The sequence below is a fragment of the Strix uralensis genome, chromosome 1, assembly GCF_047716275.1.
Source record: "Strix uralensis isolate ZFMK-TIS-50842 chromosome 1, bStrUra1, whole genome shotgun sequence".
Lineage (NCBI taxonomy): Eukaryota > Metazoa > Chordata > Aves > Strigiformes > Strigidae > Strix > Strix uralensis.
The window spans coordinates 84,936,328-85,008,416 of NC_133972.1; positions in this window are offsets into that span (position 1 = coordinate 84,936,328).

A 72,089-nucleotide genomic window follows, 5' to 3' on the forward strand; every position below is an offset into this window, starting at 1 on the left:
GCTGTCAGGACCCCCAGTTTCCCAGGGGCTCCCCATAGATATCTTTGAGAGAACAGGTGAGTTAGTGCATCTAAGTTTTTACTTATTTATTGCTTGCCAAGTGAGCAGAGAAATTTTGGTGCTGGTTGGGGAACCATGTTACACTGCTTAGGGAAAACTGAGACATTTAATGTCAGTATTTGGACTTTTAGAATAATGTAAAAAACCCCGAAAAATGTAAGATTTTTAAAATTTTATATTAAACAAATATAATTTATTAAATTATTGTGATGATTTATATTTTCTTGGCAAATTTTCATTTTGTGTTTCATTTACTCTGAGACTTAATTAGTACTGACTAATAGTCAATCAGAATTTAACCAGCAAGGTGACAATTCACATGAAAGTCTATAATTCCTTAGAGTTCTCCTCCTTCCCCCCAGATTTTTATCATTGTGCTTGATGCTTCCATACTTTGCAGTTAGCCCTGATGAGACATGAAGCAGCAGTGGATGTAGTCTGGTTTTGGATCTCTGCTGCATTGTGTTTCTAGTAATTTGTTGGGGTTCTTTAACAATTAGTTGTGTTTTGAAGATAAAACAATGTGTCTTTGAATTACTTAATCCTTGGCTAAATTCTGGTGACCTACCACTTATTTTGCAAGCAACTGAGGTACCTTTTACTCCTTCCCTATTTCTGTCACTTGAAAATAATGTCACTGGCTTTAAGTAGATACCTTGGACTTTCAGTAACATGCCAGGTGCCATACTCCAAAGTGAAAGAAACTTCTGATACAATTTTAACTATGGGAGGCTTCTTTGACTCTTTGCATAATTTTGTGAGCTTTGCTATAGGAAAGTTTTAGCTTGGAAATAATCTGTGGACTTGGTTATATGAAGGTTTTAGCTTGGAAATACCCTAGAGTCTGTATTTTTCTGGATTAATAAATTTACTCAAACCTGTAGAGATGTAATTCTATTATGCTGTGCCCCTCTGGTGAAGAAATCTAGATCCTTCATAGGTGTGATCTTGGTGCTTCTCTTTTGATCTCCTGTCTGCCTGAGCACAATGCTTTTATTCCTGGACTCTGCTTCCCACAGTCTCCATCACTTGCCCACATCAGCAATTTTATGAGCACTTTTGCCATGTTAGACTTGATGAGATAGATAAAGAACAAATCCTTCCAAACAGGGAAACTCCTTATTTTCCTCATTTATTCTTTGCTAAGTAAAAGTTTACTGAAATTTCTTTTATTCAAATGATGTCACAATAAAAAAAATAAAAAGATCAAAATGAATTGAAGCTTCACATAATTGCATGGTATTTTTCAATGTCAGAGGCAAGCCTTCAGTTTGGGATCAATGTATTGATTTATAGCTACTGAAGAGCTGGCCTGAAAAAATTAATATGTAAATATGCCTGTCAAGAAGTGGTGATCTCATAAGGAAATATTCTCTGCTGTTTATCAAGGCTGTAACTGTAGTAGATTCTTAATGTTGCACTTACGAATCTTGTATTTAACATTTACTTTAATACTTAGGCGCCTTCTGTGCAATAAACCAGCTTGACAAGGGGAAAAAATGATCTGTTTACCATACTGGTGATATAATCCTTGTAAAGCTAACTTCTGTTAGGCAGAGGCTGCTAAGCACACAACAGGCAAGAAAGAAGGTGAAGAAAAAAGTTGGAAAATGTTGCCAAAATGACAGTAAATGTTAATGATCCGATCACAAAAATTGTCCTTCAAACTGGATTGTGTAGTAAATAGTAATGAATAAATGTACTTGTCAGGAAGATTTGATTTGTCTAGCAAATCCTTACTGACATATACACTCATTTAGTACTATATAGCCTTTTGAAAATGCCATTCCAGCGGAGCATAAAAAAGGTTATTTAGATTAAGTGTAGTAACAAGATGAGCAGCGTACTGAGTTCATTGGACTACAGGCACACTCATTTAATACCCAATGCTCCATTACTCTGAATGAAGCTGTCCCTGAAAAAAAAACAACAGGAAAGAAACAGCATATGAAAACAAGCATAATGGTTTAAAAAGAAAAATATGAGCTTCAGTGCAATGCTGTGTACCATCAGTATTTACATTCAGTCTGTGAATGATAATGCTGGAAATGGCATAAAGATATTAGATGGTGCAGACACCATCACCACTACCCCCACCTCCGCTTCCTGACAGCAAAATTGTGAAAGCTAAAAATTTGCCTTCATGAGCGACACTTGAAGACAGAAACTCATATTAAAAGGAAAAAAAAGTCAACACCAATTTTACATGCACTCTTAGGTCTACCTTCCTTGTTTGGGGGCATTACATGAGATGGCCTCATTCTGCACTCAGCTGCACTTTGTCTTTCTTGAAAGAATCCTTAGCTGCTAAAGAAGCAGTCTCACTTTGGGGTTCATTAAAGCAATGCAGAGATCTCATGATGATTGGCTTCAGGTTTAATGCCTGCATACTAGCTACTATGTTTTCCATGCCTTCTCTTAATTTTATTGCCATCTCAAGCCAGCTTAGGTCTTTCTATATACAGTTTCTTCTGTGATAGGTTAACAGCTTCACATTCTCTTCCTTCAACCCAGCCTTTTGTCAGGAGCAGTTCAAGCATGACTGACAGGTCAATCATTATTATGATTGCTTCCTTGCACACAGACAGTGCAGGTCTGACACAGGAAGAAATAAGGAACGTCAAACTAAATCCAAATATAGAGCTGGAGGAATGCATGTGCATGTAGACGCCTACACACACACTCGCATGTGCACGCGCAGACACGCACACACATATAGCTATGATATAAAGTATCAGCCCTTTCATATTTGTGAGCGGTACAATTGTATATTGTGATAAAATATATGTGCAGAATTCTCAGATGGCAGCATATAGACAATATATGGCTATGCCAGGGGTTTTCACTATTATTCTTTATACCAAGGCATAATATATAGTGTAAGTATGCTTTATTGTGTTCCTTTCCTGGAAGCGTGTATTACAGTCTTCATTTCTCCAGTGTATGTAGAACAGAGAGAAATCCGAAAGGGTATTACACTGAACGGTATTAGCTGACAAGTAATATATCATGATGTTACTCAGGTCCCTTGGTCAGATGCCAAAACAAAATTTCTTCTCCTATCCACAAGGCTGGGGGAAAAACTTTTGAAGCTGCTTAGCTTGTGTGGTCCTTAATATGTTTTCTGCCCCACTCTGCCCAGCAGAATTCACAGGTGCTTACTGAGGGCCAGACTTTTTGCCTAGGAAAACTAATCAGTTTATGCTCACCTAGATCATTGCAGCTGCATATTCTGCTTGTGTCTAGGAGAAATGTGTAATTGTTTGAGCAGAGTATGTTGTCCAACTGGCTCATCACTATTTCTTGCCTGAACAGGGGAAAACAGAGAACAACTTTCCACTTCCACCTTCACAAAAGGCAATTACTGGAATTATTTCAGGAGGTTAAGAAGGATTCCTTCATGGGCTCATTAGCCTCACTCTCCTTTTTTTTCTTTTGCTTTCCCCTGAGGTTTTTCCATTTTTTAAATCCAGGCCTGCCTTTTCTCTTTTCTGTAGAAGAAACAGTGCTGGCATGCTTGTGGCAGAGCAGAATAATCAGATCAGTTGAAAGGGCAGGAGATGTAGAGGGGAGAGGAGGAACAGAGGGATATGCTCTTTCTTCCTTGAGATTTCTTTCCCCAGATCCTGCTCTGCTGTCATTACAAGAATGAGGACCAAATAAATTGGTTTATGCTCCTATGAAGCCTTGAATTGGTACCATGCAGTGGCAGCCGGACAACATGCACATAATCTTCAAACTATTTTAAAGAGTTTAGTGTGTCTGTAGTTTACCTGCTCACACATTCCCTGTACAATTTATTGAAAAATAGAGATTGGTTTTCTGTAAGACTTCCTTTTTTTTGTTTGTTTTGTTTTTTGATTTTTGTTTTTTTAAACTGACTGTGGAATCAGTTATTTAACAAAAAGCTGAAACTGAATAAAATTATGAAGCCCAAAATTGGTTAGTTGTTGGGGTTTTTTTGGAGGGACTAACAAAACTTATTCATTGAAACATTCTTTTTATTTAAAAACGTATTTCTATGAAAAAGGAAAAAAAATTCAAAGAAAAGTACTTTGACTATTTACAATCATAAGCAAAGACTCATAGAAGGCTATTGTATCTTCTGCATCTTTAAAAGTTAACCTGGGTAGGCTCAGATAAAGCCTCTCGGGTACCTGGATATGTCTGCAGGGGCTGATAGATGTCTCCACACATACTAAATGATCCACAGCATTGCCTCTGTCTCTGTGTTGGGTTTGTGTGTGGCGGGATTTTGGTAGCAGGGGAGGGGCTACAGATGTGGCTCCTGTGAGAAGCTGCTAGAACCTCCCCTGGCTCCAAGTCGGATCTGCCTCTGAGCCAATTAACAATGGTGGCTGTGCCTCTGTGATAATGTATTTAAGAAGGGGAACCTGGGAGAAGGAGGAGTTGTGAAGGAGACACCTTGGGGTCAGTGGAAGAAAGGAGGAGGAGGTGGGGAGGTGCGCTGGAGAAGACACTCCCATGCAGCGCATGGTGAGAGGGCAGGCTGTGCCCCTGCAGCCCACAGAGGTCCACGGTGGAGCAAACGCCCACCTGCAGCCCGTGGAGGACCCCACACCGGAGCAGGTGGCTGTGCCTAAAGAAGGCCGGGACTCTGAGGGAAGCCTGCGCTGGAGCAGTCTGTTGCTGGGAGGACTGCAGCCCGTGGGAAGGACACACCTTGGAGAAGTTTGTGGAGGACTGTCTTCTGTGAGAGAGACCCCACGCTGGAGCAGGGCGAGAGTGTGAGGAGTCCTCCCCATGAGGAAGGAGTGGCAGAAACTACAGGTGATGAACTGACCACAACCCCCACCCCCTGCCCCTGCACCACTGGGGGAAAGAAGGTAGAGAAATCAGGAGCAAAGCTGAGTCCAGGAAGAAGAGAGGGGTGGAGGGAAGGTGTTTTTAAGATGTGGTTGTATTTTTCACTGACCTACTGTGTTTAATTGGTGGTGGTGTTCAAACTAAATTGGTGGTCCTTTTCTTCCTCAATGAAGTCTCTCTTTTGCCCATAACCATAATTGGTGAGTCATCCCTCCCTGTCCTTGTCTCAATCCCTGAGCCTTTTATTATATTTTCTCCTCCCCATCCCTGAGGGGGAATAAGTGAGCAAGTGGGTGAGTGGTGCTCAGTTGATAACTAGGCTTAAACCATGACAGTGTGTCTCTCCTTTTTTCTTTCCCTCTCTATTCATGGCAGCATGTTTCCTTGGGTTCTTCACTGTAAAGCTGAATTATATGCTTATGCGCAGCAAAGCATTTTAAGTTCACAGTCTGAGCTTAGTTGAAGGAATGGATGTTGGCTGAGCACTCCTAATATGAAACTTCCTGAAGATCCAAATACAATTTATTTCGGACTAACAAGGTTACACAGCATTCTTCCTTTCCAATGCCAGAAATGTCAGATGACACCTTTATCATCTAGTCACTTCTAGCCTGAGCAAGAGAGGTGCAGTTAGCAATCAGATCCAAAGCCCACTGAGATAAATAAGAGCTTTTGCACTATCCAGAGCCAGTAGGATTGGGGCAATAACTGAAGGACTGCATTTGGGCTCCCTCCTTATCACCTTTATGCAGGACTATGAATCACCCTTTCAGAGCCTTCTCTTCAAACCAAAATAGTTGCCATTGGAAAACTACATATAGTTTTATGTAATAACTCACTTCTAATTGAAATTATAGAAAAAGTTTTGCTCTTCAACTGCCCATTGTGAGAATACAAAACACAAAATCTTGTTAAATTATTAAGCAGAAACAGATCCTTTTAAATTCCCTGTTTAGTACTCATGGTATGATGCAAAAGCCTTATTTCCCTTTAATTGGCTCATCTATAAAAATGATAATTTTCAGACAGTTGGTAGTAAAATCCCTCAGGACTTCAGGAAGCATAATTCGCCTTTTAAAATTCTCTACATTTATTAATGAACTTGAAAAATAACACTTAAAATTTTTCAGTAGGTTTTCCCTCCTGTGCATTGTACTCTCTACAGAGTTTTGTGGTGAACTTGTGGCAGTTCTTCCTAATTTTTACCTTCAGGCTATGTTTCCCAAGTGCTAACCTGGATAATCGCTGTTAAATCCTGCCCGTTAAATATTTGTGAGAAGATGGAAGGTTGCAGATCACATGTAGTTCATCAAGGGGAATACACGGGAGGGGAGTGATATGCTGAGGGGGAAAAGACATTCTCACCCTGTCTTTCATCACCATGCTTTTCAAGTTCGTACTTACTTATTTTCATACTAAAAGAGAACAACTGTATTAATTTCAGTCTTGCCAACCCAGTTTACAATAAGAGGAAAGGAAAGGTGCAAAAGGAGATTCTCAGTCAACTCTTATCTACTAGGCCCACTTTGTTGTTCTGTCATCTCTATAGTATCCAGCAAAGTAGGGTCTAGGCCATCACTGGACTCTTCAGTATTAGCACAATGCAAATAAAAGATGTTAACAGTAACTTGGAAGGCACAAGCTGGTCACATATTCTATAAATTATTTAATATTCTGTAGAAAGTCAGCTGGAACTGCATGCTTTTCTTTGCAAGCTGATGGATCACTGTATCTTGTTCTAGTGCAAGAAAGAAGAAAGTAGTTTTTGCACACATGGACTAAGCTTAAACCCAAGAAATTTAGACTCACTTCTCAACAGAGGGTGTTATTCAGAATTCATTTAATACTTAGGTTATAGAATGGAACACAGGGCATTACAGGACCCAGCTGTCTGATAACAGAAACTCCTGACACATAAATGCAAGTCTTTTTGTTTTATCCTTAAGTTTGACCACCAGAGGAAGCCATCCTAAAGGTTTAGAATAAGCAGCAGTCTACCATTTCAATCTTTGCTTTCTAATTGAAGACTGTAACAGGGACATCAACTCAACTGAGACACTTACCCTTTGAAAAGTGATCTAAGACTTCATGTAGGTCCTAAATCTGAAGTGAAGTTATAGCTTATTTGTTCCTCTACCTACTTAGGTCATTTTTTATTTAGTAACCTCAAATCAAAATCTATATGGTTATTAATAGTTCCTTACTAAGTTTGGCAGACAATGAGTGTATGGTGACTCGGAGGGCAAGCACCCTCAGTCGTGGGCAAATGAGATCAGAAAATTTTGCCCAAGTGTTATCACAGAAATTCTTATCTTCTCAGACATCCTTTTCAGGAGAAGGCGGCAGAACACTAAATGTGTACGTGCTTCATAGGAAATTTTCCATTACAGTAAGGCATGATTTGTAACATTGACTGGGATGAATGGCATCCAGGGAGGATTTGTCGTCTGCATGGGGAGGAGAATTGGACCTGTGAAGATTGTGGTGAAGAGCTGAAAATGCTGGCAGGTGCCAAGGGGATGTGGTAGGCTGGGGTAGGAGAACACCAGCATGAAGAGAAGAGTGCCTACAGAAATTTTGCAGTTAGGCTGTGGTTTTTTGGAACATAGTTTTGCAAAGATGGTTTTAAGGGATGCAGTAGCACTAGTTAGGGAATCACTCCAATGTGCTATGTTCAGATGAAATGGTGTTTACAGTTTTCAGCCTGGGTGAGAGTCCTCCTGCCCTATCAGGTCTTGTGAAAAGAAACCCTGTCCCAAGCTGTGGACAGTCCAAATAGGTAAAGTGGAAAGAAGGAGAAGGAAGAGAACTGCAAGATGCTCATGCAGTGACCAGAATGCAAGCCCTTCATCTCAGTCAGGTAAATTTTTTAACATTAGTTTTACAGATTTGTTCTTACTTTCCTTAGAAGAATACTCATTCACTTTGCCATGTAGCATGCTGAGTTTCATTTCTAATTGAATTGAGCTCACTTGGTAAAAGCCAAGCCCGCAGCCATATCTGTGTTTGAGGGAGAGGTGAAACACGATAGAGGTGTAATTCAGCGTAACTGGCTTAACTAGCCAATTGTTTGAAAAAAAATAAGAAAAAAGTAAAGGGGAAAAACAAAAAAGATTTTTACTTGCAATTAACTTCTGCCAAGATAAATCAAGAGCAAAATCACTGCAACAAATAGAATTATAATGCTGTAAAACCAGGAAATGCAAAATGAGAATAACTCTCAAGTTGTGTTAACAGCCTGGATCTATGGTTTGTGACTGTAGAAAGAATGCAAATTTGTGATTTTTCTCTAACGAATCAAAGTACAGATATATATAAAAACATCAGGGATTTAAAATTGAATGAGATTCTTTTTTCTTTTTTTTTCTGCTTTTTCTTTTTTTTTCTCTTTTCTTTTCTCTTTTTTCTCTTTTTCTCTTTTTCTCTTTTTCTCCTTTTTCTTTTTTCTCTTTTTTCTCTTTTTTCTCCTTTCTCTCTCCTTTCTCTCTCCTTTCTCTCTCCTTTCTCTCTCCTTTCTCTCTCCTTTCTCTCTCCTTTCCCTCTCCTTTCTCCCTCTCCTTTCTCCCTCTCCTTTCTCCCTCTCCTTTCTCCCTCTCCTTTCTCCCCTCTCCTTTCTCCCCTCTCCTTTCTCCCCTCTCCTTTCTCCCCTCTCCTTTCTCCCCTCTCCTTTTTCCCCTCTCCTTTTTCCCCTCTCCTTTTTCCCCTCTCCTTTTCCCCTCTCCTTTTTCCCTCTCCTTTTTCCCTCTTCCTTTTCCCTCTTCCTTTTCCCTCTTCCTTTTCCCTCTTCCTTTTCCCTCTTCCTTTTCCCTCTTCCTTTTCCCTCTTCCTTTTCCCTCTTCCTTTTCCCTCTTCCTTTTCCCTCTTCCTTTTCCCTCTTCCTTTTCCCTCTTCCTTTTCCCTCTTCCTTTTCCCTCTTCTTTTTCCCTTTTTTTAAAGAAGTCTATAAAATCATTTTTATTCTTCATGTCATATAATCCTTAAGCATGTTATGAAAGGCTGGTGTGGACCTGACCAAGCAGGTGGAAGCTGCAGAAGACTGAAATCTCAAAGTAAAATACGATATTTTTTTGTGTGTGTGTGTATAGGCAGATAATTCTAGATTGCAAAGAGATGTATAGCAAAACAAAAAATGTGCTCATTTTTTAGATGGGAACATTGAAGCAAGATACAAACCAGTAATGTTACAGTAAACAAAGCATCTGGTTTCCTAAGTTCAAATACTCTTCCTATGGAATTATACTGAGAAATAAATTAGGGTTGATTACAGTCTTTGCATCATTACCACCCTTGTATGATCATCTGTTCTGTGAATTCCATTAAGCAACATTTAACACAGAGCAAAACCAAAATCCCTCAGGTCTGTCTCTAGCAAGGATCCAGCATGGAGTTTGAACTCTTACCAGTGGCACTGTTAGCACATCATCTATGCCAACGGATCTAGGCAGTTAGGTGTATCATGACATTTTTTGTTTTCTCACTGACTGAATGATCATGTTAGTATTGCAAGCATAAATACTGTAATTCATTTTTGCCAATATACTGCCAATGCTCATCAAGCTTGAATATAAAATAAGGTGCAAACAAAGCAAAACTGACTTTATTTAAAATGTGGGCAAATATTTGCAGAAACTATTTTGTATTATTTTTCTCCTCTGTTCAGCATTCTTAATTCCCGGGAGTATGATGAGAGTTTGAAACACAGAATGTCTCCCAGAGGTGCTCAGCAATTTGCAAGAACAGCCCCACAGCTCATATCTCTTTGGTTCAATGGCTTCAAAATAAATTAAAATACTTCTGGTTTCTACTGGCACTGATAGACATTGAATAGGCAGCAGCTACTTGAGCAACTAATTAGGAGGGCCCGTCTTTGCTGATTTTTGTTGCTTTCAGGTGAACAAGTTCATCAATGCATTATTTTAATGCTTGGTATAACTGTCTTTTAATGGTTAAAAATAAGAAAGGATACTCTAAATAATCTCTTTGTAGCCTGATTAAACTGTAAAAATTTTCTGTATAAACTGCGGCTTGTCTATCTTTAGTATACAGGCTGTCAACTTTGTACAGTGAATAATACTTGTTGCAGAAAAGTGGTGTATATTCCAAGGTATCAGCCACCATTGATTATGCTGGTGGACTAAGTATCTAATCCAAGATATTACAGGGAAAAGAAACTTTATTTTATCAATTGTTTCAGAAAAGTCATGGGGACAAGTTAAATACAGGCCTGTCAGTATGATTTCTTATACTTAATGTGCAGAGGATTACAGGCTATGACTACAAAGAATTAGAAGATATTCCACAAAGAATTATGCACTACGTTTCATAGCTATCAGAATGAAGGCATCATGGTGATGCAAGTGGTGAGAAAACAAGCTATAGACACATGCTAAGAGAAAAATTTTCAAGTGTCATAAAAGTGTGATTACTGATTTAAAACAAAAAAATCGATACCAAATCTTAGTGTTCCAGAGCTTTGTGCATTCCATACAGTCTATTTTCCCTTTCATTTTATATAAACCTGTAGGGATAAGATAACAGAGGTCACAATTTTTGAGATTTCTTTAGAAAACAGTTAATTTCTGCATTAAATCAAATGTCAGTGTAATGTTTCTCTAAACATGCTCCAAATTTCTTGTGGTTGAGCAGGTCTTCATATATTTCATTTGAAAGCTGAAGTAAAATATACTGTGAATAGAATGGGCTAAATACTTTAGACAACAATTCTATCTGCTGGTTTTACTTACTGCATGCACATAGCAACTCAAAGTGTCCTTGTGTTTGTTATCAGAATTTGTCCAACATATTTTTTCCTGTTTCTCTTTGTTTGTCTCCAATGGATTTTTGGTAAAAAGATTTATGTTGGTATTAGTCCACAGTATTCAACATTTAGATGTTGGTTAGTTATGACTGATCAGATAAATTACATATTTTTCAATTTCTCTGGTGTGATGAGTCATTTTTTATAAATACTAATAATCAAATTTATTAGTATTTATACAAATAAATACTTGGCAAATAAACTATAAGCATATGAAATTGTTTATTTTTTTTATGATGAAGATCTAGCTCTAATTGCAGGCCCACAAGTACTAAAAACACTCTATTCTTTTTGCAGAATGGGATGCTCTGTAATATCAATGCTTTTTTCCTTCCTGTAAATTCTCAAGTCCAGGTACAGAGGCCTGAGTTATTGCAATAATATTTTTATTCACAACCCTTGCAATAAGATCTTCAAAACATCTTTTCCAAAGCCTATTAAAAGAGGCCCTAATTTTGACCTACTCAAGAATTAATCCAGCTATTAAAATTACTAAAATATTTGCCTGTTTAATAAAGCACTCTTGAGGTTAATAACCTGCAAATCTGACCTACTCATCATTACTATCACTGCTATACTTTTTAATAAGTTTGCAGAGTCTACTTTTTAGTTTCAGAGGAAGAATTTGGTAGCATTTTGTTTGCAATACAGGTGCTTAAATGAGCTTCTCTGCAGAAATGCATCTTATATCTATTTAAGGATAATGTTCTGAGTATTGTGATACGTGTAAACTTTGATAGAATATCATATGAGGTATAAAAAACAGATTATCTGCAGAAAAATGGCTCCCAGAGGGAAGTAGAAATAGCACAGCTTGAAATGTCTTGTGCTTTGTAATGTCCTTAGCCACCAGCAAGGCAAGTGTCCTGTGGAAAAGACAAATGCCTGACTTCACAGTATATACAAGGATGTAGCGCAGGAGGGTTTGCTGGATAAATATGAAAACACAAGTGGGAATTAGTTCTTCTCTCACAGCACTCCTATTGGCACAGGACTTCAGGGGAATAATCCTGACTGGGATTTGGATAAATAAGAGCAATGATTTATGTTTTTCCTTAAACCCATAACTTGAGGGTAGGAGGATAGAGGGAAAGGAAGACCGCACTTTACTCCAGATTAAATCAGTACAAATTTTGCCTAAAAAGTTGGGAAAACAGGATTTCACTCTCTATTTTCTAGAACTGAGGCCAATAGGGAACTCTACAAGAGGCATTATACAGCTTCCCCCTAAGGGTGATCCCTTTAAATTTCACCTTTTTTCCCCTCCTTTTCTCTCTCCTAAATTTATTCTGGTGGGATTAGCCATAAACAGTAAAACTAGCTACCTTCTCATTTATACTGAAGACATTAAAGAAAAATATTCAGTTATTATTGATACCTGTTGACCCAAGTTTTCTAAATGACTTGCCAGCAAAGCTTTAACTTGACACACTTATAAGCTACAGACTGTCTACAGAAGCTAAGTTAGATGAGAACTAACTTAACTTTAAACCTTCATTTGCTTGCAACAGTGAAAACTAGCAATTTCAAAAAGTAGCATGCTTTTCACGGATGTAAATCATCACAAATATTTCAGGTCAAAACAGGATAAGGGCTTTCTCACATGGTAGCATCCTGCTTTATCCTCTATCACATCCAAAATATGTACTTATTGTAGTAGGATTGGACCAAATTCTTCATCATTAAAAATTTGCTACTTGCTTAAAATTCTGATCCAGATAAGTATGTGTTATACCAATATGAGAAGTATCTAAGGTATACAGTATCTTGGGAATCCACTGAGGGTAAATACTGGTAGATTAAGTTAAAACACATCAGTTTTTAAGAGAACTTGCTCTGTGTGCATGAGAGAGAGAGAGAATGTGTGTTTTGCACAACTATATCCATCCAGAGATGTAGGACTTTGTTTGTTACTGCTTTTTAGTTTGTGTAGTATTTTATTATGGCAGGCTAAATAAGATTTAAATTCTACCAAATGCTACTGATTTGAAAAAGCAGTGTTTTATATACTCCACTAGTATACATGTTCTTATGAGCTACAGAGCAGTTGTGATTCTAGTCCATTAAATGCATGCCATTAGCTTCACTGTCACAAACCATGCTGAAGAGCGATGAAGCATTATGAATACCTATGATGAAGGAGATAACAAACACAAATTCCCACTATTATTACAAGAAAAGCAGGAGAAAAACTATTGCTAACAAAATGCAAACAAGCAAACCCAATCATATCTTTTATAGTTGAAACAAAAATAAAGCTTTAAGAATTTCTTCCAGGGCAATTGAAATACATGCAACCCAATAACAAGCTGATGAAATTCTCATACAACAGAAGAAGATTCTCTGTAATGACTCTAGCCCAACCTCCTAAGCAGGATCTTCAGCTTCGCCAGTTTCAAGTTTAAATGTCTCCAGTAATTACACAAAATTAGGATCAAATTAATAATTTTAATGTTCAAAGGATAGATTACTAGTAGGCTGAGCAAGAAAGAACACAACAGGCTGTTTGTTTACATTGTTTCAACATTTTATAGAGCAATTCCAACTGTGTGTGTGGAAAGATTTCAACATAAAAAAAAGAAATCACAGCATGTTGCATGGCTGTTACTAGTTGAGTAAGATGAAGAAACCTAATAGGAGCAAATCTTCATGATGTGACTAAATAAAGTTGCAAAACTTAAGGCATTTCAGTCTCTAGATGGAGGAAATCTCTGGTTTCCATGAAGGGAGCTAACATTAGTTCTGAAAGGTCCTTTTTATAGCTCCTGCTTGGTTCAGTAATAAGAGGGATGGACCTACAAACTGACATTTAGATTTAATTTTGTAAGTTCATCTCTGCAGCTTTTACTTAAAATTTATAACATTATGTAATTAAGACATTTGGGGGTGTAAAGAACATATCTGTGATGTCCAGCAATGTAAACTTTTTCCATTGCATTATGAATATAGAATCAAGAAAAGAATTTGTAAATCCTAAGTTTATTTAACATGTCTATACTCTGTGGCATTTGATATGTTAGATTTTATTGTTTCCTCCTTTAAAGGCAACATTGCCAGTTTAGGTAATGTTCAATGGTTTTGTGTAAGGAAAAATCAGAGATTAAGATGTCTCAAAGTCAAAAGTTTGCAGAGATAAAGGCAGAAGGAAATAAAAAGAAAACATAAACATAGACCCAACAACAAAAAAAACATAAAAAAATGAAGGGTGGGTGGCTGGAAGAGAGAAGGCTGACAAAGAAGCTAATTTTGGAAAGGACTTTGTTTAACCTTAGTGTAAATCTCAGTGTCCAGCTGAATAATATCACAGATATTAAGCACACAAAGGAACTGTGGTAAATCTGAAGTTCATTCACAATATAAACTTTGAGTCGTTTTTTTGCTTTGTTAATGTAATGGGTGAATGGAGCAGACATCTCCACTCCTCTGAGATTTATTCTCATTCTGTTTGTGCTGAACTTAATCTATACAGGTTACAAAAGTCTGGCCCATACCATAGATCTGGGAGGTTTACACTGATGGCTTTGAGTGGACCTAGGACAAAGAATATTAATAGCTATTTAATTTCTCATATAGGTTCCAGGGGTTCAATTTTTGTCTAAAATGTACCTTAAATAATTGGGAATTAGATAATTTCAGATCTGTCTATTTAGGCTGTCTCCAAATCTTGAGGAAATCAGTGGAGGGCCAAACAGTTTTCACTGTGCTCAGGGATGGCTGAAGATTATAATGGAAGTTACCAAATTATTGGCAGTTATCCCTATTATTACTTATAGTCAGTATGAATATTTTAAGATTCTAGTTTTAGGCTTGAACTCTCCTATATGTCAAAATTTAATGGTGCACTTAATTTTTTTCATATTGATTTATATACTTTACATTATTTCTTTAAGCTCTCTAGGGAGATTTGGAATTGAACTCAGTTAAGAATAAAACAAAACCATACTTACACTTCTTGAAAACAAATCTGTATTAAAAATTAAGAGTAAGAATTTTCAGAAGTCCTTACAGGCTTCAGTTATATATTATAAATTTAAAAGAAGATGAGTGCCAGAGACTCTCAGACTCTGTTGAAGAACTCACCTTTTAAAATCCTCTTGAAGGCAAGAAATATGTCAGAAAAAAAGTTCAATTCCTTTGCCACAGATCTAAACAGATCTGATTGTTAACTTCATGCCCATCACATGCAATACTTTTCACTGCTTTATGCAAGAAACACTGGAGAAAAAGAAAGATGATATAGGGCTTTTTGGAGAAAACTTCTCCAAAAAAGGTGTGAACTGGGGACTGTTTAATCATGAATACATACAGCATATTTTAAATATTTGTGAAGTGTGATAAAATATTTCCTAAGTTTTTATAATAGTTAGGAATATTTTTGACCTTCTAGGGCTTTGGCAACTTGAGAAAATACCTATGTTCTTCTGAGTTCCATCTATTGTAACGGACCTACCCTTTGCTCTTCTTCATTGCCTTCAGAACATTTACCTTCCTAGAATGACCCAACCAACCCTCTAACTACCATGAAAGGATGCATGTTCAGATTTGGGCTAGATACCATTCGTTAGTAAAAAGCTCCAAAATGTCAAAAATGGCATATAGAATCTTTAGCTGAGGGAGGGACTTTAGCATGGCCTGAGGTGTCAGGCAAAATGACCACATCAGCTTCTGAATCTGATTTGGCAGGTGTACTGATGTCAGGGGAAGGCTGAAGTGTTTTGTGATTGCGCTTAGTTGGGAATGAAGTCCTCTAACAGAGGGAATGTGTCCTTTTTGTTCCTTCCAGTACCAAAGCATTTCCATTCTACCAACCATGACATATTTAAATAGCTTAAAATCACATCTCCTTTGCATGGTAGATAAAGGGTCATTACTCAAGACTTGATTCCAGTAGTAGCACAAGGATATATGCAAGAAAAGATTCAGACTACAATAACTAAAGGACTTGTCTGTCTCATTTCTCTTTCAGCTGGACTGGAGCAAGGTGAGAAATTACATTGCCTAGAAGGTCTTCTCATGAGGATCCTAATGCATTGGCAGTCAACAAAAAAAGGAAAAAAAAGTCACTTCTTCTTAGTGATCACAGTGATTATAATCTATAATGACACTAAAATGGGGAGCAGGAAATGGAATGAGCAGAAGTATCTGTTCAATGGGGCAGAGAGTGAAACACTTCCATGTGTTTCCACCTTACTCTATCCAAGGCATATTATTATTTCCCAGATTACATACTTGGCTGGACTGTGTAGCTAAAGAGTTTTTATGATATGCAGAACTGACAACCCCAATACATTGACTGACCCATTTTACAGAAATATCTTGCTGCTTTTTTACCAAAACTTGCATAGACAATTTACTTGAATACATGTACTCCTTATTTTCAAAGGTACATGCTTAAGACTTTAAAGAATGACCCAAATCCTACTGTAATCAATGGGACTCTTTTCTTTCACTTAATAGACTTAAGATCAGTGTCTCACATCTTTTGAAGGTGGGGGGAAAAAAAAAAAAAAAAAAGGAAAGCAGAGTTTCTTCCCCTTAAGCCCCAAAGGTCTGTTGTGTTAAAAATGGGATTAAGTCAGCTTCCTTGAGTTTAGGAATATACTTGTGTGTTTTCTATTCCATCACACACTTCAAGGTTACCATGAGACTTGTTAGAGTATACAAGGATACAAAATCACCATTGTTTGTGGTAGAAAAAAGTGTATTGTGGCTTTTTTTAGCATTGGTTTATGGATACAGGTGAAAACTGGGTACAGATTTACCATCAAATAAGCTTCCCAGAAGACGTATTAATTGGAACTGCAAATTTAAGTGAGCAATATAAAATATATGTTCTGAGCCAAACTTGAATTCATAATAGGAACTATTTCACTGCAGAAACTGGAATCTAAGAGTGAAGCCAGTTCTGTTAGAGAAGTTAAATTTATGTTATAGCTTACAGTTATCAAGCTCTCGGTTCATGTAAAGCATTGCAATTTCATAGATTTTAGTGGAGCTATGCAGATTATGTTACCCAAAGATCTCACTTAGAATTGTATCCTGTAAAAAACAGCACAGATTTCAAGAGCTGAGTACTCTGATAAATAACTCCAAGAAAGTTTTTAGTAATTCATTCAGAATACTGAATGCACATAAACACCATATTTTCCTAGAAAATTAGGAAATTTTCCTTTTGCCTATTGCCTGTATTTATATGGACACGGGCTTGTTGTGATTAATTTCTGAAGGAGATTCAACCCGTGTCTTAGAGGTGTATCTTAGGTGATCTGCTGTCAGGGTTATGCTTGTATCCCTTCAAAGGAGATGATTTTCTGTAAATATTATGTCTTTGGTAGCCATTGTTGTTGTTGCTGTTGTCAAGACTGCTAATTAAACTAGCAAGTAGGCAGAGCTCAGCCTCTCTGAGCTATTGACGGTTGAGCACTCACATATCACCCATATCACTTGCAGTCAAATGGTCAGATGGAGCAGGTGAACTAGATCCTGTAGCAGTATCTACTGATTTACTTGCCACCAGAATGACTGGATGTCTTTGTTATCATTGGCAGAATTTGTCTATAACAGCAGTGTCCACCCTTCCCCACAGCAGACCTCTGTTTACATGCAGTATGCTTTTCATCCCCGTGACCACCCATCTACTCTGTCAGCTGTCCAGGGGTCTTCCCCTGAGGATTGCTTTGAGTGGTTGCAACATTTACATTTGTTTTGTCAAGAGCACCTGGAAAAAGCAGAGGCTGATTACAAAGATAGACGTTGGCAACCAGCAGAGGACTTTGTGGCTGGGGAATATGTTCAGTTGTCTGGTGAACATGTTCATTCAGTGCATCCTTCTAAATTGGACCACCATTACCTGGACCCATACAAAATAATGGCCCAGGTTAGTCTGGGTACATTTCATTTGTAGCTTCCATGTGCTCTCCAGACTTACACCGTTGCTCATTGCTCACTTCTCCCTGTTAAACCTGTACAACTGGATCCCTTCCAGCCACAACCTCAACCTCTGCCTCCACTTATGGTCTAAGGCCAGAGGGATTATTGTGTCTGGGTTATTTTGGATTCTGGGATATCCCCAGATACCCTGCAGTATTTGATTGATTGGGCAGGGTATGGCCTGGAGGACCATGCCTGTGTTGGAGGTACGTGGCCTGCCAAAGGTTTGAGCGTTCCACGCTTGTTATCCTGGTAAATCAGGTCCACTGGAAGGTGTGGGGGCACACCCTGGGTGAGGGGGGTTATGCTTGCATCCCTTCAAAGGAGATGGTGTTCTGTAAATATTATGTCTTTGGAAGTCATTGCTATTGCTGTTATCAGGAGAGCTAATAAAACTGGCAAGTAGGCAGAACTCAGCCTCTTCAAACTACTGACTGTTAGAGCCTTCATGTACTAGGTTCCTGCCCTTTGTCTTGGGATTGCCCTGACTCCTGTCTACTAGGCATGACCATCCCTTAGACTATATGATTAGTCTGTAGGCAGCTAAGTAATGCAGTATCAGTTCTACCCCTGATATGTAGAAACAAACAAACCAACCAACCAACCAAGGGTTTTTTTTAGTATTCAGTAACATAGAACACAATAGAATCCCAATCTGGCCTAGAAGATATGTAGAGAGGCAGCAATAACTATGCCCTTTTCCCATTAAAATCTATGTAGAATAAGGAAAACCATTCTGAATGGAAGATTAGGAAAGTTGTCTGAATTTTTCCTTACTGGCCTGCTCAGGAAAGAAGTGAGGCATGCTCAGTAAGCCTTACAATGTATCACTGAATGAGGCCCCATCTGGTTGTTCAAGTGAAGTGTTAGTATTCATCCCAGACAAATTCCCCAGTGTCACTGTACCACAAGCCATGCTTCTAAGAGAAGCAACAGCAACAGAATGTGTATGTTAATAATAATAATGTGAAGAAAATGTATCTCATGAGGGAATTGGCTGAACGTATAAGCAATGAAGACTCAGTAGACATTCACAGTGTACTGCAGCTTTGCCCTGTGAGGATTTTAGCCACACTTAAAGAGTCAGGGCTATGGTATTACTGCTATACCTCAAGACTTTATAGTTGGAAAAACAGGTTTTTGTGCTTTATAATTTTAACTACAGTTTGCTTGGGGGCTGGCAAGAAAGGAGTAAGTTATTTTGCTGTATTAAGGATCAATATTTGGATCAATAAAATTCCTTTAAAAAATCACTCACTTGTTCATATGAAAACAATTTATTGTTGACTTTGTTTGTTACCTCACCACGCTTACAATCACCCCGAACAGAGAAATTAGTGGCTAGGATCTCTTCCTGTTTAGTGTCTTTTTAACTGACAGTGCAATGCTGCCCCATTCAGTTTTAAAAACACCTGTCACTTTTCTTTAATATTTTTTTTCTTGTACAACATTTGTTTTATAGCTAAAGGTTTTGACTACAAGTCTGCACCACTGAGAGCTTTAATACTGACTTCAGTGGGAGCCTGACTGGGATCTGCACAGGTCTTTCTGTTGGCTTGAATAGACATTAGATGATGGTTCTTGCTTTCAGGTTATACTCAGCTATCAGTCTTGAGTTAAAATGAAGTAACGTGACTCCCTCAGGTGAGAAAGAACAGAATCCTGTTTTTCTTGCATCTGCACTATTCCCAGTGACAATGCCTAGTTGATACATCTTTTTAGTATTTCTTGTAAAAGAAAGCCATAGCTTTTCAAAGGCAGCCCTTCCATAACCTTGAACTTTTGGTATATCACTTACCCTGTATCAAAACTATTGCATCTTAAATTATGAAGAGCTGTAGAACATCACAGAGTTGTGTTTTGCATGTCTTGGTGAAGTATAAAGAAAATTAGCTGAGTGCTTTCTTTGTAGAAGGTTCATTAGTTGCACATCACTTCCCATTCTATAATTCTATTTCTCCTCTTCTTTGGAGAGGAAAGGCATATTTTGCAATTATCACAGGGGCATCACAAATGGTCTAATCTACCTGAGTATTCTACCTCTTGAGATCAACAATAAACTTGAAGTATAACTCACATGAAGAATTTCAGCATTTCATAACCAAATGTTTTTACATTTCTGGTTGAAAAATAAAACAAATCTGTTTCTTACATAGTCAACTCTTCCTGCAGAAAGCAGATAATTTTCCCACATACATGCCATATATAAATTAAAAAAAAAAAAATCCAAACTTTCATGGAGAAATGGTTTTTACAAATTAAGTTCAGGTAAAATTAATGAAGGTAAGTAAACAATAAAGAGCTCTGAGTTTCATTAATAAAAGTTCAGCTAACTTCCTAAGAGTAGCGGCATTATAGGTAGTCAGCTCTTGAGGATTTTCTCTGTTTTTCTCTCAGGATAGAGAATACCTGAACATAATCAACAGGGACAATAGATCTGATTTTAATTGTCTTAAAAGACCAAAAGTTGGAGATAGTCTTACACAACTCTCTAGTATAGTATTAGACAATTTAAGTCAGTCTTTACAGTTATTGAGATATATACAATTTGTTTATTGGGCTTTCTTATTTTAATATTTCTAGAGAGATTACAGCTTCTTACATTTGTAATTTACAACCTGACAACCCAGGTTTGTTTGACTCATCGGCCGAATCATGTTTCAGGAAACTCTTAATATTTCTAGCAAGCTGGAGCTTGATAGAGTTAAAAACAAAATAACAAACTTGAAAAATTAGTTCTTGACTGCAACAATCCAGTTCAATTTGCAGCATCTGGAAAGAAAATCAAAACCTTCCTGGGAAGAATTAGCACAGCAATAATGACTGTAGCATTAAAGCATAATACATAATAAGATATGTTCTGGTCTTGTGTCATTGAGCATTATCTTCACATCAAAGATAATGTGTAAGTAACAGTATCTTTTTCCACATACCACTAACCTTTAAAAAGTGTACATGCAACTTCAGATTTTCCCTGACCATCTGGCTACTGAAATTTCTAGTAATAGAGACAATGAAATCCAAGCCATGGCAAGTTTCCATCTAAAATCTAGTGGGACCAAAACTTAAAAGTTGCTTCATAAATGCTGCTGCTGTTCATATCTGTTTCTTTCAGTGACAGCAATGCAGGGCTCAACATTAACCTCTTATTCTTTTTCATTAGTATTCATCAGCTAAAGGACATTCTGACTGGATTGTTGCTGGTGTTTGATATATGACCAAGATGCCATCTTTTTGGGGAGGGAAAACTTGGTTCAGCTTTTAAAACCACCACGGCTTCCTTAAAGTGAACCTCACATTCATGTTATTTTTCTATTTTTAATTAGATGATCCCAGATGCTGTGAATTGCTTCCTATTGTTATGCATAATTTTAACGTCCAAATTTGTGTGCCATAAAACTTCAAATCCATGCCTTCCATCTCAAGATATCACAGCAAAAAGTTAATATCAAGATCTGGCCTAGTCCCTCTAAATTAGTTAGATTAATTAGGACAATCTGTCCAATCTCCAGAGGTATGCTACAGGCAAAATGTCCAGGTGGATGTCAAATAGTAGACAAAAGTCACTGGCTTATGAATAGTTCCTTTCATTCATGAAGTCTACAAGAACCTTAAAAAGAATAATAAGGGCAAACGTAATTTTTACAGCTGGAGAAACTAAAGTCTGAAGGTAAGTGCCCTATTCACTGTTACCCTATAGGAGAGGTGCAGGCCTGGAAACAGAAACCAGAGCTGGAGTTAGGTAATTTCTTGGGTCTGAAGTAGAAAACATCACAGCAAGTACTAAATGAAAAAAGCTGTAAGATCTTTACTTAGTTTACTGGCATTTGCTTAAATTATATGTCAGGAGAGATCATTTCAGTCAGTCTTATTTAGTCTACAGTTTTTTGTAAAAGAATTTTGAGTTACCATGGTCTCTCATCGTAGTTTGTACATTTTGTAATCTACTGCAGCTTTTTAGATTTGCTTTTGTTACACTCACTACAGAGTATGCAGTGCAGGGACAAATCAGAGCCTCACAGATCACTCTTCAGAAACTCCCCTCATGCCCTACTGTTTGACAGTCAGCACAGTCCATTACTAAGAGGACAGACCTATTAATCCACTGTGAAGCAAAATAGGAGCCTCAATACTAGGTACCAGGTTAATGAAATAATGAGAAACACAAGAAACTGAGGTGAACTGAAATAAGTTTCTTCAGCTGATAACTAGACTTGACCAGCAAAAATGAGCTCAGAGAAAAAGATTCAAGTCTATGGCTTAATTACTGTTGTGTTTTTATGTTAGAGTAGATCAAATATCTATATGGTGTTATATGTTGTATTATCAGAAAAGATCAACAGCAACCTGTTTCGAGTAGTGCTGACTGCAGAGAAGTGACCTTGGCTGTGGCAACTGATACACAGATCAAGTTAGACTGCATTAGAAGCTCTCCTGAGGATTCAGATCTTCCAGATTGTCTTCAGTTTATTTCAGATTTCTTTGTAATATGACTTAGTCTAAAAGTTATTTTAAAATGGGTTAATAATTTTGCAATAATTTTGCTTTCAATAGTTCAGAATGTTGTTTCATAGAAGTCCCTGCACAATTATTATTTATATAAATATTCAAAAGTTGGTTTAGAAAAGTAGAAGGTTGGGAAGAGATTTACTATGATATTAGCTCTGAAAAGACTTTCAGAAATCTATTTTCTTTGATTCAAACCATAGTCATTTGTTCATTGCACTTTCTATGTAAGGTGAGCTCAGGTACTGAAAAGAAGGATCACAATCCAGTAAAGAAACAATGCCAAATGCTAAAAGTCATCTTATGAGTTAATTTGCATTCCCTAATGACAATTGAAATTGTATTGTCAGGAACCTGAATGAAAGAAACACTTCTAGTTGATAACACAAACACCAAAATTAAATAAATGCCTGCACAGAGAATGGTATGTCAGCTTTGGAATGATTGTATTTATCAGGATTTATTTTTTTATGGCAAATATTGTATTTAATATGTAGGTCCCCATCATCAAGGTGTAGCTCCAGATTGCTGGTCTAGAGTGTGTTGCAGGATGAAGCTATAAATGTATTAAACAAAATGTGTTTTGTGACAAAGTAGATCATCCAATCATGGAAAAGAAACAAGTACTTGGCTTTAGGCAACCAAACGCCAATCCTCAAAGGAATACTTGCAAGCAGTCAGTTTGCAATAACACAGGCTACAAGCTGCTTGTGCAGAATAATCAGCAAGCAGTTGGGAGGAACAAACAAAGGGTAGCAATCATTGTCCGCTCATAGGTAATTACCATAAGAAGAAAAAGAGCTAAAGTAATTGAATAAAATGTACATAGATTGTTTGCTCAGCTCTATTAGCAGCAAGCAGCGTGCTCTCATTAAAACTAAAAGACGAGAAATAAAACATTGCTTAGAGCTTCAGTGAAACAGTGATATTAGTTTCCACAACATTACCTGGCATTTTAGAGAATAGTAACAGAAAACAAGAATTCAAAAGGACCCTATAAATACATTTGCAAGTTAACCTGTTCTGTATAGATCATGTATTGAGTTGAATGCAGTTCCCACTGCCAAAGACTTCACTGGAAATCAGGCAACAATTTAGGAGTTGGTTTTCATGCCTTCTGAAGTCAAGAGCAGTCTGATTTTGTCTTTTATAAACCTTAGCAAATGGTACTGGGAAAAGAGATAAAAATACTAAAGTCTAGTCAGAGCTGCAAGCAACTTTCAATGGTCACTTTTTAGGAGAAAGTCCTTTTGCAGTCATGCTTATTTTTTGAATGTGCTTCTGCTTCTGTATTTTTTTAAGACTTTTTTGGTGTTGATGATTTCTTTTTGTGGTAGGGGAAGTTAATTTTTACCTTCTTTAAAGCAATATTTCTTAGGCCATATGAATCTTCCCTTTCTTGTTTAAAGCAATTTTTCTTGGCCCAAATGAATCTTCCCATTCACCCTCCTACACTTTATCAAGAAGCTCAAGGAATGTCTTCCACAAAAAAAGATAGAACTGGGCAAGTCAATTTCTCTTTACTCATATAGAAAGACTGTAAAGATTTCACTTCCTTCAGGGCTTTAAGTAAGTAGGCATCAGAGAAGTGATGGGAGAGCTATAAGAAGTTTTATTGCTACACGATTCATTCTACTGGACAGACTGCCCTTAACAGAAGTCTTACAGGCCAAGTTTACAAGTTGTAGTATAGTTACACAGATACTACCTATAGTTTATACACACATGTATAAATATATATGTGTATACATACACACATACACACATATTTGTACTGATATCTACTTATGTCTACTTATTCTAGTCTGTCTTTGTCTTATCTCTGATGCAATTCTTCCTTTGTTTGAGCATTTTAAAGATACTTGTTAACTTGATGACAGAGCTAAACCCAGGTCCAAAATTAAAATATTTCAAATATTGGCTAAGACTAAATTTGAATTGGAACTTTGCTTTTCAAGACAGTCTTTAAATATACGTCACTTACCTTTCTTAATTTTTAAACAACATACGCAATGAAGGCATCCTTAAAACCCCTTTTACATTAGTAGATCATACAACTGAGTTCACAAGGAGAGAACCTTATTTATTATTTATATTTCAGTAGCACACACTGTGTAAGGCTCTGTCCATAGAGACAGACAAACAGGCAGTTCCATTGATTTCCCGCAGCATTTCCAAGTACAGGTTTTCAAAACCCCCCCCAAAAACTGCATGTTGATATTCAAAATAAAAGAGCAAGGAGATGGTATCTGGCCATATATCTTGGTATTACAAGCACTATGTAAACTATGCAATGTACCATGGGGCAGAATTCTCCAAACTGGCTTGAAAAGTTAGGTCTAGAATTGGAAATAGTTTAGGCATATCAATTTAGTGTCCAGGCCAATTAGACCAAATGAGAGGCAAAGATAAAAGCTTTAATATGTCTGGCATTTTTGGGGTTCTTCTGTAAATATGTTTTGTGAATTCAGAAATCCTGTCTTATCTTTCTCTGCTTGGTTTTGCCACTCAGAATTAATATGAGAGACACAATTAATTCATAATTCCAAAAGTAATAGGAGGTTAGAGGAAGAAAAGTGCTATATGGATGTGAAAGTATGCTTTCTTTAAGAGTTAAGTAGGTTTCAAACTCTTCATGAAGAAAAAGAACAAACAGCTTATTTTTTCCTGTCCTACCTCTAAGAACAGAAACATGGGATATGCCTGAAAAGAACACAGATAAGCACTTAAATGTTAGGCACAATAATCAGAATTGCTATTTGTGCTCAAGTGTTGCACTACTTACGCTAATTTGACAGCACAGTGAAGTATAAGGCAAAACAAAGCATAAAAGAAGTCTCATGACAGACATGAAGGAAAGGACAAGAAAGGGTTTTGCCTACTCCAGGGCTTAGGGAAAACTGATTCCACTAGTGAAGCAGCACTGCACTCAGCAGAGCTAGGCTGATTCATGTCAGCTTAGGATGTGTTTTTCCAAGGCTAGGACTCCTGTGTTTTTTTCAGTAGAGGAGAAAGACAAAAAGGTATGCTCTCCCTCTTCATTGGAATTTTTCTTTTTTTCTTCAAAGTTAATTTCTTAAAATTCAGAGTTATTTAACAACAGCCTCACCTCCACCCTTCTCGGAATCCTCTCTGCTATTCCATAGCCCTCAGAAGGAGAAAGAGTAAAATGGGAGACAAAGAGTAAGATTAAAAAGGCTTCTGGGGATCAATTCCATAACTAGTAAGGGAGGAGAGAACATGGGTTTATGGTCTGAAGGTCAGTTCAATGTATTCTCCAGAGGGGCCATTTCTTGAAACATAAATATGTAATTTAAAGTATATTGTGTCAGCAGCATTTTTGGGGCCTGATCCAGCAGCAATAATTGCAGCTTTCCAGGCAAGGTAGCCTTTGGGTTCTCATTACTACTATAGGGTTGTAATTCAGCACTCATTTGCATTTCTGCTCTGTGTGATCAATCTTTGGCAGCTCACCTATCCAGCAAGAGGCCAGCATGCTGCAAAAAGACACACGTCCCCTCCTTGCCTCCTGCTGTAACTGTATGCCAAGTTGCTGTCACACTGTTTGAGGAAGAAAACCTTACATGAAAATGGGGTTTCTCCTTTCAGTCTTCTGATATTATTTCTGATGAGCTCTCTATTTGTCCTTTACCCTGTATGAGACTGTTGAAGAAAATTCTGTGGTCAAAGGAGAGAAAGCATTTGCTTTGTAGTCTTATCCAATATATGAGACTAGGGGTGAGAGGTGGAAAGAGAAATTAATGCCATGAAGCCCACAAACAGATAATTGCTAGATAGGATGAAAAGGCTATAGCCCTTCCCATGTTACCATTTTCCTCTGTGGGATGCATGTTTTCTGCCACGTGGCTTGGAATTACATTCAGCTGCACAATTTCCTTATTCACAGCATAACTGCATTCATTTAACAGACCCTATTCTTTGCTATAAAAAAAATGAAAAAAATCCATCCTCCCTCTCCAAATGAAATTTACATCTACGTTATTTCTGTGCTTAGTCATGTTATTTCAAAGCTTAAAGTATCTGCTGAACCCTCATGTCCTCAGCTGTGTATATAGAGTGCATGCACATGCATTTACACACATACATATGAAAGTACATATTTACACATTCAGATATATCTTTATGCATTAAAATATGTATTTTACACACGTGTGTATAAACACAGAATTTATTGTGCCTATATATTTAATTCTAATAAATGACATAAAATATTTGCCAAACTTTGGACCTGTTATCAAACCAGTGTCCAAGAAATATATACTGATATAGTGTATGTGTATATATGTATGTGCATGTGTGCATGCACATGTTTATATGAGCACGTGTGTGTGTGTACAAACACACATACAGAGTCTTCATACTCTTCTTAATTTTTGAAGCATGCTTTCCTGTTAAGGCACTGTAAACAACAAATGAAGCAGAAAGCACCCAGTACTCCACAAGTCAGATGTTGTCTTGAGGCTCCAAGGATTTCTTAATTGACTAGGGTGAGGTCAGGAGCTAAAATGTGATGTGTGCAAAAGCATTTTTTGTTGCTTCAATTTCATTTCCTGATGTCCAGGAAACATCTCTCAAAGAATGAAGAAAACCTTTAAAGAGTCACCAGTGCAAGAGGACAGGATTTTATGTTGAACATTTGAAAGAATAAAGAATATGCCTGATGCTAAGATTTATGCAAGAGGACATGGGCAGCATTAGTTTGCAATGGTGAATTCAGGATACTGGATTTTATTTCAACTTCTTTCCCAAATGTGCGGTGTGATCACTTCATCTTTCTTTATCCCTGTATCCTCCTGTGAAACTGGAAAAGCTTTGTTGCAGGCATTGAACTCTATACAGCTCCAAACAAAATCAAGACTCAAGCTAGTAAAGGACCAACTCAATTGTTCCTGTTTTAGGTAAATATAATAGGTATGTAAAAGTACAGTCAATGCATTTTATTTTAAGCCTCATATGGTTTTTAATTTAAAACAGGAAGCAATGCTAATTAATTAAGCCTAATTTTACATATCAGTGACAGCAGTATTCCCCTAGGTTCACATCAGAAAACAAGTGTTGTACTTTGTGTATTCATGTTGATTTTTATTTGACTACTTGTGTATAAACTATTACATGGATATGTACACGAACAGACATACACCATGAGCCATCCTCATGACCTTACTCCTTACTCCAGTTTCCTACTACCAGCTGTTTAAATGGTCTTCCTTTCCTCAGCCTTCAGGACCTGCTGTGGCTGCCCTTTGGACCTGACAACTCAGAAACTGAGTTAGAATTCTGCTTTTAGTTTAAATCTAGGAGTGCATGCATTTGAAATTACGTTTTCCCTGAGTTTTGCAAATATTACACTTTCACGATGGATAATGCAGTCAATGAATGAAAAATATTTATTTGATTACTCCTTACAACTGTAAATATCTTGAGGACAAAACAACATTAACAGGTACCTTGTAAGAATTTAATAGTTAATTTGCCTCACAAAATGTGTTCCAGGAGACAATACAGGGTTACTATTGTTTGCATGGCTCTGCTCTGTCCTTTTTTCCCTGCTTGTACCAGAACTTTCTCTATTGCTCCCTCTATGTATTTTTTTCATCAGCAATTGCCTTTTGTATATTTTATTTCTCCCTCCTTTTCATTGCATGACTGGTTCTTTACTTTCCTACTGCCTTTCCTATTCCACAGTGTCTAGGTCCACATCTACTTCTTCTCTTATCTGCTTTTATTCCCCAAGTCCAAGATCTATATATCTCCATGTCCTTATTATACTATCAATTCAACCTTGATTTTGCTGATACCTCACAATATCTAATTCCTACTTCACTGCTTGGCCACCAACTGAAATTTGATTGACTGGCTGGGGACAAATAGAACTGAATAACCTGCTATTTAAATATTTTCATGGCCAGGTTTTTAAAATGCACCAAAAAAATGGAGACCATCAAACTTCAGCACTTGTCAGCAAATTTCAAATTCATGTTTAATTGGGTTTGGAAAAATAATCCCACAAATCTTGCCTTCTCTATATACTGAGACAATATGTCCACAGTCTTACTCCAATCTATTCTGGAGCCCTGAACCCTGGCAGTGAATTTTGAATGCCCCTCTATCTCTCTGAAATCTTTCCTGCTGCAGCAAATTTTCAGTACCATTGAAGTCCTGGCATGCCAGTTTATTTATAATTAATATAAACCACTTAAGTTTTCATTGCAGAACACCAAAGAGCCACGGTTTTGTTATTTGGACACTACCTTGCCAAGAAAGATTAGGAGTTGAGGTTCTGTCAAGCACTGAACTTCTTTTATGGGACCTGAGTAACCAGATGATGAAAAGCAGATCTTTCCTCCCAGAGAATAAATCTTTAGTGGATTCTTCAGGCTCTTTGAACACAGAAAAAAATAAAATAAAATCAAGACTTGTACCACACACTATGTTTTCCCTGAATTAATACAAAATAGACAGAAGTTAAATATTTAAGATATGACCCATCCAGTGGGGAAAGCAATTTTACTTTTCATAAACACTGTCAGATTTCAAAGAAGTGTTTTCTCAAGAAGGCTTAAAATTAATATCTGAGAATATTTCTCTGATGAAACTCCCCTCCTAAATGGGATCTCATCCATCTGAATTTTTGTTTGAAAATTCCATCATAAATTAGGCTCTACAAACCTTTTTAATTTTTTTAAGAAAGAATTAATGACTTGTCCTTTATGAGAGGCCTAGGGCAAACAAAGCAGTATGGATAAAACACAAATGAGTGAACGTTTTTCTCTTCTGTCAAAGCAAACATGACCTAAACTCCTTTTGAGAAATAGACAGAATAAATAACTGGATTAATTTCATGTAACTTTCTAGTGGGATCAGGAAGAAACATAAGCAGAAAGGTAAAATTAGTAATAGAAAATGGTCTTCAACAACACCATGACTTTTCTCCAGCTCTGGGTCCAATGGAGTCCAGACAGCACTTTGAGAAAGAATGAAAAGATGCTGTTAGAAAATGTGAACTTGATATTTGAGTCCAAAGAAAGAGTATGTTTCCCTCATCCTCACAGAGATTTTACTTCTCCATTTCCCAGTTTTTCTGTCAGCAGAGGGTTGAGTCCATTATTCATCTCAGAAAAGGAAGAAAACTCCAGTCCTCTAGTCAGATGGATTCCCATGGTCTGGCATGCTCTCAGGCACTATCCCTCATTGACCATGTGAGTTGATTAAAATACCAGCTGATTATTTTGCATAGCATCCCATTGCAACAAAACAGAGTTTTTCACAGCTTCAGGCACATCAGAAAATACATGTGGCTACTCCTACAAGTGTAAAAATGAACACAAAGTGTTCAAGTACCCCTTCTTTAAATTGAATTTGAATTTGGCTCATTTCTGTATTGTAACTAACTTCTGATGTCACGTGGTGTTTCCAATGGCTAGTATTTCACGTATTATACAAGCTGTCAGAAGAAAGCTGAGGATTTTGGCTGAGGACATTTGGAAGTCAGCAAGACATGAGAGGCAGCTTGGATTTTTGGTATAAAATTATTAAAGTCATATATCTTAGCAATCATCACAGAGATTGCTATGGACAATGAGGAAAACGTGTATTCTCAGGCAAGAAAGTTAACACCTCATTAGAAGGAAGAGATTACTTGCTTTTCAGGGGGAGATAACATTATTGACCAATGAAAGTGGGAATGATGGAAGATCTGATTTATGAGGGGTTTTATTTCACTAAAAAAGCATTAACTGTGATCAGATAGGGTAAGAACTCATTCACAGTGGGATAAAAACTCAGTTCAATATAGAACTGCTTAGATACTCCTTGTAAAAGTTTTGCTGAAACTAAATTGAACAAAGAAAAATTTAGTCTAGAATACCTAAGGAGTGTCTGAAATATTCTCGAACAGTATTGGGATTATCTAATGAGAACTTGTAGTGAACAGGTACATTTTCAGGAGACTCCAAAAAGGCAAAGAGTATTAGTCTGTAAAGGAGAAGCAGGAGAAAGCACGAACCAGAAAATTATAGATCAGATTTTCAGAGTTCTTAGAAAGATTTAGATATAGACATAGACATATATATATATAGATATAGATAAAGATACCATAATAATGATATTAAAAAAACCCCTACCACCACCAAAACAAAAAAATCCATTTTAAGGTCTCTAAAGAATAATAGGATGGGAAGTAACAGCCAGGACAGATCTATCAAGAATAAATTATATCAGACCAGCCTGATTAGGGCTTCTGAGAAAATGTAGTTGGTAACTTCTATGTGGGAGAAGCAGAAGGCATCATAACTGGACAGATTAAGAAGTATGCTGTTCATAAAACTGGAGAGTACAAGACAGAGTAAAACTATAATTCTCAAAACCCAAAAATATTTGATTGGGATAAACTGTTCTACTTATTTCTTGCAGATAGGACAGGAAGCAATGGGCTTAAATGACAGCAAGAAATATTTGGGTTGGCAACTGGGAGAAATCTTTCCAACTGTAGGCATAGCAGAGCACTAATGTACACTGCCAAGGGAGAACGTGCAAACTTCTGCCACTGGAAGTTTTCAAGAACTGGTGAGAAAAAAATCTGTCAGTGGATCTTGCCTTTGGGCAACTAGATGGACTATATGACCTCTTGGGAACCTATTTACTATGATTTCTATGATTCCCATGTAAACATAACGCTATTGACTCAAATTCAATTAATGTCTAGAAATTTATAGAAACTACTTTAGGAAAAAAGGAAAAATAAATTTCGCACTTAATGCAAAGAAATGTTACATGTGGAAGTTAGACAGTTTTGATTGTTTTACAAAAATCAGAAGGATGGAGAATGCCCGAATGAAGACACAGCTGCATGATGAACTTCTGCCTCCATGCTGTCAGCTGGCTGTGGTTGTGTTTCACGGCACATTTAGGTACTTGCCTTTTGCACTCCCCACCATTTATATTGGGGACAAAATGTAACGTCCTAGTTGTAGCAGACCTTTCAGCTCAAACAGTTTAGTATCTGGAAAACTGCCCAGAACTGAAGACTCAAGCTAAATCATTTGTGTACTGCCAGTCCTCCAGAATACATCCCTCCTACTTGCTGTGTCCAGAAATACCATCAGGTTTGCTCATAGGATAAGAGAAGACACCCAGAAGGCCTATCTAGGGTGCAGCACTGGCAAGTGTGACAAAGGTACGGCTTCCAATACAGGTTTGTTCAAGCCAGGGGCTCAGGCTTCAGAATTGAGGTTGCTTTAGGAAAGGTGTTGTTAAGAACACAAGAAGTCTGAAGAAAGCCTGCAAAAGCATTGTATTCTACAAAACAGAGGTTGTTAACTGACACTGGACACTGAATAGTGAGGATCTCCTCCATAACTACTGTGCTCCAAAGCTTTGATTTAATCCTCCTTACTTAAAGCATTTGCCTGAGGCACATAAAATAAAGCTTAGCTATCCTAATCTCTCTCTTTTTCAACTCAATAGAGTGAAGGATTCAGAAAATTTAAGTTACATCCCCTTTTGACTACAGAGGGAGACTAAGAAGGCCAAGCCCTTCATTTAAGCACATCAGTTAAGTCTTTCAAAGTAGGAGTGATGAAGGTAAAGTTCTGGGCCCAGGTTATCTGCTTAAGTCAAGACAGATGAATCTGGGCTAACTCCTCAACACTTTACTCATCACCCAGGATAACTTTGCCCTGTGTAGATCAATTGGAGATTCAACAGAATAGTACAAAGTCTCTCATAACAATATATCCTCAAAACCACTCTCCTGTTTCCCTGCTCTTAGAAATTGTGAAAGGAGGTCTCTGGCAGCAAGCATATGGCTTTCAAAAATATTAAGAGCTCTATATAGTCACAATGAGCTTTGAGGGTGCAGGGAGAGGGGAAAGTTACAGGCATCACCCTGATGTCTACTATTGTTGGATTGTTTTTCTGAACATGTACCTTTCCACTCAAGAGCACTGCATCCCTAAGGTTGATCCTATTGTTTCCTTCCTTGCAGAAGAAAGAATTGTGTGCAGCGGGTCAGTTCTTTTTCATGTACAGTTCTCAGGAGGGAATCAGGCCCTATTGCAGGAAGTACTGAACATCTTGCAAGGGATCTTGAGAAAGATGCAGCTGCCTTTTTCAGACACCAGAGGCATGGAAAGTTCAGACTGTGCTTGTGTATTCAGTAAACTGAACACTTAGCTGAACTGAAACAAACTTCAAAACATTGGGGATGAGGGATCATTATGGCAGACGCCTGAAAAAGAGAGATTATCATAAATTAACTTGTGTGTGTGCATGTATGCACATCTTTGTGCAAATAAACAAACATACAGTTATTTGCTAGAGCATGTGGTATTAGCTAACTGAAATAGAGCCAGGTGAATTCAATTTTAGTAGAGGACAAAAATGTTCCATGTCTTCTCCATCCTAGAGCAATTCAATTGCTGCTGGTGACAGCTACAGACCACTTCAGATTAACTGTGCACAGTAGCATATGGCTGCTCCGTGTCTACTTTAAAAGATGATCTCATAACTGAAAAAAACTCAGGCAAAGTTATTAAAAGCCAGTGAAGTGTTTGGGTGGTTGAATTTCTCACAGTGAACACATTACAGTCTGGTAATTTCCCAATATTGCACCTTTAAACTATGGAGGTAAAATGTGATAATCCCAGTGAGATCCGAAATCTAATTATTTCATTCAAGGAACGCAAAATAAAACAAAAGCAACCAGCTCCTCATCGGAGTGAACAAGGATGGTGCAACATCAGGTTCACATCAACACAGGGACTTGAAGGGCTAGAAAAGAGCTTTTAACGATGTCTACTATGTAAATTAGTTTAACACAGTGTTTGTTAGGCCGCACCTGGAGTACGGCATCCAGTTCTGGTCCCCACACTTTAAAAAAGATGCGGACAGACTGGAAAGGATCCAAAGGATGGCCATGAAGATGATCAAAGAGCTGGAGAACCTTCCCTGTGAGGAAGGACTGAAGGAATTAGGTCTCTTCTCCCTGAAAAGGAGAAAGGTCAGTAGGGACCTCATCACAGTATTCCAGTACTTGAAGAGTGACTACAAAGAGGACAGTCTCTCTCTTCGCAAGGAGCCACATAAAGAAGAAAAGGGGCAATGGGTAAGAGTTGCACAGGGATAGGTTTCATCTGGACAAAATAAAGAAATTTTTACAGTGAGAAAAATCATTCACTAGAGCAACTCTCCCAGTGACATGGTAGAGTCCCCATCGTAAAAGGTTTTCAAGATGCGATTGGACAAGGTGCTAGATATTCTCATCTAGGCTCCCTTTCCCACAAAAGGTTTGACCAGCTGATCTTTCAAGGTCCCTTCCAACCTGGCCTGTTCTATGATTGATTCTAGAAACAAAATGAAAACACAGATCTCTTTCTTCTCTTTTATTGTCTTCATATATTATTTTTCTTCTTAATAGCAAATAATTCACAGATTTCTATCAGAAGAAAATAGACTTTTCCCTCAAAAGAATATGCATGACAAATCCTTTTTGGCAGGAGTGAGGTTCACATGTGTGCTGGGTATTCCAGCTTCAACTGCAGGATCTTGTGTCTATCTTTTTACTACTTATTTGTAAGACATCATGTTAGGCTACAGTGCTTTCCTGTGTACTGTGGATTATGTACAGATTACTTACTCTGATGGACAGGCTCAAAATTTACTCATACTGCTCAGACCTGCCTGTTTGAGTTCTCAACTCTGCTTTGTTGTTGCAGTTGCATCTGTAGTTGTAGTTGTAGTCCAGGTAATTACCTGTTTTTGAATGCAGTGTTCTCTAGTTATTTAAGAATAGACTAATCCCAGAAATGAGCTGCTAAGCATCCTACTGATGAGAAGGTAAATAACTAAAATCCACTTTGAGTCCCGTGGCTCACTATTTAGTATGTACTTTAGTGTCTGAATTCAGCTCAAAGAAACATTTTTTCCACCCCACATTTTTGCATAATGGCTCCCAGGTGGCAGCAATTGCCAGGGAACATAGGTTCTCCTTACACAAAATGGATTAATGCTTCATAGCCCACTGCTAAGGAACAGGCTCTTAAGAAGCAAACTGAGGTTTTGGTTTTTGTTTCAAAAAGTATGAATGCATTTGATGTTAAACGTGGAAGATGCTGAAATGGTGCTGGGAGGAGAGAACATTCTGGACTGGTGCCTGGACTTTACTCCCTGTCTCTTATGGAAACATAGACACCCAAGGAGAGAGTTAGATGTGGTTTTGGCATATAAGATTTTTAAAAGTTCAGTTCTCAAAGCTCCTCTGCAGCTGAAGTCCAACCTCGGCAGTGCTTGCTTGCTGCTGCTTACTGCGTGCTCATGAGGAGCTTGGTTTAGATAGGGTCGGCAGTTAGGCTCCCAGAAAATCCATGCCTAAATTCCTTTGAGGTGTGCATGCTAAATTTTCCTTTTGCTCTCAGTGCAATGGGCGTTCATAAAGTGAGTTTGACTACTTACAAAAAACTACTGAGGAAAGCAAAGAAACAAAGAAGTTTCCTTAATTTCCTCTGGTAGCTCAGGTTTATGAAATCTAACACAGATTGCAAGTATTTTTTTTCACACATGCCCTGTTGAATAGAGGTGCTTTTGACAACTGAAGCCTTTCCTAGATCTATGTAATTTCAAAAAACAAAGGCTTTGAGATAATCGAATAATATACTTTCTCTCTAGATATCATCACAGAGCATAAATATATACAATGTGCATCCCAGTTCACATCTTCCCTTTTAAGAATTTTAATGGCAGGTGATATTTTAAAATTACTCTGATCATTCTAAATAGACTGAACAAATGAACAGGACTATGAGGAAGTTGTAAAATATTTTGTATTATCCCCATAAAACTGAGGGTTCACTGTTATATTCAAAGGTAATAACAATCTGAAGACTCCACTTTTGCCTTTTATATATTTTTGGTCAGTGTATCCAACATTATCTTCTAGTTATTCTACGTTATTAGGAAATTATGAAAAAAGAGTTCAAACCCATTACAACATATTGATACTGAAGTAACAGTTCAGTATACAGTACATTATGCAAGGGAGAAGAAATGTAAGGATATTTATTAGAAAAATTACCATATAGCCAGTTAATAGAAGATTCTAGGGGAAAAACTCTGAAAATTACACTTACTAATTTTTAATGAGCTATTAGAGAAATAATTTAGGAGGATATGTAAGTGAATTTTATACACAAAAACCAGTGAGGCAAGCAAGTCCATCACTTAATGCCCTCTGCTCATTTTAAATGGAAACACTTTGTTTTGATTCTTTCACCACACCTGAACTAATTCACTTTCCTGTTTTACCTCCCAGTACTTTTTTTTTTTTTATTTGCACAGCAGGTGGATATTCCCTGAGGGAAGCTGTAGCCCATAGAAAGCCCACAGAAAACCCACACTGGGAGAGCTTAATCCTGAAGGACTGTAGCCTGTGGGAAGGTTCCATGCTGGAGCAGGGAAAATTGTGAGGAGGAAGGAGCGGCAGAGAGGAGCTGCTGTGGACTGATCGCAGTCACCCCCATTCTCCATCCCCCTGTGCTGCTCCAGGGAGAGGAGGTAGAGGAGTCAGGGATGGAGGAGTGAAGTTGAGCCTGGGAAGAGCTGACAGCAGGCCTTTAGTTCTTGTCTGGCCTTTAGTTCTTGTCTGTTCTTTAGTCTTGTCTGTTCTTGTCTGTTCTTTAGTCTTGTCTGTTCTTGTCCGTTTCTCACCATCCAACACCATTTTAATTGTCAATGAATTAAATTAATTTTCCCTGGATTGAATATGCTTTGCCCATGACAATAACTGATAAGGGATCTCCCTGTCTTTTTCTCGACCCATGAGCTTTTCCATCTTATTTTCTCCCACTGTCCTGTTGAGGAGGGAGAGTGAGACAGCAGCTGGGTGGGCGTGTGGCAACTGGCCGAGGTCAACCCACCAGATTCTCTCATTCTCTGGAGCATACAGCAAAACTTGAAAACTAACGGATTTTATCTAACAGTCAAATAATATTCTGTGCTTGAAATGCTTCTATTTCAGTGTGAAACTTAATGCATGTTTCTCTCCTTCAGGCGGGAAGACAGGGTCTGTAGGAAAATACTTAAACAAAACTAGCCTGCCATTTTCTCTAACATAAGGGAAGTCAAAGTGTATCCATAGTCCAATGTCATACATATACACTCTCTTAAAAATATACATGTTAACATGTGTGGTTACATTCCTAAAAATAAAAATTTCTCCCAGTTTTGATAAGAGAGGGCATTTTAGCCCACAGAGCTCAGCCCCTAATGTGTACATGTCATTGAAGCAGAATATAAAGCCAGCTTGAAAGACAATAATAAAAAAAAGTTCCGGTAAGAATGAAAAATACAGATCTAATTTTGGAAACAATGAATAACTGACATCTGGGCCAAATGTTTCATAGGAAACAAAAGTACTCCTTTTAAAATACAGTGACAAAGTAATTGCTTCTAATAAGGTAATACTTTGGTCAAGACAAAAGTCACGTGTTCCTCTCTTCTCCAAATAGTGACACATAACAAAAATTAAGAAAACTCTCCTAAAACAGGCATATTTGTATATGAACATGACTGTTCAAAATGTTTAAGATTAACACACAAAAGTGATGACTTTCTGACAAAACAAAACCAATTAGTTAGCATACTGCTGCCAGAATGACTTGGGCTTTGGCCCCATTTCTCTTTCATTTCAGTTTCTCACTCTTCTGTTTGGAAATATTTAATAGTCTGGATTCATTAACCAAGGGTGACATCTCCATAGGCAGCCAACCAAACCATCTAAAGACTCTTATTTGTTCATTTATTAATTTATTTATTTTACTGAGTGCATTATATAGCTCAGCTATGGAATGTATAGGTTTCAAGAATATAAGTTCAAAGTAAGTGAATGGTTTGTTTGTGTGCGTGTCTGAGAGAATTACATATCTATTTGTTATTCAGAGGCTTCTCTGAGGATTAACAACTCTGCATTGGCTCCAGTTCACAATCTTCTGCAGGAATATTTCCTGTCCATTTAGCTTTGGGGAATATTTTCTATCACTGTTTTGGCCATTGTGTAATAGAGAAATCTTCACACTTCTGCAGGCCAGATTCAGACACACAAAGCTGTAGCACCTTTTTCCCCAGTATAACATGACTGATGGGAAAGATGATTCTAAGTAAATCCACCACTATCTAACACTGGTTTACAAAATTTTAAAAACGCTTTATATTTAGAAAGCAATGTACTGCATGAATGCTAATTGTTAGAAAAACAGTAGTGATCAAATATTTTATGCAAAAGTACCACAAATGAGAAAATTGTTTAGCTCTGAAGACTTACGTATCTTTGTGACTAGTAATGCCAGAAACAGACAGGTGTAAGCATTATATAATTAAAAATATACAGAGACACAATTATATCTGACACTTTTTTTTATTTTCCAGAGGCAATTATTGTAAGGGCCAAATTCCTAAGGAAGTTACCCAGTAGCTGTTAAACATTCATGGCCAAGTTATAAACACCAAGACAGCCAGTGTCTTGACAGAAGGATCTATATTGCCAAACATGAGGTAGACAGTTAGTGTTTGACTGTTTATGTTACCTGTGCAAGCAAATGACCATTTAGGTAGAAAATATAAGTATAAGCAAAAATATTTGTAAATTTTGGTACCACTGGGGTATCGCCATTGCAAATATATGGACCAAATTATAAAGTGAAAAAATATTTTTCAAGCTGAGGAAATTGAAAAGATTGGAAGTTATCTTGTTCTTCCGAAAAAGCTTATCAACAGCACTGCAAATTAGGAAAAGGCATTCATTATACCAAAATGAGTACTTGTGATGCTGCATGGCAAAATGTATGAAACAAGACTCAAGAGACACTGAATCTCAGATGTAGAGTACATCTGTTTACGAGTTAGACATGTATTTATGAGAAATTTTGTTATTAGTATACATCTAGTATTATTATTTATTTGCATGTCTATGAGAGGCATAGATCCTGCTGCTGCTATTCACTAGAGCCATTGGTCTTGTTCAGTCTCTGAATCAACACTCTTCAAGAAAATTAAGAATCATGATTTCTTAGAGAGGTAAATGAATGTGTTCATGCTATAAAGAGAATCTAGAGACAAAGGCTGTACCAAATATTCTGTTTCAGGTAATTGAACTTTCCCTACATTCAGAAAAAGAATTTGGGGTTGGTATACTGTACTGTAAGAATTCCATGCTCACTGGTCTTTTCCAAATAAAGGCTTCTCAGATAAAATAAATATTTAGGTTTTATCCTTTACACAATATGAAATTTTTATTTGCTTTCCTATTGCCCTGTTTGATAGATGAAGATGAGATTACTCAGTTTTCTTGCAAAGAAATGAAACAATATGATAGTATTACAAAGACTGAGTACTCCATTGCAGTGCTTTATAGACAAGTAGAGAAATACATTAGGTATTAATATCATGGATATTAATTATTATGTCAGTGACACATAGCACAGATCACCTTGTACTTACATATATTGATCAAAGGTTTTGGATCATTTGTTTATAGAAGTGTCCTAAGACATCAGTAACTGCAAGGTTCCGTCATCTTTATTTATGTTATTCCATAGTTCTGTGAGTATAAATACCTGAAGATTGTTAATATAATAAAATATATGTAAGGAATATGATTTCATGAACCACTGAGATTCACTTGCCTTCTTGTCACAAAAACAGGATAAAAGAACTTATCGACACCAATTTGATGTAGATAAGCAGACACTCCTTTATTAATGGCCAGGTGCGTAGGGGAGTCTTCTCACCAACAACGCACACCTAACTCGTGTAGCATGCTGATTATATAGGATACAGTAATACATACTAATCAAGTTCTCATACATAAACATGTTAACTCCCATAACTCATTTTCTTATTCCCACCTCTTTCCGGTCATGCGCACTTGAGTCCTGAAATGAGTTGGGGGGCTGCTTTTGCAACCACCATGGACTACTGACCTAAAAGAAAGACCCTCCAGTGCCCTTGACCCAAGGATTTTTGGCTCACATTACAATTTTAACATGCTTCGGGCCATTTCACAATGTAACTTTTACAGCACCTGGTCTATAGGTCAATTAATCGCCCTTACCAGACAGTCTAACAATGGTACCTCATCACGAGTCTTATTCTTTGTATAGAAATCTAGTTAATGATTATCACTAGTCTACATGGCCTTAGCCTGGGACTTCAAAAAAAAAGAACTTTGTAGCAGTAGCAGCATAACTGGTTGTATAGTTACTCGAAATCATTCCTTATTTAAATCCAAATCATCAAAAATCATTAAAATCAGCTCAAAGTAATAACAAATCAGTAACATTCTATAGACCTCTAGATATGGCGGAAGTCTAAAGCTGAAGTCTAGACTTGGATATGGTTATAATATTTGAAATAAACACTTTGATATTGTGTCTTCATTGGAAACGCTACGTTTCCTTAGAGGGATTTGAGAATGAATGCATCTAGTTTAGCACTGCTGGAAATGAGAACCAAACATTTATTCATCTGATTGTCTCTCTGTTACTAACAAGGGGCAGAGATATAAACATGATTTCCAAAAAGTAAGGAAGATGCCATGGAAAACTGAACTTGGGTTATGTGTTGATTAAATTAAATTAAAAAGAAACATATAAAGTTGTAGAAAACTCATATTTGAACAAGCCTTGAAAGAATAATAGAAATTATTGCTATTGTTCTCCAAACATCTGCCAATTTTACTCCAAGTAAGGCAGAAAAGCATTGAGGAAAGAATTCTAGACCTAACCAGACAAATAACTCCTTCAGAAAGACAGTAAGAATAAATAGGGAGTCTACAAGGAATGTAAAAAGAGGGATCAGCAAAGCAAACTCCATCAGGGAGGTGTTAGATCTTGCAAAGGATGTTTTAACAAGTAAAAGCTTCTTCAGCTATATAAAGAGGAAAAAAGCAAGGAAAGCAAAAGTGGGGTCAGTATACAATGGGGATATGTTGGAGACTGAAAGCGACCTGGGAATTGCCCTCAAATAAATAAGCATTTTTGTTTCAGTTTTCAGTAGAATAATGGTGTTTGTCCATGTCTGTCCCACAGAGATCGTTCCCACTGACACAAAAGACTTTCTTTCCTCCACTAAGTAAGAAAAATGAGTGTGGTAATTATATCACAGTTGCTTATTCAAATTTATACCTATTTATGGCAACACATTAAGCTACTTTACATTCAATTTCACCCATTGTTAATAGCCTGGGATTACTGTAACTGTTGAGAATTCAGATCTCCCCTGGTTCTTTTTCTGGTGGTAAGAATCTCCAAATTCACCCGAGTTGAGTTTCTTTTGAGTGGATTATTCCTCACTTCTAAATCAGTAAAAGTATTAATCAGCTTTTCCAGCTGAATGAGTTTGAATTCCTTTGTTTCCTGGCCCCTTAAAAGTCAAGTTAAAAAAAGACCAAGCAGGCTGCTAGATTGGTGATTTGAAACTTTTCTCTTTTCCCTATAGGGGAGTGAAAAGGTATATGGGAGGACAGATCCTTGTCTTGGTGCTCTGTATGTTCAGCAATACAAAAGCAAAGCCTCCTGAGAGCTGGAGCCTACTCTCTCAAGCGTAAACCTCCTTTTGCCAAAAATACTAGCTCATGTTGTTAACAGAGGTCATTATTTATTTTTTTAACTGTTACAGAGTCTTCAGAAAAAAAACCCAAACCTAACACAGAGACGTGATAATAGCACAGCAGACAATATGCTAAACAAAAGCACAACCCTCCATACAGACAGTGTATGTGTATGCATATATGTTACATGTTCTAGAAGCATCTGGATTTAAAAGATTACAGTAGGTCCTTGCTGCTTTATTTCAGGTTTCATTCAAAAGGGGCAGTTTGTGTAATAAGAATTTGGATATGGAAATTCCCAATCTAACTTCAAAGCAGAAGCCAAAGAGCATTTTGACTTTCTGAGTATTTTTTGAACCTTTAAGAAGGAACTAGTTTTCTCCATTTCTAAACTGAGGAAAAAAATGACATATGAATCACATGTCAAAGAAGAAAAGCTTTTTTTCCCCCCATCTATCATTGGAGAAAAATGGACTACAGCATTTTTAGCCTACATTTAATAATAAACAAACTCTGAAGGAAACCATAACTAGAGATGAAAGTAGTGAAAAATGCATAAAACCAGGAAAAGTTTTTAGTGGTATATTTTACTAAACCTTTCCTGACAGCTTTTTTCATTATTCTTTTTCTTAATTAGCATTCATATGGTGAAAGAGGGACTACTTGCAAGGAAGGACAATATAATAAAAAGAGCAAAAGGTATAAACTGAAGAAATTTGGGATGGAAAATAGAAAGGGGATTTCTATTGCAAGTAGCACTTTCTGAAATACTCCCACCCCCACCCCTCCCCCCCCCCCAAAAAAAATCAACAAAGAAACTTTAATTCATTTTAAGATAGACTTTACTTGGTCTATGAAAGGAATTAGACAGTGTTCATCTGTGATTGCAGACAATTGCCCTTGATAACCCAGATAAGACTTTCCAGTTCTATTTGACTAAGACATGACATAACTTTGGGTGGATTACTGAAGAAACTACTTCCCACAACTTCCCATGGGGATTATTTCACTCTCTTTACTCCAGCAGCTCCTCAGTACTTCTGCATCCCTCAGGAGCTGTGGAGAAAGGCTCGGCAAGGAAGCGATGAAATCCACCATAAAATCTGGCATCAAGTGAGATCCCTGACTGAGTCAGGTAAACCGCTGCCTCATTTGGTCCACTTTTTGGTTTATTAAAGACCCAGTCTCTCACAGAGTTCACTTCTCATGAACTGCTGAGTTCTCTGATAACTCACTGACTTCAGTGCAAGTTGAAGATAATCTTTTAAGGGCCATACAAGAGCAATCCTAGACCACAGTGCATCATTTAGTGACATAAATGCATGCTTTGTTGAAATGGCCAGACTTTCTAACACCCCATGTCCAGATCCCTGTAAATTCCATCCAGCCATTACATCTTTCTGAGCTCTACTAAATTTCCAGAATGCTTTTAAGGTGAAAACTTTCTACTAGAACAAACAAATGTAATGACTCTTTTTGTAGAAACTGCAGTTTATCCCAGTTTTCTCAGACCAAATTTGTTCTTCCTCTGCAAGACTCTTCTGTTTACTGCTGAGTTGCTGCTTTCGAGCCCAAAAGAAAATACATTTTTATAGAGCTGTCTATATGCAGTATTGTTTCTGAAAGTTCTTTGGAAACTAGGTACTTGTTGTTGTTAGTAGTAGTAGTAGAAGTAGTAGTTGTATTAGTATTATAATACTTGGGTATGTGGGACAGGTTAAGGAAAAAAAATAAAATCACATCCAGCATATCCAGCATTGGTTTCTCTGCTAAGGAAATCAGATAAATAGTGATATGATCTTGCCCTAACAGAGAACAATAAAGAAGAAGGTCTGGTAAAATCTACCCACAAAGAAGATGACATTTACTGGTTGGTTCCCACTGTGCAGAAGGAAGCAGTGAGGTTGGGTAGTGCCTGCACAGCAGGGATGGAAAGATGTTGAGGCTCTTTCTGTTCCCAGAGTCTTAGATCCCACCTAACATTTTGACTCCAGTGTAATTCTTGTATTCCCCAGAATTTGGGAGTCCCTCAGAAGTAGACTGGAACAAGTGTCTGAGGCCTCATTTCCTACCAAGTGGAAAGTGGAGCTTGCTGCCTACTGAGCAGTGGGATGAGGAGAGAGGGGAGTCCCTTGGCTCCCTCCATGGGGAGCTGTTGCCCTGTTTTCACTCCACTGCTGAGACAGGGACAGTGTCCACAGCTCCCTCTGAATTGCAATTCCTGGAGTTAAGTGATCATCTATTTTAAAAGAAGAAAACATCAGTAAGGTTCCAGAGTGCCTGGTATCGAGAAAAACTGGAAGACATAAGCCCTGAGGGTTCAGTAAGTAAGGCAATTTTTAAAAAGAAAAACAGCACTAATTTTAAATGTCATGGGCTTTTTTGGGGGGGGGGAGATGAGGGAAGAGGGCATAACTGAGGACAAGAAAGATCAATTTGGGGTTTTTTGAAACAATCTGGGATTGGTACTCCTGCACTTTGCTCCAGAAAGCCAAGGTATATTCAAGAATCTTCCCCTTGCATGTTGTGGCTTTGTATGTATAGGATGGAACTATAAATGAAAAATGATTTTCCTATTGTTAACACTCTGTATAACACAAAATAGAGGAATCGCTTTTCCTCATATCTTGTGTGCAGAATCAGAGCCAGCTGATTTTTCCCTTCTGTATCTAGAAAAACTTCTCTAAAAGACAAGTCAAAAACCATCATTTTAGCTGTCCCTAATGTGCATTTCATAATTATCTGATAAGGGGTTTTTTTCAGTGCTATTAGGTTGTTTGAACACAGTATTTTGAGAGCCCCAGACATCCTTCTCTTTGTTGACTGATTAGCAGCAAAATGCCATTTCTAAAAGGCCTTTTACAAAAGCCCAAGAAAAACAGAATTAGTTATCTGCAGACAGTGAAAGCAGATAATTAAGAGTGAATATGTATTTGTCAAAGCACATATTTGGTGGCTATGATAGATCTTAAAAAAACAATTAGGAATACGGCTAGAGAGGAGAAAATTATTTCGTGATAAGAGAGAAAGAAAACCCTGCAATATCAAAAACTGTTAAGTTCATCTTTTCTTGAATATAAGATGAAAATTGACATGATTTGTTTATTTGTATTTCTTTTAAAAATTTCCTTAAGGTTTCATTTAGTCCTTGCACTTGAAATTCACTAAAAACAATCTTGAATGCCATCAGATTTTAAACAAATAAGATAGAGAAAAGAATTCCAGACTTTAGGATCTCATCCTCTGTAATGCACAAGAAATCTTGTAGGATTGCTGAATCCATGGTTTCCTTGATCATATAGGTTGACAGGAGAAAAATAAATAAAACTTTCTAACATCTCTGAAGTCCTGTGTGCAATCTGTTTCCAGACAGAGGAACTTACTGCAGTGGAATGACTTTTATTTTAGTTATCCAATATCCTCCCTAAAACCATCCCATACTTGACAATAGTTCACATTTGTGTATCTTTGAGACATTTCTACCAGGACTGACAATACCAATACTTTTAAGGCCAAGGCTTCTGAAAAAAAGAAAAAAAGAGACAGCAAAGATGTCAGAAGCCTGTTCAGACACCTGATAGGCTTACTGGGGCAAATACAAACATTTTAGGACAACAGCGACCCATTTAGTGTCTGTGATACATCACTATTCACAGTTCTGAAATTACAGATTAGTATAAAATCTGATCAGTTCTTCAGATAAGCTTTATAAAATAAACTATTACTTGCAGAGCAAGTCTCACATTGCATATTGAAGTGCCTTCTTCCATTTGTTACCTCTCCATGTTTATACACTGCAGAAGTCAAGGTAAAACAGAATATAACAATAAATACCTTTTCTTAAAACAAGATGATTTGACTGTTTCCTTTTCCATTCTTGTGTGGTTAAAGATAGGCTGGGAAGAGACAATTTAAAAAAAAAAAAAAAAAGATATTTCATTTGCAATGAATCTTGACAATGCAATATACTTGACTGTAAAAAGTCTGTGCAGTCCTTGGAGCTTTGAGAGCTTTGGATAACTCTGTATAGTTACGACAGCACATATGAGTGAGTTTTAATTAAATTAGCAACAGCACTATCTGTGATGGCATCAAACAAACCAGAACATTTAAGCCACAATTTTTACCTAAAAGTATGATTGCATTCAGCCTTCAGAGGGCAAAGAAAATAAACACCTCCTTAACCCTAAACAAAACATAAGATCGCTCCAACACTTTGGCTTTTTTGGGGGAGAAAAAGCAAGATTTTTCTACTACAATGTAGCTGTGCAAACATGTCAGAAAGTAGGTTTTCTACAAGGTAGCTTGCCTTTGACACCAAATAATTGATCTACCTGTCAAAGTATAGCAGTAGGTATGATCTGTATGCCAAGCTATTGGGAAATGCATGTCTAATTTTATATCTATCCTGTACCAGGTAAAATATGGCAGGTACAGTACATATGACCTAAAAGAATATTCACACAGACCCATATCTGTGTAGTACACAGGTGGTCATGAAAAATGTTACTATCTGTGCAACCATTCTACTGGCACTTGTTCTTTTAAATGAAAGTACGGCACAGAATGGCCATTTTATCTCTTGCACTCCTAATGTTTATAACAAGGCTGTTCTACAGGGTGATGGAGAAAGAAGCTGTGAACAGATACGCTGCAACAGAACCTGAGACAATAGCATTCAACTTTTTTCAGTATTAAGTTTCCAACAGAAAGGGAGACTTCTTTAGAAATTTAGGATATCCATCACAATTGCACTCAAACTTAGATCTCTGAAATTGCTTTTTTAGTTGCCTTTCTTGGGTGTGCATGAACCCTGCACATCATAGGCTAAAAACTTCTCTTCCTATTAAATTCATTAAAGAATATACATCTTTTGGTTTGGACATTAACTGGACCATGGAATTTAGTTGAGAAACAGAAATAAGAAAAAGAAATAGTTCCTTCACTCAGTTCTACATAACTACTCAACTATTAAAGTCCATTTGATGTAAGATTAATAGAAATTTTGAGTTTAGATAAAAACCCTCAAAGGTTCACCTGTGTTTGCTGCTATTGCACTATTTGTATGAAATAACACCCGTAGTAAAACATTAATGTCCAGATGCGAAGTCTATTTGCAAAAATTATTTTTGTTCCTAGCAGAAATGGCAATTTGTTCATGTTAGCAGTGCTTGTCAGAAAACAGACATACATTAATATTTTAGAGACCAGCCTGCTCCAGAACATGCCCTATTCCTCTTATTCCAACTAGAAAAAAATGTTGGCTTATATGATGTGATTTTATTGCCTTTCTTCTTAAAGTAAAAAACATATTGTAAAAGGAGCACTTTATTCTTCCTTAACTTTGCTGGAAGTGATGGACTTCCTTCCTAACCTGCACTGGTCAGAAAAAGAGAATTTGAGACTTTAGGCATTTGTCATTGATGGGATATCATCTAACAGTAATTCCTGCAAGAGGTACAATTCTCAACTGTTCTTATGTGCTTAAGTTATTGTTGCAAATGGTGATGTAAAATCATAAGTCTTTTAAAGTAAAAGTGTACTTTTCCAGCAACTTTGCACACAGAAGACTCCTAATGTAGCATTGTGTGAGGCAGATGAACTATTATATATAAATTATTCATAGCCCCGAAAGCCAACCGTGTCCTGAGCTGCATCAAGAAAAGTGTGGTCAGCAGGTCGAGGGCAGTGATTCTGCCCCTCCACTTCGCTCTCATGAGACCCAACCTGGAGTACTGCATCTAGCTCTGGGGCCCCCAGCCTAAGAAAGACATGGACCTGCTCGAGTGAGTCCAGAGGAGGGCCACAAAGATGATCAGGGGGCTGGAGCACCTTTCCTGTGAGGACAGGCTGAGAGAGTTGGGGTTGTTCAGCCTGGAGAACAGAAGGCTCTGGGGAGACCTTATAGCAGCCTTCCAGTACTTATAGGGGGCCTACAGGAAAGATGGGGACCAACTCTTTATCAGGGAGTGTAGTGATAGGATGAGGGGCAATGGTTTTAAACTGAAATAGTGTAGATTTAGATTAGATGTAAGGAAGAAATTATTTCCTGTGAGGGTGGTGAGACACTGGAACAGGTTGCCCAGAGAAGTTGTTCATGCACACCCCCCCTCCAGAAGTGTTCAAGGCCAGGTTGGACGGGGCTCTGAAATAGGGTAGCATTAGATTAGATGTGAGGAAGAAATTCTTTCCTGCGAGGGTGGTGAGACACTGGAATAGGCTGCCCAGAGAAGTTGTGGGTGCCCCCTCCCTGGAAGTGTTCAAGGCCAGGTTGGATGGGGCTTTGAGCAACCTGGTCTAGTGGAAGGTGTCCCTGCCCATGGCAGGGGGGTTGGAACTTTATGATGTTTAAGGTCCCTTCCAACCCATTCTATTCTTTTCTATTCTATGATTCTACTAGGAGTCAAAATTATGCTATAATGTAGTTATTTTGCTTTCTAACCTGTTTTCCACAGTTACATTGTAGCAGACACACTGTATTTCTTTTCCTAGAAGTTAGGCAGTGTTGGGGCTGTTTGAATCTAAATCTCAGAGTATAAATGCCTTGATTCTTGAATATTTGAGTTGTTAGTCATTTCAAAGTTTGCTACAATGTTGTATTTGGTTTTAGTGTGTCATGGTTAATTTTGCATCTAACAATTATTATTTCCTGAGATCAGATGATCACTGAAGATGGATCGAACCCAGGCTTTAATAGTAACCAACTGTCAAGTCCCCCAGATTGTCTCATTAGAAGATCTTTTCTCTCCTTTAGTTCATTGTAATGAGCAACATTTAGAACTATAGAAACAATGTTGGGTTAAAGTATAAGAAGAGACCTGATGTTCCCCTTTTAAACAAAACACATCACTTGGGCAAAATTCACACATTATATTCTTGTAATATTTTACAGACTTAGAGATTTTACTAATGAAAAAATGAAGTATATGAACAGAGAAAATAGTTATTTGGGTTGAAATACATACAATAAGCTAAATACACTGTGGCTAGGTGTAGATTTATGCATAAATACTGACCAGTTAAGGACCTAGCATGTTTGGATGCTGGTCTGGACATTAATAGCTGCTGCTACTCCATAATGTGTTTGCATTTAAGAAGTCATGCAGGTGTGTGATGACCAGCTTGAAAACAGAAACAGGATTTCAGCTCTACACACACATCATAATCCTTGTTCCTTTTCCTTTGTTCTGCCATTCCCCTCTTTCTCTTCTTTTTAAATGCATAAACATATCTTTTTATTTCTTTTATTTTTGTTGCGGTTATGAAGAGGTTTAGGGAAACATTGACTGCATGAAAACACCAGGAAACTACTCTATAGTTTCTTTCCTTCCATCACTGTGCTGAAGAAACTTGGTTATTTCACATGACAGTTTTCATTAGTGCTTCCACTTCTGTGTCCCTTTCCTTAGTTGCTGGAAAAACTCCCTACAGGTAACTGCAGTTGTGCTTGTGATACTACTGAGCACATAGCTCCTGTTACAGACCAAGGATACATGCAGAAGCAAGCTAAAATACTGACATCTTTGACTTTCAGGTTTAATTGGCTTAAGATCATGTTCTAAACATTTTCATATCCATTTATAAGGGAATCACAGGAACAGTGGTTCATGGAAAAATCTAGGTTGGAAGGAACCTCTGGAGATCATCTGTCACAACCTTCTGTTGAAAGCAAGATCTTATTCAGGGTCTTATCAAACTGAGTCTTGAATATTTGCAACAGGGAGATTTCTTTGGGTAACCTATCCCAATTCTCAGTTGTTCTCATTGTGAAGAACTTTTACTTACACACAAACTGAATTTTCCCTGAAGTAATTTCTGCCCATTTTCTCCTGTTGCCATGCATCCTCATGAAGAGAGTATCTCCATCTTCTCTATAACTACCTTCTAGATATTGGAAAACTGTGATGAGCTCCACCTGAGCCTTCTCTTCACAAACTCAAATTCTTCAACCTTTCTTCATATGTCAAGTTTCTAATCCTCTCAGCACCTTGCTGGTCCTCTGATGGACCCTCTCCAATTTTTCAGTGTCTCTTTTGAACTGGGGGATCAAAACTGGGCACAGTATTCCAGGTGTGGCCTAACAAGTACCCATATGGTCAGCAAATTAAAATTGCTAGTAATTCTATCTCCAGGAACAAAAGTATCTTAACAAGAACTAATGCTTGGGGTTTTTTTACTTTTAAATATCATACTATTTTTTAAACCCTGAGGATTAGAGTAACAATTTATCAGAAAGAGCAGATCCCTCTGCAAACAGCAGTCAGTAAAAATTATAATTTATATAATAACTTTAGTACAGTTTTTGTTCTTTTTAGTTATAAGTAGCTAAAAAGAGAAAAGTTCTAAGAGAAAAAAGGAGAAAGTTCTATTTCCAGTTAATGCAATAACTCTTGGCTGGTAAATATTTATTCATATCTTCCATTTAAAGTGAAGCTCCAATAGACTGTTCACCATCTTTACTCACATCTGGAGAATAACAGCTTGGTCACAAAAAGAAACCTCTAATACAGACTCTGAAATATATGGCTAGAATATAGCATGTAAAATATATAGTGTGGAACAGTTTAGCAATTATGTGAGCGTGATTGTGTACAGACATTTGTGTCTTCACAGAATACACATATAAATGAGGATATAAATAAATTTGCAGATTGAAAATTTCAGGTAGCTGTTTAGCTACTTCTGTGCCTGCAGAAATGGTTAACTGACATGAACATAATAAATATACATCTAATAAGGTACTCACTGACCAGATCACTGCTTCCTCTTATGCCTTCTTAATTTTTTCTGGTTTTGTCTTTCCTTTGTTGGTGGCGTCTATCTTCCGCAGCCTACAGAACTGAGGAGAGCTTGCCGTAGAGAAAACAGAAGAACAGCAGGGTATTCTGTTTTCCAGGGCAGATATATAAAAAGGCCTTTGCTTCAGAAAGTTTAACATAATGTTAATTTGAAGGAGTAGGGAGGTGAAATTTGTACTGTTTATTTAGTTAGGTGTACCCTTTTCCTAAGCTGAACTACTTTTTAATTTGGATAAAGAGAATAAAGGAAGCTGAAAAACTAACTCCATGTGAAGTTCCTCTTCTTGCTATATTTTGACTGTTCAGTTAGCAGAGTGCTTTGTTATTTTCTTTTCTTCAAGAGATAAGCTACCTTGTTAGAGATATCTCTGTCCAAGTTGCAGTGAGAGGGTTAATGTGCATGTTCCTATGCTCTTCTCTCCTATGTTCATTGATCTTTCAGCTGCTAGGGTCCATTAAACCATTGGTATGGGTTCTTAGCAATATTTTTTGTAAAATAGTCTGGTCTAGAGAAGTCTTATCTAGTGGAAGACTACACTGATGATTGTCTCCTATAATGACCTCCAAGAATTTCCTTCAGCCTTTCTGTTTGCAAAGCTGGTATGTTATGTCAAAAGTCCCATTGTTTGTCCTAACACGAACATTTTAGAAAGATATTTTCTACTGAATGTTTCTGTGTTGGATATTCAGTTTTGCTTGCAGAACTGTATAAGGCAATGAGATCACATTTATACCAGAGACCAGTATTTCCAATTTGAGGAGTTCTCATCTTTCTAGTACATGAGTTTGCATATGCTGGAATTTAATCTGGGAAGCACTGTGTGGAAAACATGCAATGAGGACTGATACCTGCCTGACCTGTAAATGAATAACTTGTATGAATTAAAACAAGTGCTGTAAGTTTTGCAAAACTCTATTACACAATTTCCTGATAAAGGAGTACATTTGCTGAGTACCAAAGCTTTCTGCTTAAGAGGTCTCTTCTGTAATTTCCCCTATCTGTTACCTAACTGAGAAGACAGAAAACAGAAAACAACATTCACTGTTAGTTTATTGCTTTGGCTCAGGGATTCTTGTATTAGTGTTAACCACCACTGAGAACAGCAGGTGTTAATTTCCAATGGAAATGAGCAGCTACTAGACCAGACAACCGTCATTTACTTACACCCTGTGCAATGCTTCTCAGGAATATTATAAACTGTGGGCTCTTTCTCATTTGTCCTTGTTTTAGCTGACATTGTCATTCATGACTATACTGCGAGTGTAAATGATGATCTAATGTCACTTCTATAATTACCTGGCAACCTGAATAAACTGTAATCCCCCTGGGTCAATAACTGCTCTCAGTTTGACATTCAATAAACAAGTTTTTGAGAATTGCTGTAGTTTCACATTTCTAGTTTTTTGCTTGTTTGTTGTTTTGTTTTTTTTTTTTTTTTTCTTCCTGGTGCTTTCAGTGAATGCTATTCAGGAGTGGTTCAGGACCATTAGGAAAAGAAGAGAAACAACTACACAGTGCGAGACTGCTGAAACGATGCATCTGATTTTCAACATTTACTTACAAAGGCCTCTCTGCTGTAGGGCTCAATTCAGCTCCAATGGAACTTCTGAGAATAGCTTCAAGGTGAGTGAGACCCCCAACCTGGGAGGCTGCTTTGTGTACAGTCATGAACTACAGTTTTAAGGGCACATATTACAGGTCTGTTGCAGACCTGCCTTATGACTCAAGATTTTTGACAGAACTTGACCTTTGTTGCTGTACCCTTAAATGTGGCTTCACATAATACAATCCATCTAGGTGCAACTGAGCCTTTCTGTCACAAAATAAAACCACCTCTGTTATGCACAAGAGTGACATCCAACAAAGGCAAATCGAGCATTGTTACAACATTGCCTGTGTTCGTTTCTGCTGTTCTTAAAATCACAAAACAATTGATGCTCAATGACTATTCAGAGTCTCCTTCTGCACTTACTGCCTAAAGGTCACAGCAACCATGAGTTTCATTCTCAGTTTTATATTTCCTTCATCTTCAATATTATGGAAACACCACCTTCTTTACTTGCACAGTGTCATGTCCTAACTAAGTGCATGTACCATTGTCTAAGAAAAAGAAATCAACTAGTCCTTCTATTTCTGCCAAACCCAAGAAAGACTTTATTGGCTGGTGGGATTAATCACAGGGCCACTGCAGACACAGCAGTCACTGCAAAAAATGGTATAAATTAGGATTATGATGAGACTGAGAAGCAAATTATTAATAAATGGCAAAAGTAAAGAAATATATCAAACCTTCTATAAGGTGAGGGCTGAGAAAAGAAAATCTGGAACTGTTTCAGGGACTTAACCTTTCAAAAGAAACTTGCATGACACAGAAGGTCAGAGTCACCTTGACTTCTGATCTGTATGTCTTGTTCTGAACAAAGAAGAGGAGCTGTATCACTGTACATGAAGGAGAAGGGAAAGGGAAAAAAGCTGAAGTGGTCCAGCCATTGTGTACAGAGTCAAAAGAAATGGCAAAAAAGTGATCATAGGAAAGATGGAGAAAAATGTTCTGGTGGATGTAGTAGGCTATGCATTTTCATGTCAGAGACTTTTCGTTCAGTCTGAGACCAATATTCCACCATTTCTTAAGGGCAGAAAGACTTCTTAAGGGACTCTTAAAAAAAACAATTTTCTTTTACAAATCTCTCTTCTTTATAGTATTCATATTTACTATTTATTATTTTATTTTATTTTTTATTTAGAGGTATGTTTTGCATATATCTCCAGACAACTTTGGAGTCACTGTTGAATGTTTGTACTATAAACAGTAATAAGCCAGCTGCATCCTTGCCAGCAAAGCTGTGCCTCACCACTATGAACTAAAGCACAAGAGCAAATTCATGCTTGCTTAATTGAAAATCGGTGCTGTGATATAAAAAGAAATACACGGGTATACTACATTAAAATACAGTATACTTGGTCCCAGATAAACCATTCATGAATATGCTGAGAAAGAGTTAAAGCTAACACAGTTGGCATAGAGGCAAGGACAGGGAAAGGGAGTTGCTTTTTTGGCTTGTGTTGCTAAGCAGCAGAAACATCCCCAAGTCATACATCAAGGAGTCTGTTGGTCTACAGACAAACGTCCTGGACAGTCTAGCAGATACTCTCAGGATTTTTAGAAAAAAATGCATGCGGTTCTTTTGCCCGAGATACTTTTGAATGTAACATGCAGTGAAACCCATGGAGATCATTTCTGTGCGCAGTTAGGTAGCAGAAGGGCCATAAAAACTTTTAACGCTCTCAGGAGTAAAAATTACAACCTTAACCACATCATCTGTAATAAGTTCTTTAAACTGTTCCCTATGAAAATACCCATAGTTTTGGACTCCCCTTACACGCATCTCTCCCTGTGGCTGGGAAGTAAAGTCACCACACAGGCTACAATTCCTGCACCTTTACAATACTTCCAAAGAAAAAGGAAGAAAAAAACTTTTATCTTCTACATATTAGTAAAAGAACCTTTACAGGGGACCAAGTATGGAAGTGAAACAGAAATGTAGATGGCTTTCATCATTATTTTGTCCACTCAAACAATCCCATTACCTTTCTTGATTAGTGACTTTGTCAGGAACCTTTCACAAGAAAAGACTGACTCAGATCACAAACACAAAAAGAAAATGGACTGAGCAATGAGGAACTGAGAGGATCCAACACTGGAGAGGAAACAGATGACCTGTGGCAGAAGGAGCAGAGGACTGAAACAACCAGAGGGAACAGTGCTCTAGGACACCATGCATCTGAAAAATGGTGCAGATAATTGCACAAATAGGCCCCAAATTCTTTCTCTCACTTCCAATGCACAACTGGTAATTTTCACTCTTTGTGCTGCCATACATTTTTTCTAGGACAGTAAAGAATACAACCCATGTCTTTAACAATTGCATGCTGAACAGCATGGAGAATAAAATGAAGTATGGCAAATGTTTGAGGACTCAAGGATCCATAAACAGCTTGCACTCTCCTCATACTGATTTTTAAAATTTTTTTCTTTTAAATTTCAAGAAAATATTCTTCAGTGTTTTTCATAATTTTTAACTTATCAACAAAACTTTTTTAGCACAATGATAAATCTCTTTTTCTTTTCGAAGATCTTTTATTATATAAAACATTTTTCCAATATTTTTGTCATCATACCAATAGGTTGCATGGTTCTATATTTGCTTTTCATGGAATGATTGAGTTTCATTCTTTTACTTGCCTTTTTGCATGCAATAAAAATGTTAAAGATACAAAATACATGCAAAGTGTAATGGTATGTCTTAAAATATTATCCAGGTTTTCCTCCCAAAGAACTGTCAACAGTACTGCATATATGACTAATATTTATCATTCAGGCTGTGCAAACAATAAAATATTTTTTTTCCATTTTTTTAAAGCATATCTTAGTCTAACAGCTTGACAGCTGACTCAAATAAATGCCCTTATTGAAGATCACTCTGTCTATGTCTGTCATCTCCCTGACAAGGCACCCCTCTAAAGACACTGAAGCATGCATAAATGCCAAAAGTATTGGCCTTCATGAGATCTAGAGTACTACAAGGTCTTTGCCAAAGAGAGATCTTTCTGCACTAGAGTCACACAAAAGCTATACTGGGAAAAACTGTTAGGGACTGTGGACTTAAAACCCCACAAAACCTCAGGATACAGAAAATACTTTTTTTCTGGAAGCAAGCAAGCAAGAATATGAGATTAATAGCCAGATTTTCTCTATGCAGCATGTAGAGATATATAAATTAGGAAGTGTAAGGTGGCAAAACTTGCTGGTGGAGATATAGGCTTAAACAGTGAACACAGCCTAGGTGTTATCCTTTGGGACATCTGAAAATGCAACAGGTTTTTTGGACTGGAGAGAATGGTGTTAATATTCCTTCTGACAATGTCTTTACATGTGATCTCCAGCATTGTGTTAGAAGATACAAAGCAATTCTCCACAAACATGTTCTCAAGTTGAGGTAGTTCAGCAGTGTCCAGAGACACAGAGTCTAATTTTTCATTCTTGGCCCTACATCTATTCCCTACAGTGTGATCATGACATACTGCAGGTCTGTATTAGATATCACTATCTTTATATCTCTGGAATACTCTGGATGACTTTAGCAATTAAAACAAAATTCCTTCTGAGTTTTACAGTGGCTGTCAGTTAGGGATGGGAGGACAGATGACTGGCCAACATCCTTTGAAAGTGAACAGTGAGAGAGCTTGCTTCCTACATTACCCTGAAGGACCCTTGCTCCTATCATATGTTGCAACTGTGATATGCTTAATCCCTGTATGCTAATTGCCCTCCTTTCTTAGTGTTTTTTTCTAGGAAGATTATGACTTTCAGAACATTAAAAAAAACCCCAAAAAACCAAAAAGCAAACCAAACCAAAATAAAATTAAACCATTTATACATGACATTGATCTTTTTTTCTCAAATTGCATGGCCATTTCATATCTTCCTCTGATTCCTCTGTCATTTTTTGGCACAATCAACTAGGTAGTTAAAAGGTTGTTAACTAAGAGCCTGTGTTTCATAGTCCCTAGTGTGCAATCAAAGCTGGAAACCAGGTCTGTGTTGCCAGCTGCACCACTCATTTCTTGCTGTATGCCTTAAGCCAAGGCTGCTCTGAATGTCTGTGGTAACCACTGAAGTAGCAGTGAGGAGCGGCAGATACCAGAGATAGAGAAGTGTCTTTCTTTAGTCAGGAAAAGACAGCACTTTTCAGGTTTCATATAATTCACACTGAATATTAAGCTGGATATCACTGGATATTAAGCATATTTCCACTGGACTGAAATACTCAGACCTAGGTCAGGTCAAAATCTGTCATTGTTTAGTTTGGTGCTCTGTGTAAAGTGAATTGGTAGGTTCATGTAGCTTTTGGAGAAAAGTGACCTGTTTGTTTAAAGTACTGTTAAAGAAGAACTTTCTCTGGTAGTCTAAGGAGAGAGACCAAAGCATAAGATAAACAGGGCCGCATTGTTTATTTTTTTTAAAAGAAACTGGAAATTGGAAGTGCGTCTTTATTTTTTTATGTATCAATTTCAGACTATCATTCTCAATGAAATTATTTGTACTTCTCTGTATTTAGTAAATTGTCTGATTTGGATTCAAAATCTTCCTTGAATATTGAAAATGAATATATTTTTTTTCTTTGTTTTCTCTTCCCATCGTTTTTATAGATAGTTAGTTTTGGGTTACATATTGTTCTCTAACAAAGGAAGCCCAGTGCAAATATAGCCAGAATAGGAAACTGGGGTGCCTGAGACTGGAGATTCTGAGACTTTGGACAGGATTACACATAGTTTTGTTTCCTTTCTTCTTCTTTCCTTTCCAATTTTCCATTTTATGTTGCAGAAAATAAAAAGCTCGTATAACATTCTTGAGCGAAAGGCAGTTCATACCTACCTTCTTTCACTGGAAGTCTTGTGCCACAGGTTCTTTATCTGGGTACCAACAGCCTGATCATAGACACACTGACAGATCTCTGTTCAATGAAGGAACTGGTTCAGAAAATAAAATTCAAAGGAGAAAGGCTTATATTTTCCCAGGTATCAGTCAAGAAAAGTGACTCTCTTCATCTTTTTTACTGTAAGTTCTATTATATTTTAAAATTTAAGTCTCTGTCCACTTTCTCTTCCTTTTCTTCCCCATTTTTTACTGGAGGTAACCATCAAATTTGGCTCCAACTTACAAATAGCTTTTCACCTTTGATAAATTACAGCATTTGTCAAAAAACTGTCATTCCTTTAAAGAACTAGCACCCCTGTCTTGACATACTTCTCTTCTGTTTTGCTTATCTAGAGAAGGCTTATACTATGTGCTTGGAAGCACAATACCCTTTTACCTTTCTTTACCTCGTGTAAGTCCAACTAAACACTTCTAATTACAGTAATTTCAAGTTCCTCTGTTCAGGCCATATGGAACCAGAGTATTGTGTCTTTGTAGGAGCACATTGTTAATTCTTACTTGAGTACCTTTCCTGTTTTCCGGCAAGGTAAATACTGCAATTTCCTCACACCAGGTTGCTTGTATGACTAAAATCTTTAATATTTCTTTAAGAAAATAACACCATCAGAGATATAGCCTTATATAGGAAGAACATCCACAGTTTTTGAAGAATACTATGCCATGGCTGACAATATGTATATTTTTTTAAGAGCTTATGGCTGGTTTTGGTCAGCAAAAAAAAGAGGAAGCTAGCCATCTGCAATAGCACCATCATCTGGTCCTTATAATTTGGTAAAAATTGACAGCCTCTGGCCAAAAACCGTACTGCTCATCATGGACACTGTTTACACACACTTACTTGTAGAGAATTGCCAGTATGAATGGAAAATTTTGCAGTAAAAAGCAGCTCATTCTAGTCCATAATGATTTGCTTTCTGTAGGGTGGCCAAGAGTTGGCAGGAGTTCAAGGTTTTTTTAATACTTGGCTGTGAGCTTTAAAATAGGAATGACTGTCTCCTGATTGCATTTTACCTTACCTTAAGATTAAAAATAAGAAGTTTAAGGTATAGTGTGTGATACATGCAATTTGTCTGGAAGGGTATTTGTACCATATATCTTCTTTCCAGAATGTTTTCCCTTAATATGGAAGATACATATTATGAAAATAGAGATTAATTCATATTTTGGATTTCATTTCCATTGATTAAACTCAAAGGATATTTTCAAGACTGAGTAAGCAAAGACAGAATCAGACTAATGGAGCAAAAAGCATGATAGAAAAGATAATTTTACAAATGGAAAGAAAAAGAATGAGGTGAAATCTTAGTGTTACCAACCTCCTTATCAGCATCCTTTAAAAAAAAACAGAGAAGAGTGTTGGGTTATCTTCAGACCAATTGCATAGCTTCTCAGCTGCTGCTAAATTTAAATGAGGGTACCAAACACAGAATTTCTACATTTCAAATAATGAAAGATAGTATATAAAGAATTTTCCAATACTCAGACTGTTTGCTTCTAGATTTTTTTTTTAAGTATCACAAAAAGAGTTTTCCCACAAGACTTGCAATATTTCCCAACTTGTGTCAGCTAACACCTAGAAAAGTCCCTTGTTCCATTATTGGATTTTGGATTCTTGCACAGAAGCAAATCCAAATGGAGGTGAATGATGTGTTTCAGACAATTATTTATTCACTAGAAATGTGTCAGCCAAAATGGAGGGTTTCAAGAAGTCCTGTGTGTGTATTTGAATTATCCAGCAAGGTTTAGCAAAAATGAACAAAATGTGTCAGAAATGGTGAAAGTTTGTTTCAGTACTTCTGAAACATTTGTTTTTCACACACTAGTAATAAAAGCCAAGGAAATGATTAGCTACATCAAATTAGTACCACTGATGACAAAGGGCAAGGAACCAACCTGCAGAATGTCTCCAAGGAGAGCACTGGCAGAACCAGAAACTGAGGCCAACCCATAGTGTCATACTCCAGTTGCTATTAGTTAGAGTATGGAAAAGGTCACTGAATTTCTTCAAGGCTGAAATGTTTCTTTAATGTAGTCTGTAAGAAAAATATGCTTGATTCTTATTAGTAGATGACAGGGTTGTAATAAAACCGTAGCAAGAACCACAGATATATACTGATCCATATGCCAAACAGGAACCAGATATTATAGATTTTCCTTTTTATTAAAAAATAATTGAACTCAGACTGCATTTGCCCAGAACTTAGGACACTCAAATCCATGGAGGGATTTTGCATTCATGAAGTCCTGCAACTTTTGACATATTTTCATTTGTTAGGAACCCACCTTTATTTGCTATTAAAATATGTAGAACACTTCTAGCACTTCAGCAAATTTCTTTAAAAACCACTAACACAGAAGGAATGTTTCATATATCTTGTCAAAACAACTTAAAAATAATTTGTTCTGTTAAAAATTGTCATACTGGAACTGCAGCTTTTCCCAGAAACTTGCAGTTTTGAACAAAATTTCAAAAGGAATTTAACTTTACCTTCTTTTTAAACATATTCAGGCAGAATTTTTAGTGAAAACACAAGAAAGACAAGTGTGAGCAGTCAGTATCGTTGTCATCAAGATTGTAACTTGTGAGATCCATGCTCAAGTTAATGCCATTATTATTATTATTATTATTATTGTTATTATTATTTTTTTTCCAGTGTAAACAGAGCAGAAGGCCATGTAAACATACCGTTTCATTTGCATCCTATTCTTAACCACCAAATGATAGAGCTCAATACACTACATGATCATACAAAGTGGAACAGCTGTAGTAGTACAAGTTGAAGAGAGAAGCTCAAGTCTCATTCTGTAGCCAAGCAGGACGCTCAAGTGAGTCAAGTAAATCTGAAGCATCCTTCTTATTCCTCATATTTCTTTCCACAAAGACATAAGTGAAGTTAATTTAAATGAAAATCAGATGAAAGCCAATGTTAGAAACAAAGCATAATTTAGTGCACAATTATTTTCCCTTATCCTCCTGATTTTATACAGTAGTTATAGTAAAATAGTGCATTCATAAAACAGAGGTATGCACATGTAAATTTCCTAACACTTTTTGTACAGTTTTCTCCATTTCTCCCAACAGTCCAAAAAGATCTCTCCTCTCCTAAGTTCTCTACATAGAATGAACCTACTGACATCCCTAGTCATTGAACACCAAAAATCCTGACTTTCCTGAAATAGTGAAGTGACCACTGCTTTAAACAGAAAGATTCATCAAAAATTGAGGTTAATGTGTTTCTCTGTGATTCATGCTAGGTATATTTCTTAGTTTCTGTGCCATAGCTGGATCATTTCTTGAGAAAATTATTGAAATAAGTGATGATGTGTATAAGTAGGAATATTTGTGTATCATGTCAGAAAGTTACATAGACATAGAAATTTACAAGTTCTGACATGATACATATGTGAATTTGCTGACACTTTTTGCTCAGTTTTCTCATTTATCTCAACAGTTCAACAAGATTTCTTGGTCCATGTAGCTCTTCTTACAATGCAAAGCATCTTCTAGAAGAAAATAAAGAATAGCTATACCTAAATGACTCACAGCATAGCTATATTTTGCAATATGTTTAGATTAGTTTAGAATAAGCCTTAATCATTTAAACCATTTAGCTATAACACAAATATTATTTACATTGTCACCCAAACAGCCAAGAATGTGTTAAACAACAGATTAGAAAACATTCTTGTGATATTTCTGTCCTTCTCAAAAAAAGTCTTGCCGTCAGTATAAAGAAACTCTTTGCTCCTTTATTCAGTGCCACTGTGTGGTTTATTTTTTGTGACACACATTTCATTTTACGTAAACTAGTTACAGCACTGCCTGTAAAAGGAATCAATCTCATCTACTCAGAGGGGGCAATTTTTTCATCTCCAGTTTGACAGGAAAGGGTACTGCAAAATGAATTACTGGAGGAAAGATGTGAGGATTACTTCTAAGTACTTGCTGACATGTTCCTCCCAGATATCTTTTGGCACAGTTTCACTAGGAACAGACTCAAGCTTTACAAAAAAGGTGTTTACAGAGGACCAATAGTTAGTGTAAAAGATTTATCAGGGCAACCTGAACCAAACCTATTGTATTGTTGGTCCTACCATACGTAATAGTTTACTCTGCCTGTACATGCTTCATGACTAATGGGGTTAGGAGAGTATAATGCTTTCACAAATTTGAATACATTTGTTTGAAGCAAAGAAAGTTCAGGACTGTTTTTAGATGATTATGATGTTCAGATGAGGATTGGGGGGGATAACTGCAAATGTCAATAAGCAATCTTCCATGTGAAGAGAACTAAAGTTCCATACTCGTCATGTAAACTACATACTACTTCCTATGATATGATCGGCTTCTTTGCACATGCTGCTGTTAGAGAATAGGGTCTTTGGTAATTCTCAACTGCTATTTTGTATATGATTGCTTCCTCAATATGTGGAATCTTTCTCTGACTGTGTTAGAGAAAAGCAGCTTCCTTCTTTCATGTATGCATGTACATACATGCAAATATATACACATATAATTTTTTATACTATTCAGCAAAACCTCTGCATCCTTTGGGTATCTGAAGTGCTCTAGTATAATGGATAAGGGCATTAGGGAAAGTCTTTAAGCTTGGTATCATTTAATAGAAATCTTTATATGTTCCATTTACATTGTTTCATCTAGTCTATTTCACTAATTCATGAGGGAGAGTTCTGTTGTTAGGGTTGCTAACACAGAGAATGAGAGAGAAGAAGTACCCCTGAGTAAAAACCTTATTAACAGCTATTCAGTGAATTTAATTCTTTCTGGAATACTGCCACCAATTACTTTTTGGCATGCTGATTTACACAGTATTTCATACCAGCAGTTGCCATGTGTACACACCACCAGATTTACCCTAATTGGCTGAGCATTTTGAAAGTTTCAGCCTGGCCTGGTCTGAGCTCACACAGACTAGAGAAATGAGAAGGGAAAAAAAAAAAAAAATTTGATGTCAATGTTATTGATAAGAAGAGACACATGGTCTGCCCACCCTCCCTGAACTGTGAAGATTTTGTTTCCTTCTCTCTCTGCCATGTTTTAAATCTAGAGATTCCTGTTTAATATAAATAAGTTTTAACTTCAAGGAAAATAAAAGACTTATCATGGAATGGTCTCAATGGTCTTGTAGTGGATGATCCAGCAAAGGCAATGTGTGTAGAAGGACTGAGAGGCATTTGTGAAGTAGTCATTTTACATATGAAACACCCAAGAACAGATATTTTCATGACTCCAGTGAGACTAGTGAAGCTAAGACCATTTTCATTCAGGAGAGGTCACTTCTACAGTAATTCTTTGTCCAGGCCAGCAGGGAAACTGTTGAGTCCAGTCACCTGTTTCTCTGACAATAACCAATACCATATAGGGAAGAAACAATAATGTATGATTGTGGACTAAGACAGTGAGGAAGCTTTTCTTTATCCTAAATGTCTAATGACTGGAGTGTGGCCTAGTGTTTATAGCCTTAATTGCCCTTGACTTTGTGACTTTTCTCTTGTAAGCATAGATGTACTTGTTGTCCATGAATATATTAGGGTGTTTTGAATCCTCCTGAGCCCTGACCTAAAAGATAACTTGTGGAACAAATTATTTCAAGCTAATGATGAACTGTGTATAAATTTATTTCCTTTCTATTCATTTGAAGAGGGTTACTTTTCGGTCTTATAAACCGCCACATCAAGTTATTAGAGGAGGTGATTTTGTTTGCTGTCCCTACATCATAACTTATTTTAAACACTTCTGTACTTTCCTTTTTATTGTCTTTTCTCTGATTCTATAAATTTAAAACTTTCTTCTCTTTAAATGCTGCTTGATTTTGTTGTGTATATATAGATATATAAAAGTATGCATAATGTTCACATTCAAGAGTAGATGAAACAGTGAGATCCATGTCAGTTGCATAACATTACAAAACAAAAGGAATTTGCGCTATTTAATTAAAGAGAAAACATTTTTTTCCTCATTAAGATCACTGTCAATTACTTTAATAAAATGTCATAGTTAGCCTTAATGTCTAGTTTCCTAAAAAATGTTTATGCAAATCTTAGGCCAAAGCGTGTCCAATTATGATTACAAACAAAAATATGTATCAAAATTTCTCACTCAGTTTTCGTGATCCATTGTTTCTGATGTGAATTGATTTTAACAATAAAATTGAATGTGTGCTTCTTGTTTTCCAGTGTTAAATTTAGCTACCTTTCCTAGGTATGAAAGCCATTACAGAAACTAAGACTACAGAGGATTTTATGAAGACATAAATTAACTGTAAGTGTTCAATGGTCAGTAACCATAAATGAGAAGTCTGTGCCTTCTTTACGCTGGGTATCACAGAGTGCAGTGAAGGCTTCCAAATGAATTGGAAACAGGTACCCAGTTCTTACCCAAGCCATATATTCTTTATAAATTTTTGGCCTATTACTTAACATTTAGAATATCATGCGTCTAAGAAAGAATACTCTCCTGAGCACTGAATTAATAGTAAAAAACATTGTTTGCTCACAAAGGGCTCACGATCAAAAAGCTTTCGTTGAGAAACTGAAGTAAAGATACTGAAGTGTTAACAGAAAATCACCTAATTCAATCAGCTGAAAGAATTTGAAAAACAGTTCAGTGGAAAAAAATGCTACAAAATAATATTGTCTAGTAGAAATTTTAAATTCAGACATGCATAGGCTACACTCACTATTCTCAGTGAGAATTGTCTGCCTATTGCAGAGAACAGTGTTCATCTTTGGCAACTTAAGCAAGCTCCTAAGTGATGCTTTGTATGTTGTACAAAGCCTACATTATTCCTAGGCTGACAAAAATAACAGACAAGATTTTCCCCTGCCCTCCTTGGCTTTTTGCCATTATACTCATTACTGAAACAAATTGTCCAATCTTCATTATAAGGATGAGGTCATGTCTCGTGATGGAGTTTTGGGGCTAATTTGCTGAGTGAATCAGGAATGTATAGCTCACTCAAGGCATGATCCAAAATTCAGTGAAATCAGAAGGATTATGTAATGAATGTTGGATTAAGCCTTGTATCTCTTACCAGTTAAGAAGAAGAAGAACTTTTAGCCCCATAGTTGAAAGCAGCCACAAATGACTTACCCATTGAGTTATTGCAAGTAGAGAATATAAGATAAAATATAAGGAGAACAGAAAATATTTGCTAATTTTATGATAGAGATAACAGTATTAAGTTTTGCCCTCTATGAGGCCTTTTATACTTGTTAACATTCAAAATAATGAAGCATTTTCAAATTAAAGATCAATTAAAAATAAAGCCTTCAGGAACCAAAGTGTCAAATACATATGAAGAGTTGAAAACCCTATTAAAATCCCCACACTCAGCTAATACGTTCTTTGCTTTCAGTTTCAGCAAGAGGAAAAGCTTTCTTTCCTACAGACAATACTAAAATAAACAGACATCAAATAAGATGTAACATTTTATATAACAGTGAATTCAGTGAAATGTGTTAAGATTCAGGAATTTACCTTATGTTGCTAACAAAGGAACAAATACTGGTAACAAAAACTCAAAGAAGTGCTCTGGAAGTGGGCTATTAAAAAGCTTCTCAGAAAAACTTGGGAGGTGGTTATTTGAACTGAGTGAGAACTTGAGAACCAAGTCAGAAACTCAATGCAAAGAAATATTTGTATTCCATTTCTGACGTTTTCTATGTGTGTTTGCACTGACAAAGATGAAGTTCTCAGTGGAAAAAACATGGCTGGTTTGTTGAGTCTGTGTATTTTCTATTTTGAAAAATCCTCCCCACAAGACATCAAATAAACAATATACGACACCTATCTTCAGTGTAGATGTAAGTCCAGCGTTTCATATCAAGAACAAATTTAGCTGGAAACAATGTCAGATACTTTGGTAAGGACTAAAGATGACTGAAAGCTGCAAATATATTTTTAAGGGAAAAGAAAGGAAGGAAACTTAAAGGTGACTTCACTTTAAATAGATAGAAATCAGCGCGGGTTTTTTGTTGTTTTTGCAAATGGTATACCATATCATAAAAAGATTAACTTAAAATACATTAAATATTTACAGCTTAAGTATTCATGTTCATACACAGGTGCATCCATATACATATCCATGAATATATATATATGCACCTACAGAAATTTATTCTCATTTTCATACTCACATTCAAAATGGTAGTGAGATAAATGGTCCTGAGTATAAATGCGAATTAAACCTTATGCTTTCCAGTTGCAGAGAGTGGATCACTACCTTAATGTAACATTTGATGTACTGGACAAACTGAAATGCACAAGAGCACACAGTTAAATTATTCTTTTAGGAAAGAGGAGGCACAAGGATCAGATCTCAGGGAAGCGCTTCAGGTGAAAATCCTTAGTCTATATGGAGAGTGTAAAGCTCTGCTGTTTCCGTAATGCTGCTTTACACCTGAACTCAGGGCAGGATTTATGAGAAAATGACAGTCCTTCAAAGGTTCTGGCGTGCTTTTTAGGTTTCTTTCCTTTGGCATTCTCTGTAAAAAACATAAAGCTGAAAAGACTCTCCTTTCTGACTAAACAGATTAAAGGCTCTTTTGGTGGAATGGTTGATTTAAAAGCAAAATAAAATCAATTTTATCTAGAAAGAACAAGTAAAAAGGCTTGAATTCCGGGGGCCTTAATCTCCATTTCATCATTTTGTCTGTAAATATTTACTTACGAACTTTTGCCACGGACAGTGGCATTTGGGTAAAGATCAATACTGACTTCTGGTCTATAAACCGCTCTCCACTCCAAAGTCTTGTGAGATCTTCTACATTGTCACATTGTGAATATAGATCTGACTGGGTACTTTCAATTTATAGTCAAAGCCTCAGGTACACTCAATTTATGCTCAGCACAGCCAAAAAAAAAAAATGAAAGAGAATGAAATCTTTAAGTCATGTGTTTGCTTCTCTCACCTTGTGATGTCCAAGACTTGTAAATGCTTTCCTGTACAATCCAGGGCAGCCTAAAGTCTCACCTACTTTCAATTACACAAGCTTCAGGGACTGCCTAGAAGCTGCACAGTATCAAAAATCCTGACCTGTTTCTTCTTGCCAAGATAGTTGATAGAAGGGTTGGGAACCACATAAGAAATTCCATACAGGAAAAAAGACACAGATGAGTTAAATCTTTGAGTAAAGACTTGCAGGTTCAAGGGTTAGAAATGTACAGTAAGGTTAAGTAGTATGCCTACATCTCATATTTCACTTGATAAACACTAAGATACTACTAAGAATAAAGATTTATAAAGCAGATTTGATGGCTTATTGATATAAGCAATCATCAGGACTGAGACTTTGAAAAACATCAGTTAAAATATTACCCTTTCCCTTCTTCAAGCCAACCAGACTCAATCAGTCTGTCTCTTAGACAAAATGAAAAATATTAATGGATGAGAATACTCCACAATATTGAACTATACAATTGATCTCCCTGATACAAATGTGATTCCTTAGAATAAGGGAGCATTTATATAGCATAGTACTCATATGAAAAGAAGAATTTTACAAAGAAAATTTTGTGAAAAATTTGTGTGAACCAGAGCCTAAAAGTGAAAAAGCGTAGAGAGGCAGCATGCAACTTTCATGAAACCTTTCTCACCTTGCTGCATCTATTACTTGTAGCAGTAATCGTATAGAAATTGAATGATCTTTTTGCCTCATATTAACCATTTTGCAAAGTAATACCCAGTGGTCTTTTGTGTAATTTTCATTGCGAATGTGCAAGTCTTCAAAGCCTTCTGCTCTGTTCATTCATAGCTGTGATTCTTTCCACTCTAGGCAAGCTGAACTGATAGCCTCCTGAACTTTAGCGATTTTTCTTTTTTTGGGGGGTTTGGATTGTTGGTGGCTTTTTTGACTCTGTATGTTTGTTGTCAGCTCATTGTCCTGCAGTGAACCTGTCAATAAATCATCCATTCGTTGTTAGCTCTCATGTGGCTCATTATTATATATTATTTATGATGTAATAGTGCATAATTTTTATGACAAGGGTACAGAGCATTGTACTATTATTACCACAAATGCCATGATAACAAGCAGATTTTATTAAAAGTACAGAAAACAAAAGCAAATTTCAAATTTTCTAATCTCCAGGGTTTGCATCTATTTAAAAACAGATGAAGCAAAAAATGGATTTTGTCTGAAAATTTTGTCAATTGTCTGGAATCTTAATGAAAGCCTGGAACTGAAATTAGGTTAATCTACAATAAAGGTTTTGTCTAATGTTCACGGGAAAAAATGTGAATCTTTCTATTGCCAGGAGAGGCTGCCTTGAGAAAAAAATTTGATGTCATATAAATAATTTCAGACAAAGTAGAAAAGACTAGGGAAACCAATTGCTATTGCTTTTGCTTCTACAGTCCACCACTACAGTTGCGCTCCATCTCACCAATAAAATAGGAAGGTGAAAGATGCAGTTTATTTAACTGAATAACTCGTTTCTTAGGACGAGTTAATGGTTCTCTTCTGAACTGGAATACACATGACACAGTGATCTATTTTGTGCAGTTTCACCCACATTACAATGACATCTGAATTTCTCCATGGTCTCACTTCTGATGTTAAACGAGAAAATTCCCAGTACCACCTTTAATATCCAGAATTCATTCCAGATAAAGTCCGCCTAATTGTCGACCCAAGTATAATGGAAAAATGATGTCATTTTCTCCCAGAAGTTTTCATGTCAATCTATCAGAGTTCAATAAATTTCAAGGAGTCTGCGGTCACAACCATCAGTAACGATACTAAAAATTATTAAATCATTCAATAGCAACTCTCCCACATGGGTATCCAGGAGCAATCTTCTGTAGTCTCAGCTTCCAGTCACAAAGTTCAAAGTAGCACTAGAAATTGCTCTCCTAGCTTGAATGGTAAATTGTTACACCTTTTCTCTGAAGAAACTGAAGAACAGTTTATGCTGTTATATGTAATTGTTTGTGATCAATTCAAAGACTAATCGTCTCCTGCCTTGCTAGCAAACAAGCTTGTGTCCAATGAGTAAAATTTTATCTTTATATATAAAACAACACCTTCTAAGTGTGTCATCTAATATAAATATACATAAATTTTTCTAATTCCAAAGTTTCTGTCAAATTCACTTGATGATTAAGCCATCAACATTCTCAGGCAAATTTCATGTTTCTACAGTATGAACAAGTTTAAGAACTAAGATTTTTTTAAATTCAAAACTTCTCTTTTATATAACTTACTTTCAAGGTTTAGGAAGAGTCATCATTTTAGACTACATTTTTTATTCTGAATAATTCAGCCATGGTCCTTTGTGTTTATCAGTATCTGACTTCAAGTGAACATGTAAAGTGTAGATACTCAAATGTGTGTGCATGTATAGGATATGTTTATTATGAATCAATATTAGAAAATATAAATACATTCAATTATGTTCTTGATCAATAATAATTTCATTTATAACATTAGGTACTTTTTTTTTTTTTTTTCTTTCCATACACAAATGTACATTTTCTCATCAAGTACTTGATGTCATAATTCTGACTAGGAGTAGTAACTGTCAGAGAATTATTTTCAAATTCTTTTTCAGATGAATCCAGAAGGACTAATTTCTGTTGTGAAATTGTTTGTTCATGCACATTTTGGACATACATGTGTTTCAGCTTCATACCTCCAGACTGTCAGGAAAGCATGACATCACAGAAAGTGTAATACAGAATTTATTTAAGAAGGTGATTTCATGGTTCTTTTTTTTTTATAGGTTAGGTCTGAAGAGACTTGGAAGTATCACTAAGGTAATATTTCACAGTGGAAAGAAAACGAGAAACAATTTAAAGTTTTCTGAAGTTAAACCCATATTGGCATATCTAATTATTGGCATACCAATACTAGTTGTCTCTCTTCAATGAAAGGGCAAATGAGACTGCCAAGGGTAGCTTTAAAATATGATCTGGTCATCTGTGCAGGTTTCACCTGAATATGCCATATTAATTCTGCTGTTCAATTAAAAAATGAGCATAATTACTATAGCAACCACAGGAATATGTGTGGTATACAGTATGCTGCCTGCAAGATACAGAAGAGTTCCTTGCAGAAATTATGTACTCTCAGTTGGATTTGAGTTGATGTACAATCTTAAATACTATAAGAAAACCCACATATTTTATTTTTTTCTCAGCACATACTGATTATGATTTCTAACTATACTTAAATATTAACTGAGATGGCTCCATTCTACTTGTGACTACTACATTTTATTGATGAGGATTTTGATATAGATTTTAGGCTTACCCCTAAATAAAGAAAAACAAAGATTAATTCATCCTCAAACTAATACAAGAGAGAGAAGAAAACTCCATCATGAAGTTATGTGACTCCTTATTAAAAAAAAATATTTAAATATTTTCCTAATTTCTGATTCTTAAAGTCTTTCTTATACTCTGAAGCAAGAAGATTTTCTATCCTTTCCAAAATATTCTCTTTTCTAGTCTGGATCTGACACCGTTGAAGTGACAGGAATCCCATTCAATTCAACTGGTGCAAGGTCAAACACTTAATCCTCACTTTTATATATTTGTATATTCTTGTAATCCGTGTAAATGTTAAATCCTGTTTTCAATCCTGATAATCTCTTGGCCTCAGAGATACCTTAAGGAAAGGTGTTCCCAAAGCTACTTGTGTGAGAATGTACTTCCTTTTACCAGTCATAAAGTTGTTGCATTTCAATTTCCCTGGATGTCGAGTATTATAAGTGAATGTGAAGGGACACACCTGTTTTATTTTTCTCTGCACTACAATAATTTGTCCACTTCTACCTTTTTTCAGTACTATTTGCCCTCTTTCTTAAGTAAACAGTTCAACCCTTTTCAGTCATATGGAGACATAATTTTGAGTGCTTTTCTTTCTACTGAAAGTAATGATGAGTGAGTTGGTTTAACTGAATGTTAGGCAGCAAGACTTCTACTTCCACATTCTGATCTAGTAATATAGCTTTTCTTGATGTTACATTTAATTTGATTTTAAAATAAGTGTTATTTTAACTATTTTGGGAAAGATGAAATTACTCTGACATACAGGAAATGTTTTTCACCAGCTAAACTTCCTTAAATATAAGTGAGAAAAATTTATGTAGAAAAAAGACTTCTGAGTATAGAAGCAGACAAATAAATCAGAAGGCGTTGTGGACAGACTTATACATTTTATGTATTTTAATTGCACTGGCACTTTCATTTTTCTGTAATTGCTCTTTAATTGCATATATTTTTCTAAATTTAAAAAACTAGTTAAAATGGCATTGTACTAGATGAAATAATTCCAGGCACTTGCTGCAGATGTTTTAAACAATTCATGTGTGGAACAATTTCATAATCCTATTACATAAGGCATTTAGAAATTGCACTTGAGTAATTCTGCCTGCAATCAGCAAAGATCTCATAATATTGGTTTTTAGTCCTCAAAGTAAGCAAAGCTAAAACCTGTGAACTAAAAGAGCTTATTCCTTTTGCCTTCTGGGGAGGTGTCTTGTGGCTCTGAAGTTTTGAACTTAGATGCCTCCTTCTCAATTTAGGAGACTAACTCACAGAAATTTTCTTTCAGATATGGCTCTTACTGTTTGTTACTATCTTATCCATTTTCATACGGTACCTCTCTGAATTTTAAGCCCTTGAAACCAGAATTTCTGTCAGACTTCTATATGTGGCTAGTGATTTGGATTCACTTATGAGAAATACCTTACAACACATTATTTCTTGAAAATGTTGGATTTTCTTTGAGTACCACTCCCATATGTAATGTGTGTGGCAGTGACTACAGTTAATTTGTGGAACCCAAGATCACATATAATTTTAGAAAATTTCAGCCTTTGAATTCTACATAATTGCAATTATCTAGCAGGCTGCTAATACTACAGCAATTAATATTACAATTATTATTTTAGTGGCCAGAAACCATACCGACAGTAAAGACTCATTTTGTATAAAGTATTAACATATTCTACAATAATCCTTGAAGGATTTGTTACTGAATTTAAAACTAGAGATAAATGTGGCCATGACAGACAAACTAAAAAAAGATAGAGGAGATGAAACAGCAAATAGCATCTCTGCCTGAAATCTACTCCTGTATATCTATGGGTTTCATTGTCCCATCGATGTTTAAGCTAAATGTCTCAGTTAATTCTTTAGGACTTCTGCTTAAAAACAAGAAATTACAGTATAGCACCCCATATTAAATCTTTGCTTTTTTGCTGACATGCATCTTGCTTTTCATAGTCCAGGGTGCGTTTATTAGTGTGTAGGCTATTTCCTCTGGTCCTGCAAACAGATGAATTATTATTTATACAGATTTGGTACTGGTGAACCAATAAACTCTTTATAGGCCATTGCTAATGAGAAGCAATTATTTGCAATTTTAGATTTTGAGATGTTTATAGAGACAGCTCAGTGTAATAAAGTATATTAAACTCTTAAGTTTCTCACAGCCCAGTGATGTGCACCATTAGTGACTGGCACAAAGGCAGTGCAAAACAATATCAGACAATTACAGCTGGATAAGTATGAAAACTAGAAAGTAAACTCAGAAACATTGCTGATTCAATATATAAAACAGTGAAATGAATTTGCAATCTTCATTCTGTTGCTGCCCATGTAAAACTCTCCCTTGGCTTTAATAATGGAAATAGATGGTAGGGCACAGAGCAAATGTTCCAAATAACTACATTTTAAAATATGAGTTATCTATACATTACCCTTTCCAAGCATAAACATAAAAAAATAATGTGCAGTTTACTCTAGCTTAATATATAATAAATAATAACAGCAATACCATTTAGAACTGTTATAACACTTTTGATCTGGAAATCGCAAAGCAGCTTACACAAGGGGGCTAGTAGAGTAGCTCTGGCATCAAAGAACCTTTCAAACTCACACATCATCCATTTGATGAGTGTAAGGAACACAAAGTCTTAGTAACATGTTCATCCCACAGGCAAACTTATAGCTAAATCTTGCATTAGTGCAAGTATTTGAGTTTATTTTAGCAAAAGTCCAGAAGAAGGAGAATTGCAGCACTGAAGCTATGAAAACATGTGAAACTGAAAGCATAAAGGTAAGCATTCAGACTTTCACCAAAAAGCAGAAACTGAATTCATGCGTCACAATGCTTTGAATATTGGTCACATAGGTATCTCCACACCTTCACTGTAGGATGAAGAATGGCACTAGGACTTAAATTTTACCAGTTCTGACTGTACCTTGTGAAAGAATCAGTCAAGGAATAAATCAACAAAATTTTTATCTTTACAAATACCAAATGAAGAAGAAAGAAAGTTCAAAAAAAAGTTCAGCAGAAGTTTTTGCAATAGAAAGTCTTAACAAAAACCCACACTTTTCACAAAAATGTATTATTTCAATCAACTTTTACTTGGGGAGGCAGTGTTGTTAAAAAGCAGTCCTCACCTCCACAGTTCTTTTTCTCCAATTTTTCATTTTTAATCTTTTTCTCAGCCTTTTGCACTAGAAAAATTGGACAGTATGAGGTAAAAAGGAAAAGATAGGAGGGAAAGAAAAGAAAATAAAAATATTTCATATTAATTTTTTTCCTTTTTTGATCTAAAATGGAATCTGAAAATTAAAGTTTTTCACTGATCTAAGTAAAAGTTTTCAGGAATAAGGACATACAGACCAGGTACAGTACCTAGTGTATTGTTGTGGATGCTAGTGGAGACAAATAATCAGTTAATGTTTCTGTCACAAATACTTTCGGAACAATTGCATTTCTGGTAGTTTTGCCTCATGTCATTTAATACTCCATCTTATGCCTACCTAATTGTCTGATAACAGAAAATAGACAGGAAAGGTCACCTGCAATTTCACTCTTGTTTCTCTTAAAAAGTAAAAAAAAAAAAAAAAAAAAAAAGCTACATTCTAGCAATTTATGGCACATTTTTCTATAATTTTCAGTTGATCTCTCTTTTGAAATACTGCTAGACAGACAGCAGGTTATATACCAATGTTTCTTTGATCTCCCTCATTTAATTGGGACACCAA